At 58.1% G+C, this 70,348-nt stretch overlaps 1 long non-coding RNA gene across 1 annotated transcript; it reads right to left on the bottom strand.

Moving 5' to 3' along the window:
* Positions 1-30,537: 30,537 nt before the first annotated feature.
* On the bottom strand, positions 30,538-39,347 carry LOC131839636 (uncharacterized). The gene is made up of 2 exons (XR_009357028.1): positions 38,866-39,347; positions 30,538-33,193 (listed from the first exon to the last, which is right to left on the bottom strand). It is a non-coding gene; the product is annotated as an uncharacterized LOC131839636 (long non-coding RNA).
* Between the last annotated feature and the right edge of the window lie 31,001 nt (positions 39,348-70,348).

Raw genomic sequence — 70,348 nt, 5'->3', positions numbered from 1 at the left:
GGGCATCTTGGCACTTGGTGTCTCCGTTCTGAGTCTGCACTGTGGGGGCTCAGACCCTGTCCCTTCCCTGCACACAGCCCGGGAGCCACGGGACCCCAGAGCTGAGCACGACTCCCACCCCGTCCCGCCCCCCTGCTGACTGACGGCTGACCCCGGGCCGTGTCGGGTCACTGTCCCACGACCCTGACCGCTAGCTGGCCCTGTTGCTAGCGTAGCTCTGACTTTGTAAGGAGTGTTGACACGGGAGCCAGCGTTTCCGCTGTTGCGAACCAGGAGGGCGTCTCATTTAATGTCTGAACGTGGTGCTGAGAACATTAACGTCGCTCTTCATTCCGTGTGTGTCGTGCATGTGATGCGTCACACGTGGGATGTCGCACACACGTTGGTTAAACGTAACACACACGGGTGAGGTGGCCCTGTGGTGGTGCGAGGCCTTTCTGCGTTCAATACTTCTGAGACTCATACTTGATTCTGTCTTCTTTTTGCGAAATCCCCCTACGGCACGGGATTTCCACAGAGAAACATCTAACCCACTGGGGGCTCCTGTCCCGTGGCCTCGACCTCGCCGGCGGCTCCTGGCGGGTCTTTGCGTCTCCGTGGGAATTCTGGGCAGGCAGCGGGGTCTGGTCCTCGGAGCGCCGAACCGTCCTGCTCGTCTCCAACCCAGAGGCATCCGCATGAGGACCAGAACAGGCATCGTAACCCTGCCCTGTAACAAGGATCCTTTCTTCTCGACTCTATTTTTAGATGTGATACGCTCCCACACTCCACTTGTTTGCTAAATGAACTCATTTTTAATCAAAAATTGCTATCATTAATTACCAGCCGTGCAATCAATATTCATTTCAATTCGGCAGATAAAACTCCCTCCGCCACCGGACGCACACACACGCCCCAAAAGGAAATTCATTTTCCTCAGGTTCTATGCATCATTAGGAGGTAGTTGTCTTATTACAGCCTGTTATTAATGTTCAGAATCCATTTAATTTCACTTTTAACTGACTGTAGCAATGAGATAATTGATTTCATCGGGGAGGTGGAGGCGCCGTGACGGGGACGGGAAGGTGCCGGCGCCGGTCCTCAGCCCCGGGACAGCCGCTCCTGCGGGGTGCTCCAAGTCCCCCCACCGCCCACTCTCTCCAGCCACACCCCCTCCTAGATGCGGGGCCTCCTCCGGCTGCTCCCCGAGTCTGCAGCCGGACGGGCATGGGAAGAAAAGAAGAACCCACGCGGCCACCCAGTCCTGCACCAGGCAGGCGGCCACGCAAGGGAAGAAGGACAGAGCTGGTGGCCACCGCTCTCGGCACGCGGCCCTTCGTGGCGGGAGCGGCTCCGCAGCAAGGCGCCGGCCGCTCGGGACAGCGTCACTGTCTCACCTGCCGGGGACGCGTGGCGAGGGGTGTTGCCCTCGGTCTGAACTGCTTGGGGGGCGGGAGTGTGCGTATCACTGCAAACAAGGACAAAGACCAGGCCCAGGTCAGGGGTGACCTCACAGGGCCCAGACAGACCTGACCCTACAAGAGACAGTGGCTCGGGGCGGCTGTGAGTCACTGTGGGATGCAGACCGTCTACCCCGCCTACTGGTGAGAAGGCGGTCGGGTTTCCGGCCAGGCCCTACGGAGAGTTGGCTCACAGAGCAACTAAAATGGAATTTTCTGCAGTTAACAGGTGAAAACGGTGTTTCCGGAATTCTCCTGAGGAAAACAAGAGGGAAACTACAGCCTTACAAGGGGATGTTTAAACGCTGTTCGTGACGGCCGGCTGGGAGAGGCCACGGCGGGACGGGCTGGAGGGCGAGCGGCAGGGCACGTCCATGCGGACGACTTCCGCAGCGCGGCACGCAGTCAGGGGTCAGGCAGACACGTAAGATTCACGTGGCAGAGAACGAATAGAGTCCACCCGGGAAGTCCCGCTGTTGAAGGACTGTCGAGGGACGGGCCCTGGAAATGCGGCCGTGTGGGAAGCGACACGCAAGCAGGCGGCGGCCGCGGAGAAACTGTCCCCCGGCCCCCAGCGGTGCCGCGGTGCTCGGCCGAGGTGGCCTCACGGTGCCAGACGGGACCTCTGACTGCGGCGGAGGAGAACGTGAGGGCCCCGGGCCGTCGGCCCTGCAGGACCCTGAGCAGCAGAGCTCGGACGGCCTCAGGTGCAGGAAGCACGTTGCTGTTCGCGGAGCCAATCTGGGGCCTGCGACAGAGGAGCAGTGGGGGCCGGGAGGGAGGTGGGCTTCAGGGCAGGGGCCTTTCGGGGAGCCGGCGGGGGCTGATGCGTGCCGCTCGCGCGCTCTCACCAAGCGAACCACCGTCAGCCAGATCACTCCGGGGCTGTGTCCAGCGGCTCCCTGACGCGGCGGTGGCGTGCGACCGTCATCACCCGTGCCCACCTTGGAACCGATCCTGGCATCTTGCACTGCTGCGCACTTCGCGTCCGGTCTGGGAACGCTGCTGCCTTAGCGTCGCTTGGCGCTACCGCAGAAGGACAGTTGTGACGATGCCACGTGTGCTGACCTCTCCTGCCCTTGGGGGACGGCTCCACGTGAAGGTTTTGCTTGCAGTTGTTGGGAACGAGCCCAGTGGTGCCCTCGCTGGCCGTGGGGCGTTTCTATCTCACGGGGAGGCTGGAAGCAGTTTTCCAGAGGCTTGCCTCACCCGGACGTCTCAGAGAATCCGGCGCTCCCGCGGGGCCCGGCGTCGGCTGGCTCTGCTGCTCTCACGTCGGCCCGTTGGCAGGCGGGCGCTCGTGCCGTGGGACCGGCTCCTCGTCCTGAAGGCCGTGAGGCCGAGGATCTTCCCGCCGCCTTCAGGGGCGTGAGGCCCCTCTTTGTGCCACGCCTGTGCCTCGCCATGGGCTGACCCGTCTTTGGTTGCTGGTTTGCTGCTGCTTTACGGATTCCGGCTCTGGTCGTGGTTGATAAAGCATCTCCTCTTTGGTTTGCCTGTTGCCTCTCTTAGGGCTGTGTTCTAAAGGACAGAATGTTTGCCAGTACACACATTCTGTCTGCGGTGTGAGGGCTTCTGAGACATCTTTGTCCAGTGGAAGGTCATGAAGCTGTTCTCCCGTTTTCCTCGGAACTCTTTCCGCTCCGTGCAGTCTTCCACAAAACTCAGATTTATGATCCATCTGGAATTTATTTTTCAGGACAATATAAGGCAGGAGCAAAGATTCACTTTCTCTCCCCCAAATTGGTGAGAACAGTCTAGCAAAGAGGTCACACGGAGCCACAAGGTCCCCTTTGTGCTTGGAGGCTGCGTACGCGCGGGCGGGTCCTGGGGCTCTGACGGTAACGTGCCGCGTTCAGTTTTCTGCGCTAACACGGGGACCAGCAGTTTTCGTCACCGTGGCTGTGTAAGAGGCCACCTTCCACCTGTAGTTTACTAAGAGCTTTTAACACGAGCGGTTGTCGAATGTCATGGAATACGTTTCGCGTCTTCCGCCACGACTGTGAATTTTCTGCTCCGCCGTCAGTGCAGTGAATCCCACTAGCAAACTCCTTTAATGTTAATGTGCTATTGCATTTCCGGAATTAAATCTGCTAGATCGTGATGCATTCCATTTTATAAATTGTGGAATTCAGTTTACTAGTATCTCGAGTGGGACGTCAGTTCCCACGGCCGCGAGACACTCCTATGTGTTCTTCCTGTGTCCGCGGTGTCCACGCTGTGCTGGCCCCCCGACCCCGGGATGCGCTGCCTCCTTTCCTATTTCTGGAAGAGGTTGTGCTTCCACCAGACACAGTTACGTGATTGGATGAATCTGCTAATAGAGCTTTCTGGGCCCGAAGATTTGTTTTTTTGAGATTTTTTTTCCTTCATTGAAGATTAAACTTATTTGCTAGATACTAAAGCTTTCAAATCTGTTTCTTCCTGGGTCAGTTTTGTAAGTTGTGCTTTTCTGGGGGGTCAAGAGAGGGGATCGGTTTCACCCATTTTGTCAGACTGACTGGCATACGCTCCTTTTATTGCCTTACGATCTGCAGAGATCTCCATTTTGGTAGCTTGTGCCTTTTACTCGTGTATTTTTATCAATCCTGGTAAGGGCGAATCATTTTCACAGGACTTTCCAAAAAGCTCATGTTTGGCTTGGTTGGTTCTCCTGCTGGACGTCTGATTTCTCTTTACTTCTTCCTTTCTCGTTGCCTTCTCCGGGTCTAATTCGCGGGACATTTTCTAATTTTTGAGACACAGACCCAGATTATTGACTTCTAGTTTCATCTGTGGCGGTATAAGCGCTTAAGGATATTCATTTCTTTCTAGTTACTATTGTAGCTGCAAACAAGTGGCATTTGTTAAAAACAGGACAACAAGCCCGAGTGGGTTGGCTTGTGCTAAGCCCTGTGTCACCACACCAGCGGGAATTACCGTTCTGGGTCCCCCGGGAAACGGAATCTTCGGCCAGTCAGCCGGGACCTGCCTGGTCAGGACAGGAAGGAAAGGAGCCTGCCTGCCCCTGAAGGAAAGGAGCTTGTGATAACCCACCCCCTGTTTGACCCGGGATAATTTCCCTGCGCCCACTCCCTTCTAGCCGTAAAGGTCCTTCATTCTGCACAACTCCTCGGGACCCCTTTCCACCTGCTGGCTGGGTGCTGCCTGGCTGGAATCACTGAATGAAGCCGGTAACACTGACCGTGTACTCAGCTGAATTTTTTCAACACATTTTGTGATCCTTATTTATTTCTTATATTTATTTTTACTTCTCCTTTGAGGGAGAAGGAGAGAGCAGGCAGGAGAACAGACGGAGACGGAGAATCTCAAGAAGGTTCCAGGCTCCCGCATCGGGCTCTCTGCTCAGCGGGGAGCCTGCTTCCTCCTCTCTCTGCCTGCCTCTCTGCCTACTTGTGATCTCTGTCAAATAAGTAAATAAAATCTTAAAAAAAAAAAAAAAAAAAGAAGGTTCCAGGCTCAGTGCAGAGCCAGATATGGAACTTGAGCTCAGGACCCCGAGATCACAACCTGAGCTGAGATCCAGGGTCGGATGTTCTCCTGACGGAGCCGCCAGGCGCCCCTGGCTCGTGCATCTAAAATAGTTTCTCATTCCCTTACGACGTCATGGAGCTGTGGGTTATTTATTAGTAAATCATGTAACTTCCAAACATGTAAACATTTTCTTCAAGTCATCGATTTCCAGAAAACACAGTTAGAACACTCGAGCCTTTGATATTTACTGAGGTTTCCTCGTGGCCCCACACGCAGCTGATTCTGTAAAGGGCCTTAAAGTCCTGTAAAGCAGGATTTTAGCTGTTCAGGGCTGTGTGGGCTCGTTGCCGTTGGGTAACTCTGCTACTATTTTGTACAAAAGTAACCACAGAAAATATATAAAGCAATGAATGGTGCTTTGTTTCAATAAAACTTTATTTATAAAAATCTAGAGCGAGTAGGGTTTGACCCACAGGCCTTCGTTTGTGAAGCCCTCTGTGTCGTCCCCGATTTCTGGTTCAGCAGCCGAGGGAGGCTTGTGAAAGATTCTCACCGCGATTACAGATTCTCGCGTTAGTTTTGTCATTTTTTACTTATGAATTTTTATGAGTTTTGTTAGATGCATGCCATTGAGCTTTGCTATATATTTCAGGTAGATTAACACTTTCTTTGTCATGGTCTCTTTCGTTGACTGTGTTTCTTGCCCTGAATCCTGCCTTCTTCAATACTAATGGAACTGCGCCAGCTGTCTCTGGCTGTGTCCGCGGCCGCCCATCGTCACACTTTCTAGTTCCCTGTGCTCTCACATGTAAAACGCATCGACTTAATAATGCAGCATTCTCTCCGCCTGACAATTTTCAGTTAATTTTTACATTTTAATTCTAAGATATTTGAGTTCTAGCTATCAACGTATGGTTTGTTTTCTATTTTCCCACATGATTTAGGTTATGTTTTCTCTCCTTTTCTTGCTTTTCTTGTGATCTTTTTGGATGAAGAAGTATTTTTCAACATCCCACTCCCTTCTCCCCCCGTTTTAACTGTTCATTAACGGCACGGGGAGGGGGAGGGGTGTTGCTTGGAGCCCATGCCCCGGGCAGATGGGGGGTCGGAGCGCGTGCAGACGGGGAGGTCAGCGTCTGAGAGCCAGCACCACGTTGCAGAGGGCGTGGAGAGACAGTTCTCACAGGGGCACAGAAGGGTAAAGCACCGCGGGACGGACGGCAGCTTTCTGTGTTAAAAAAACACAGACTGTGGCTCTGCAACACCTTTTCTAGGGGCATGAAGAGCAGAAGTGTGTCCCCAGAGGACACGCTCGTGGCGGTGGGAAGGAGGCAGCCTTGGTGTCCGTCTCCAGGAGGGAGAGCAGGTGACGTGGGAGGGCGTGAGTATTCACAGAGCGGGATCTCGTGTAGCAATGAACATGGGTGGTCTGTGCCTGCTCCCAGCAGTGTGGATGGTCCTCCCGGACATGCTGTTGCGCAGAAGGACCTAAAGAGTCTGGAGCCCTTTCTGATTCCATGGACGTCATGTTCAAAAACGAATCCATGCGCGTAAGCTAAGGTGTGAGTTTTCTTTGGCAAGTTTGTGGAGAAGAGGGCTTCAGGCTGCTGGTCATGTTCTCTTTATTAATCTGGTTACGTATGTGCCCCAGTTTGTGGGAACCGATGGAGCCACACTTTCTTGTGTATAAGTAATATGACATTAATAATTAATTAGGAAAAACAGTCGAAGAAACCCACAACTGTCATGAGGAAAATACAGACCAAAAGAAAGTAGGAACTGACTGTTACTTTTTGACAGAGTAGAGTTTAATGTGGTTGCACAGAATGGAAAGGTTAAATTTCCATTAATAGCAGGTGAAATGGTGAATCCAGCAAAAACCTAAATGTATGCTAAATGCATGAAGCAAAAACTGTTATAAATGCAAGAATGACAGGAAAAAACCCCAGTGTGCTATTTCAATCAATCTCAGAATTTTAAAATTTTAAAAGTCTTAGAATCTTAGAATTTTAAAAGTCCACAGACAAGTAAATAGACGCACACAAAATTGAAAAACAATACCCACAAATGTGCTGCAGAAGGTGCAGGGGCTTTGGGGCAAAGATGTCACGGACAAGCAGCTCAGGAGGGAGCAGGTGCAGAACGGAAGAGAAGCAAACCTCCTGGTGCTGATCCCCGGAGACACGGTGCTACTCGTTACCACGGCACCACCTGGTTGGTTCTGACTGTTACGGGGACTGACGGTTTTATACACACAGTGACCCCAAAAGAAGCGAGCAGGCCGGACACCTGGTCCAGGAGGCACCACCAGAGCCAGGACGAACGCATGCAGGAAACACGTCATAAATGATGTTGTTTGCAATGGAGAAGAGTCCAGGTCAACGTTAATAAGCAGAACCTTCAAATGTTTTAAGAGTGACAGGGACAAATTGTGCCCAAACACTTCAGTATAAGAAGCCACATCTCATGGAGTAGAACACAAGACAGGGTCACGGGAGGACACATGATGCTGGGTCTTGGGAAGAACCGAAGTTGTAGGCAGCCCCGTGACAGCGGGGGCTTCAGGGAGCAGGAGGAGGCAGAGTGACCTGAGGGAATGGGAGGGGGAGACCCAGGCCTCTGGACACAAAGGACTTGTACCGGGGAGCTGGGAGGACAGGTGCTTCCCGGGGGAGAGTCTGGCTGCTGGAACTTTCTCAGCCCGGCAGACGGCCTGGGGGGCTGGCTCCACAGCGGGGGCTGGAGAGGGTGCGGCCCGCTCTACGGTGCGACTTCCCCAGCCTTTAAGGAGAGCTCAGGGCAGTGCTGGTCAAAATATCCTCAGCTCCAGAAAAGGACGAAGTTCCCCAATTCATCTTACAGAGCAGAGTGGTTTTGTTATCAAAATCTGAGGGGACGCCAGAAGCTCAGAATGCAACACAGCCGCGTGGCTCCTTGCCCAGTGTCGCAAGGGAGGCCGTTAGCAGACGCTGCGAGGGGGCCGGACACCGGCGCGTCAGCAGCATGGCCCGGCTGTCCCGAACCAGGACGTCCAACCGCGTGATCCACGTGAGCCCACGGAGCCGAACGGAGAACTTACGGTGGGCGGATTCCGAGAGTAGTTTCATGACATCCACAACTCTTCCGAACAGGAGCTTGAGACAAGCCGGAGGGGAGCCACGCGCTGACCCCGCCTGCGTCATCCCGTGATCATTTCGCGGCAGACAGGACCGAGGCGGCTTCTCCGTCCCGGTGCGGCCCCACCCCTGGGAGCTCCGCACCCGCCGTGACAGAAACACGGAGAACACGAGCCCGACCTACAGAAGCACGGAGCTCTCCCCTTCGGCTCAGGGGACGGCTGCACCCGCAGAAGCGCGTGTGGCTGCACAGAGAGACATGGCCGAGGCGAGAACGTGGGACCACGGAGACGTGGTCTCCCCCCATGTGGCCCACAGAGAAAGTGCTGCGGGAGAAGGACAGTCACGTGTGCGCACACGCTCACACAAGGCTCACACGCTCACACATGTAGACACAGGCACACGCGCACACACACACCTGCACACCGCTCAAGGCAAGTCCCACAACAACAGGCACAGGACAAAACCAGGAAGACAGGGTTGACGGCGAGGGCGTCTCTGAAACGGACGGACGGCTTGTCTGCGGGAGGACGGGCTCCGGGGCAGCAGCACAGCCCGTCTCGGCCAGCGCTTGAACGTGCCGCCACCTCCCTCGGAGCCCCGCGTGGCCTCGCGCTGGGCCCGGCTCTGACTCGGGAAGTGACAGTGGCTGTAGCCAGAGGACGGTTCTAGGACATTGAGGTGGACAAACGCTGGTGGCCTGGTGCCCTCCGCGGGGTGGGGTTGGGGGTGCCGTGGGTGCTTCTATGACCCCTGCCCGACGACTCAAGTGCGTTTTGCAGACAAGCAGGGGGAGCGCCAAGGGGGGGGCAGTCGTCTCCCGCCTCCTCACCCGCCAAGGCTCTTCTGTGTGGCCAGCGTTTGCTGCGGGCGGGTCTGCGAACCCCTGAGGCGGCCTGGACTCGCCTGTGTCTCCGAGCGTACCTTATCCCTGACGTCCAGCCTCAACCGGCCCTCCTGGCCCAGGCGCTCAGGGCGGTCACCTGAGAGGTACGCCCTGGGCCAGGGCAGCCCTGCAGGGGGCCAGCAGGACCTCCGTCCACCTCCCCCCGAGGTCCCTGCCCAGAGCAAAGGAAGGGGGAAGGGTGTCACCAGGAGGGAAGTCAGCTTTTCAAAGGTGATCACCAAATCCCAGGCTTATCTGTGATACGGGGACGAAGGGTGTGTGGGCAGTGAGGACAGGCCCTGGAAGCCCCCTGCTCTGGGGGACGGTGCTGCCCTGCCTCTGCGTGGGGAGCACCCACGGGCTGCTGCTTCCTGGGACTTGCGGCCCCCGCGGCCGGGCTGGGGAGCGCCTGTCAGCACACTGCTGGGGCGGGGCGGGGAGGGCTGGGCCACGTCTCACTTCCTCGTGGGCCAGTGCAGCGGCCTCGCCACCGGCCGGACGCGGGGCCCGTTCCCCGCCGTGTTGTCAACATCCTGGGCCCCCAATATTCATGTTTTTGTGCCGCGTGGTCCCAGACCTGTGCCCGTGGCCGGCTCCACCGCTCCTTCTCTCCGGCTCCCGTCTCCCGATGAAGGCACCAGGACGGCCGGCCTCTGCGGGGCCACGTCCGCCCCCTGCATCCGGCTCCCTGTGTCCACCCCCCGCGTCCACCTTCCTCACCCGGGGCCGGCACGGGAGACCTGTCCCCTCGAGGGCAGTGGCCTCCTCCCTGGGCTGGGCTGCCTCCTCCGCGCTCACCGCATCCTTGCCACTCTGGGTCTCTGCTGCGCTGGGCCCCCCGGGCTGGCTCTGGCCACGAAGCCTGCTCTGGAGCGAGTGGCCGAGGGGGACCGGGCCTCTCGCGGGTGGAGCCACAGCCCCAAGATACGCCCACCTCCGAACCCAGGGACCATGAATGTGACCCCAGTCTGGACACAGCCCACACAGGCTCACAGGACGCAGGTCACCGTGGACCCCTCGCCGTCCCCGCAGGACTGGTGGCCTCGCATAGCTGCGTCAGTCTGCTTGCGTCTGTGTCCTGGAAGAACTTGTGATTGCTGCAGCCCCAGGGCCGGGACCCAGGCGCCCAGAGGTGGACATGCGGGGAGCCCGTGGGTGGGCGGGAAACCATGCAGGGGCCCAGGAGCCCCTCACGTGGGCAGCATCCCCGGGAGCCACGATGGGGGCTGCTCCTGCAGACGTGGGTGCTTCCCTGGGGCCTGCCGTGACTCGAGGCAGGTTTTCAAGCGGGCAGGTGCGCGTGGCAGGGGCAAGTTCCCGGCGGGGACCCTGGGAACGCGCAGTGAGGATCACGTGTCCCCCGTGTCAGTCGCTGGTCTCCTGTTCGGGTCCCACCCCTTGGGCAATTGTCTGGTTTTGCTCGTCTCTGGCACGAGAAGGTTCACACCTACCCGGGCATCGCTGCTGCCTGGGATTTAATTGCGATCTCTGACTATTTTGTCTTTCTGAGCGTGTGTCCAGCCTTCTTTAATTACTGTCCACTGACGCCAGCCTTTCCGTCAACAAGAAATCAGCCTCCGCCGTGCCGCCCGGCCTTCCCGCGGGCGATCGATGTCTTAAAGTCACCCGCCAGCCCTTCCATGGAGGTCACATCCCTAATTCACTGAATAATTAGATTTCCATGAAAATCAAAGAGGCCGTCTGGGACACGCTGGTGACTGGGTGCTTTTACGATCCCCACACACCTTGACCACTTTTATGGATGTCTCTTTATATTTTAATGAAAGAAAGGCAATTAGCTATAAACTGATTACTAAGAACATAATCAGGGTCATTTCTTTGCAACAAATCAATCAACAAAATGCTAATTACAGATGGTCTTGTAGGCTTGGATTAATCTATTAGTAATTAAAGCCAAGTGCAAATCCAACCTTGGTCTAATTGTAGCCCAAAGGCACAAACGTCTTCGTGTTGACCGGCGAGCGGCTGTTCCTTCAGCTAACGTGTCCGTCGCCGTCTGGGACAGTCACAGATGTCATAACACGCTCAGGGAGGTCTTTGGAGGAAAAGCAGCCGGGGTGTTGCTTTTGAAAGATGGGATCTTTTTTCCTGATTCATTTATGATTTAATTTGCATTTTTATTGTGTGCATAAAAGCTTTTCTCTGAAGCAGAGTCATGGGCTCCCGGACCCCACGGAGAAGGGCAGGGGTGCAGTGAGGGTGCGTGGACCCCGTGGTGGGGAGTGCCCGGTCAGGCCCCCAGAGAGGCTGCCACAAATGTCGGCCGGCGGGCCAGGGTCTGGGGCGGGAGCTCCGCGGCTGCGCGGACACTGGCGCCTCCCACGCCCACCCCAGGGCCTCCCTGAAGGCCTTCGTGCCATCTGGTTTACGACATCAGAGCTAACGTATGCAGATTTTATTTTCCAAGTCAGGGGCTTCTCGGGAGAGTGGACGGGGGCAGTGGGGGAACGGAGGTCCCGGGGCCCCTGGACGTGGGCACGACGGTAAGGAGGAAATCAGCGGGGGCCTGACAGCCGGACTTGCTTGGCGGGAGCCCACTGTGGAGAAACGGCTTCTATCCGCCGGCGGCAGGGGCTGCTCACTGGACAGGCATGTCCTGACCTGCACTGTCCGTCTGGGCATCTGGGCATCGGCTGACGGGGATCCAGGGGGCAGGTCTGCAGACATGCCCTAAGGGGCCTGGCCTTCACCCCAGGTGTGTCTGTGTTGGGTTTTATCTACAGGGTTTGGTGGTGCTTGGTGGTCTGCAGGCTGCTGTCCGTGGGACCCCCAAGATCACGTCTTTGGGGACGGAGCAGCTTGGGGAAGCTGTGAAGAGGGGGCAGATACCTGTGTCCTCAGCAGCTTCTCTCAGGAGACGGGCCAGTGCTGACGTGCAGGGCAGGTCGTGGTGTCTGGGGCACGCGGGTGACACAGCTTGGACTCGCCGGCAGGACAGCCGTCTGTCAGAAATGTCCACGAGGAACTGATGGCTCGTCTGTCTGGAGGCTGGCGTCCTCCCTGGGTTTGAGTTGATGATGGGGACAAACCCGGGAGTTAGGGTGAGAGACGTCTGTGGGTTTTGTTCTCTGGTCTCCTCGAGGACACGGGGTGGCAGGAATGCCAGAATCCGAGTCCCAGAGCCACGGATTTCTTCCGGTCCTTCCTGTGTCCTCACCTGCCCAGGAGGACAGTGACAGAGGTCAGGGAGCCTTGCAGGGCTTTTGTGGGACCAGAAGACACATGTTGGGTTCTGGACTGCAGGGCTGGGCCCTGTCCCGCCACCTGTGCTGGGGCCATGTGTGCCACGTGCCAGAAGTGCTACGGCGAACAGACTGCGTGGGCCACGCCTGCAGGAGGGTCAGCAGAGACCAGCTCTCCCGGGAGGCCTCGTGCAGTAGGAACCCACCTCTGCCTGCTTCCTCCCCACAGGACATGGAACCCCAGTGCCCCTGAGGAACCGACAACTCGAGAACGTGGGCAGTGGGCACCGGTCAGGCTGTGGAGGTGTCCCCGTGTGGACCCGGGTCCCCAGGAGTCTAGGGCCACTTGTACAGGTGCATTTCCATCTCGTGTCGGGCTGTGTGCCCTCGCACGTCCCGGGTTTGGTGGCCCTGCCAGGCGCTGGACCGTCCTGCTCCCGGGGGCCGCATGTCGCTGAAGGAGGTCGGAGAGGGAGGCGGGAAGGCGGACGGCTGGTTTGGGTCAATCTCAGGGAGCATCTGCGCCTGGCGGGCCGGCCGCGTGTGCAGGCACACGTCGGAGGACACCCGAAGCATCTGCAGGCTGAGGCCTGAGAACGTACTGGAGAACACAAGCCCGGGCTGGCTCTGAGGCCCCTGCAGGCCCCGGATGTCCTGCGGCCCAGGGCGGAGCGGGAGCACCGTGGGCTTCCGTGGGCTTCCGTGGGCTTCCGTGGGCCCCTCCCAGACTGTCCTTCCAACGTGGCGGTGCTCCGGGCTGCGTTTGGGCCGCACGCTGTACGCACGCAGCATCGGATCTGACATGCCCCCGCGGCCGCCTTGCTCCTAAGCCTGGGTCTGCATGGACCCGCAGCACACGCAGGCGTGGCCTCTCTCAGTGGCCTGGACCCTGGGGGGAGGGAACCGGTGACCCCAGCCTGTCTGTCCCATGGAGTTTGGGGTGAAGGCATCCCCGTGGGATCTGGATCGTGTCAGGGCCCTGGGGTCGCTGCTAACAGATGTTCCTGCACATGCCTGGGCCTGTGGTGGCGCAGGAGGCAGGGAGGCCACAGCAGGTCACGGGGCGAGGCTTCCAGGCTGTGGGTGGGGGACGTGGCACCTCGCCTCCAGGTGGACGTGGATTAGAAAGGAAATGAAGCTTCACTTTCCTGCTCACAGACCCGCCTGCGTGTGCTGTGCTCTGACCCCTGAGAGAACGGGGTGGGGCACCTGATGAGGGAGCAGGAGGCTGGCTGAGGACAGAGCAGAAGCTGGCGCCTTGCTCCCCCTCTCCACCCGCTCCCCTCCGTAATCTGTGTGGCATTCCTCAGGCACCCCTGACCGCCATAAAACGATAAATAGTTAACTTGCAGGGATCGCAATCCTGCGGGACAGGAATCTCCCTTGCTCTACAGATGTCCTAGAGACCTGAACAGGGAGGTTACCTGATCAATAGCACAAATTTCCAGAGGCAAATAACTCTCGGTTCCTGAAGCCCTCATGTCCCCCTCCCCACCATTAACTGGAGGAGGCTGAGGTAGAAGGGAATGTGAATGACAGCAGGATCCTAACACCCCACCAAGGATCTCCCAACTATCTTGATGTTAGTGCCTGACCTAAAGACGACATGGATTAGCCACAAGGGCAAGGCCTCCCCCCGGCACCTTGCAGGCCGTCCCTCGCATGTGAGAACTCTGTTGAAACCTCCCATCCCTTCACCACCTCCCCCCAACCGCGAGGTATAGAACATGCCGACCCTCACAACCCGGGGCAGCAGCTCTTCCTGCCCACGGGTCCTGTCCCCGTGCCTTAATAAACCACCATTTCGCACCAAAGATGTCTCAAGAATTCTTTCTTGGTCATCGGATCCGGGCCTCAGCGCACCGAACCTCACCTAGTTTCTAGAACTTCATCACACCTGCACATCATGCGGCCCTTGTCAGGGCCTTTCCCCACAACCTCGGAGACCCAGCCAGACCTCAGTGGACCCGAGGGGACCGGGTGCAGAGTCCAACGACCAGGCTGGCATCCTGCTGGGGCTTCGACAGGAACACACCCCACGGCGACCCCCACAACCACACATAATAACACACCCACAACTACACACTCACAGTTACACACCACAAACACAGTACACATCAGACACCCCACAACTACACACATCACATCACACACACTACACATGTTGCTCACAGACCCCCAAAGGCACACATTCCCAGTAGTGGGAAAGCTCTCTGATCTGCGGTTGGGGACGTGTGCTTTGCCCGCATGGGGGTGTCCACGGGCATCTATGCAGTCGCGGGCAGGCGTGATGGGAAGAGGAGACACTCGGGCTTTTGGGGAGTGAGCCCACTGCCGGTCCAGCGAGAGACTGGGGTTCGGGGCTGCAGGAGGGCCCCACGAGCGGATTCGAGGGTCGGCCTTGGCCGGGCCGCATGTCCATACCCAGCTTGCCCGCGGGCCCCACACACGGTCACTCAGAAACCCATGTCAGGGGAGCACGGCGGTTCTCGCCAGCGTAGTGAACGGCCCTTCTTAGGCAGGGCGTTGGAGACCCTCCCCATAAGCCTGTGGGACAGGACCTGGGGGTCCCAGAACCAGAAAGTGGCGGCTGAGGAGAGGTAGGACCCCGTTTCCTTGACTCGAAGGGAGAAACTGAGGCCAGGAAGGGCTGGGGCATTTTGAGGCCCCTGGTCTGTGAGCACCAAGGCCGGGTCTGGTCTCTGTGCGCCACCCCCCCACCCCGCCCCCGCCTGCCTGGCTCAGTGCGCAGGGGCGCCCTGCGTGGCACCTTCCGGGGTGGGCCCCGCGGGCTGTGGTCTTGTGCGTGGATGCCTGCTGCGGTGGGCCGTGCCCCGCCCGAGTGGAGGTTTGGGTCTGGGCTGGGGGTGGGCTGTGGCCCTCATTATCTCAGAGCAGAAGGGCCTTGAAGTTTGCAGTAAAAAAAAACTGAGGAGGTGGAACATGTAATTAAGCAGAGAATTTGCATTTCAAAGGGAAGCCGCTCCCGGAGCAGCCCGAAGGGGGAGGGGCGGGAAGCCGCTGCGATGACTCCGACTCCGGCCCCCACACTCAGGAAGGCGGCGCAGTGCAGGACACGGTGCGGGCGCGTCTCGCGTCGGTGCTCAGAGCCCCGCTGCTGTGGCTGCGGCGTCCCCAGCGCCTACCACGTGGGAGACCAGCGGGCCTGGTGGACGTGCGGGTGCAGCCTGTCACTGAGTCGTCGCATCCCCGTCTGAGATCTTGGGGGCCAGGAGTCGCGCCGCACCAACGGGTGACCAGGGCCTGCCGGCACGGCGGTCCTCATGCCCGCACTGCGCTCACTGACGTGTTCACGGGCTCACGGGTCGTGGACCCGGCTTCCTTGTCCCTACGTCGGGCAGCTGCTCCGAAGCAGCCAGGGAGGGCGCCGAGCGTCTCCGTGTTCAGGATCTCGGGTTGTGAAAGGAGCCGAAGCTGTCGGCTGGTCACTTCCCGTGCGGAATGACGCACAGACGTCCGGCTGTCGCTGTGGTAGACCGGACGGAAGCTTCTGCTCATCAGGCGCTCGGAGAGAGCCCGCGGCTAGGAAGTGGGGAAGAGAACACCTTTCATGGCACAGAATCGGCTTCTTTTCCACCTTTGATAAACGTCCTCCTTTCGAGCGTGTTCCGTGGAGCCTCTCCTTCTGGAGCGGGCGGGGAGGAGGGCATCTGGCGGCCGAGCCCCGAGGGTGCCCAGCCCAGCCCTGGGGCTCAGCTGCCCCCACGCACCCACATGGTCCTCGCAGACACCAGGCCTGGAGAGTCGGCCCGCAGTCGCGGGAGACCAAGGCCTCGGACCTGGGCGTTCTCCCAGACACCTTGCCCTCCGGGCGAGGCGTGTTGTGCTCTCCCCGGGTCCACTGGGTGAGCAGCAGGGAGGGCAGGACGGAGACTGTGGCATCAGCCCCTCCGGAGCCCTGCCCGTGGGGAGGCCCCATCACACCCGGACACTAGAAGAGAGGACAGAGCCTATGGCCAGGCCTGTCCCGGGGCAGCACGGCGCGTCCTGACTCCTCCCTCAGGGCTGTCATTGGGACACGGCTGCAGCTGGAGGCCCGGCAGGCCCGAGGGGCTGGGACCCCGGGGCCTGCACCAGCCGTGGGAGCAGATGGCCCTCCACGGACGGGAGCTCCAGGCCCCACAGCATCTCCCGGGCAGGAGGAGGCCCCGGGATGTGCTCTGAAGTGGGAAAGTGCCGCCACAGCCAGAAAACAGGTCAGTAGGAACCGAACCCTGACATGGTGCCAGTGTCAGATTCCTCTGACGAAACGTCGATGTGGTGGTCACAAATATTCCGAAGAAAGTAACGGCGGCGTGTTGGGACCAGGAGAGGCATGTCCCGGAGAGGCTCGTGCAGAGCAGCGGCAGCACCAGGCAAGCAGTGAAGGGCCCCGTGTGGCTGCCGTGGCCCCGAGCACACAGGGACCCAGCAAATAACCCGTGTTGTGGACGCGCCCATTGCCGAGGATGGATGCCCGTGCTGACCATCTGCGGACACAGTCTTGCCCCAAGAACGGACCGGAGTCCCGACAAGAGACGCGCAGGGCCCGGGGGAGCCGAGAGCTTGGCCACCGGCTGGACACGACTGTAGGTGAGACACAGATGACCCGGGGATTTGAGAAGATCAGGGGGCTTTGGCCACTTGGCCTGGAACACGGCGACAGGCTGAGGAACGTGGGTTTCCACCGGAGCAGTTAGAGGGGAGAGTGGGCGCCAGACAGCCCGGAGACACAGGACCAAGTCCGGGAACGTGTCAGTCCAATCGGAGAATGTCCCACGGGGAAGAACGTGGCCCGGGAGGATGCGTGGGCTCCAGAGACTCTGCCTCTATTAGAGAAACAAACCAAAGAACCTTCCCCAAATAAACAACAGGGCCACAGGGGTTTTCTGAGGAATTTTGACAAGAAAAGTTTCAGGCAGAAATCGCATCGCTTCTGCCCTACGCTCCCGGCGAAAGCGGGAGGAAGTAGCGTCTCTCCTCTGTTCCAGCGAGACCGGACACGGCCACCAGAGGAGGGTGCCGGCAGGCGGGCACGGCAGAGCCACCGTGCTCCCAGGACGGACAGACGAGGGCAGAGACGCGCGCATGGCTGTCAGCCCACGCAGAAGCTGCCACGATGGGTGGACGGACCCTGTGTCACGACACAGCCTGGGCCCAGGGTGGCACGCACGCGGGCACCCTGCATGGGACCGCGGACACGTCGGACCCCCCCAGACGTGGCAGTGCGCGGGCACGTGGCTTGGAGGGACGACAGACGCTGCCCAGAACCTCCCGGCCCAGAACCTCCCGGCCCAGAACCTCCCAGCCCAGAACCTCCCGGCCCAGAACCTCCCGGCCACGTCAGCCTGCGGCTTCGGCCACCATCCTTGTTACACCAACGCTGCCACGTCGTGGCTTTCGGGAAGGCTGTCCAGACGCAGACCGGTCACGTGTCACCCACGTCTCATCGTGGACACTGGGGACTCCGTGTGGGCTCACGAGACCACGGCTGCCGTGGTGGACACCGCAGCCCAGCACCCAGACGCAGATCGTATGTGTCGTGTCCTGCTTATGTCTGGAAGCCCCTCCGTACCCACGATCGTCCGTGCTGGTGTCCGCGGGCCACTCCAGCGCCCTCTCTGGTCACACAGCGTCGAGGGGTCGCTGGGAAGGATTCTGTGGTGTGGCTGGCGCCTGTGACCTGCAGACGTTGTGCGGACGCCCTGGACGGTGGGAGTGCGCTTCTTCTGGCCAGGGGACAGGCCTCCCTCGTCACCGGAGGACAAGGAGGGGTTCCCAGGACAGCGGGAGGATCGCAGCTAACAACGTGGCATCGCACATGGACGTGGTGGAGAGCAGCTTCAGAACGTTCTCGGGCCGGACAGGACGCGGCCGTGACCTGAGGGGAGGGGTGTCAGCGGCTCTGAGCTGGGGGCTGTCGCCCAGTCTGTCAGAGCTCCGGGTCCCCACGCTGCACAGCCTAGGGGGCCGGCCGTCCTCCGGAACGCTGGGAACCCGGACACTGATTTTTCCTGTCTTTTCACAGAGAAAATTAAAGTAAAAGCTTTGGCGGATTTTATCTTTTCCAAGAGGAAGGACAGAGAGAAGGGATCCGTTCCCTCTCGGTGGGGAGGTTTGTCCTTAGGACAGAGAGAAGGTGGTGTCTCAGGGGCTTTCCTCACTAAGAAGCTGGAAATCCGACTTCCGACCCCTCCGGGGCTCCTTTGGTGTTTCTGACGGTGCCGTCTCTGTCCCGCGACTGTGGGGAAAATGGTCAGAATGTGCCAGGCGGCCAACACAGGCGGCCAACATAGGCGGCCAACATGAGAGAGGAAATAAACATTTCTAATATATATCCTATATGATCAATAATTCTATATACTCTATAGAAATATAAAATTCTAATATAATTCTATATAATCTATGTAATTACTAACGAAAAACCAAATTCTACATTCTTTTTTGCTCATATGTTTAAGCAAAGATTAAAATAAAACCTTCCCCGATGTCAGCGGGTCTGCGGGGAGAAGCTATTTTTACGCACAATGGAAGGCCCGTCAACCGGAACAGAATTTTAAAGACGCATTTAACACAATGAATCAGAATCTAAAAATACCGGTCTTCCCGAACGCACCACTAGACTTGGCTCTTTCGTCTCAGTGGGTCTGAAACCCCCAACGGTCGGGTCTTCCGTATCAGGGGAGGCCAGTGCATGGGGGGCCGGTGCCGTCGTGACCGGCGGGAGGCCACAGAGCGCACCGGGAAAGATGGGGTGACCGTCCCCCACGTGCGCGGGCTCCGCCACCGGGTCCGCACCAGGTTTACGCACCAGCCGTGGGCCCTGGTGTTTAACATTTCGCTCGATGTCCACGTGCACAGAAGGATCCCCAAACGGGGTGACGTCATTCGTGGAGCGAGGTCGCACGGGTGTTTCCCTCCCTCTGCACCCTTTCCTCTGTCCCGCCAAGGACCGCCGGGCGTGGGCAGGAAGGACCGAGGGGGGCGGGCGGGCGCAGGCTGAGGGCCGGGGCAGCGGGCGCTAGAAACAGAGGCGTGGACGGGGCCACTGAGGCAGAGGCAGGGCTGGGCAAGGAGGTGCCGGGCTGTGACGGGTGTGCTCACGCAGAGTGGCCGCGTGGATGCTTCCAGAAGGCGTGAGAAAAGCAGTGTGACAAGGGGCAGCTTGTCCAAATTTTATGCTCCCAGCTTGGACTTTCTGTGTGACGCGGAAGCCACGGGAGGCCGCGAGGAGCTGAAGTAGCGGAGACGCGGTTGAAGAATCTGGTGCTTGAGGGGCGCCTGGCGGCTCAGGTGACCATCTCAGGGTCCTGGGATCTCTCGGAGCCCCGAGGCTGGAGCCGGCGTGGGCGGGGCACGGCTCACACTGAACGGAACGGGAGGAGAATCTGATTCGGGGTCTCGCTGAAAGTCTGTGGTCACGCTGAAAAATGACCTTAATTTAGTTTTTCCTGATAAGGTACGAGGCCGTGTTTTGTTCTAGGATTCTGGTCGACGCGTGGCCCCAGCGAGCTCCAGCCAGCGTCCCTGCCCTTTCCGAGTCCACAACCCAGCCGGGCAGGGCTGTGGCAGCACGGACGAGGTGGCCCGCCCCGCTGAGTCTCCTCACGTCCCACACGGAGCCCACCCTGAGCGCCGCGCTTCCCGTGCCCGGGCTCGTCCGTGCTGCCCATCACGTGGACTCTACGAGGTGGCGGGTTTTAACGCTCAGAATGTGGAGGAACAGAGCTGGTGATTTCACGGCAGACCTCTCTGAGCACGATGGTTTGCCGGCGGCTGGGGAGACAGGGTGTGGCCTCCGGGCTCTGGGGAGGGTCTCCCCGGGGACCTCAGTTGCACTGAGATGCACACGTGGCTTTCAGCTCATGCAGAAGCTGCCACAATGGATGAACTGACCCTGTATGACGGCACAGCCTGGGCCCAGGGTGGCATGCGCGCATGCACCCCACACCTGACCGGCGGACGCATGCCCTGCCACGTTCTGGGGGACCCCATGTGATGACCGCTGCGTGCCCATGCTTCCTCGGTGCCCGGTAACAAGGGAGCACTTTCTCTTCCCAGAAGTGTGCAGATGCGTGAGCCATCCGGTCAGGCCTGGAGACAGAAACCCGGGTCATGGGACTGATTCGAGGGGCATGGGGGACCCTGAGCCCAGGGTCAGAGAGTCGCATTGGGACTCCGCCCCAGGCTCCAGAGGGCAGAAAGCCTGTTGCCCACCGGACTTGGCAGCTGGGGCTTCATCAGCGGGAGCACGGGACACGGGAGCACGGGACACGCCGGTCTGCGGACCCAGCTCTGTGCTCAGCTGACCATTTGCGAGGGGAGGGGTGGGGGAGGCCAGCATCCGTCCTGTCTCGGGTCAGTGGAGAGTCACCCCTGGGGTGTCTGGGTGGGAGTCTGATCCAGCCGCAGGGGCGGAGGCGGCCAAGGTGAACCCCAAGGTGAGGCTTCCCTGGCCTCCAGTGATTCTGGGAGCCTCGTCCACAGACCCCATGACCTGCGTTTGGAAAACCGCGACTCTGTCCTCACTCTGGTGGCACTTCGTGTCCAACACTCTGCGCTGCTTGCTGGACCCGTGGTGGACACGTTGCCCCTTGAGCCGGCGGAGACGACAGTCAGTGTGCAGACCAGATGCCTTTTCTGGGTTGCAGCTCGAGACCGGAAGGACTTACGGACACGTCTCTGCTTTTTTCTGACCTCTACAACCCCGTGGGCTGCCGGGCTTCTCCAGCCCCCCATGCTCCTCCGCGTCTCTGCTGATCTTGACCTCCTGCCCCCCGGGGCCCGTCCGTCTCCCTCCTGCTTTCCCGCACACACGGAGGTCCTGGCTGAGCAGGGAGCTCCTTCCACGCTCTGCCGGACGTGTGCCTGGGGGTGAGCGTGGCTGCCCACGGTGGCCCCACGGAGAATCCATCCCCAGGATGGATTCCTCTCGCTTGCTCGCGGTGAGGGGACACGCGGGGAGCTGAGCGCGTCGTGACACCACCCGTGACCAGAAAGGAAGCCGCGCTCGGAACGCAGACTGGGCAGAGGCTCCGTGGAGAAATCGGAAGAAGTGGATGTTTGGTGGCCTTGCGGATGCTCTGAGGACCCCACCCGTGAGGCCGGTGTTAACGCTGGGATTTTAGTTCCTGTGAATCAACAAGCTTCCTCCACATTTGATACACATAAGATAACGCATGTGGCAAAAACCTGAGCCACAAGACGCGATGACTCGAAACCGCGGACGTGGTCGACAGTTTCCTTCGGTTCGGTGACGCGTCTTTCCCGCGGACAGAGGGTGTGTCCTCCGCTTGTTCGCGCCGTGTCCCTAACAACCCTCCATTGTCACTTTTTTCTGTGTTTATGGTGTCTTTTGATGAACAGATGTTCATATTTTAATGTAATTAAATTAATCGACGTCTGGTTTTATGGTGAGCTTTCCGTATTCGTTTATTTGCTTGAAGTGATGGTTCTCGGCCACGAGGGGACTTTCCATCGCTGTCTCAAGAACCAGCTTTCGAGGCTGCCCGTCTGGCCCGGTCCCCGTGCGAGTTCTGCTTGCTGCGTTTCCCGGCCGGCCGCCGCTGTTGGGTTAAGGAAGATCCATTCTACCGCTGTTTTTCCACAGCTTTTCTAAAATCATGATTTAAAAAATCATGAATGAATATTGGGCTTTACAAGATACCTTTTTTGCACACGAGGGTAATTATAAGTCTATTATTTCCCTTAATTAGTAAAATTTTGGGGCGGTAATTGTGTATTTTTCATACGTAAACCCGCTCTTGTGTATCTCGGATGAAACAAACACATTCTTGTCGGTCACGGGATAATTCCGCCCGTGTTTTGCCTGGAGTCGGGGCTTCTGGATTTTGTATTGTAACCGGGCTTCTCTCAGCGCCCTGGAGGGCTGGGGCCTCCTTGTGATGAGGGAGCAGGAGGCTGGCTGAGGACAAAGCAAAGGCTGGCACCTTGCACCCCCCTCCATCCGCTCCCCTCAGTCATCTGTGTGGCATTGCTCAGGCACCCCTGACCGCCAGAAGAAAATAGTTAACTTGCAGAGCTCACAATCCTGCAAGACGGGGTCTCCCTTGGTTTACAAATGTCCTAGAGATCTATAAACAAAGAAGATCCCTTATCAAGAGCCCAGTTTCCAGAGGCAGATAACTCAGTTCCTCAAGCCCTAATGTCACCCTCCCCTCCGTCAACAAAACCGAGGGAGGCTGAGGTAGAAGGAAAAGTCAATATAGTTAAATCTCTTCTAAACCAAAATCTCACTAACAAAGACGCTTGAGAGCAGGAATGTGACTGGCCCGCCAAAAGACAACACCTATCAAGCCGCAAGGCCTCCGGTATCCTGGCAGCTTTAGGCCCTCTTTAGCATATGAAAGCTCCGTTGAAAGCTCCCTTCCCCTCACCTTCCCCAACCACAAGGTCCATAACCTGCCACCCCTCAAACCCGGGGCAGCAGCTCTTCCTGCCCGCGGGTCCTGTCCCCGGGTTTTAATAAACCACCATTTTGCACCAAAGATGTCTCAAGAATTCTTTCTTGGTCATCGGCTCTGGACCTCAGCCCACCGAACCTCACCTAGGTTCTCGAACTTCATCACAGGGATGGGCCATTCCGTGCTCATAAAAACGAGGAGGAACAAGTGATTTGGAATGAGGAGGAACAAGTGGTTTATTAAAGTCTGGGGACAGGACCTGCGGGCAGGAAGAGCTGCTGCCGGGGTTTGAGGGGTGGCAGGTTATGGACCTTGTGGTTGGGGAAGGTGAGGGAAGGGAGATTGGAACAGAGCTTGCCTAAAGGTGCCGGAGACCAGTGTTGTCTTTTAGCAAGCCTTTAACATCAAGATAGTTGGGAGGTTACTGTCCTGCCGGATTGGAATCTCTGCAAATTAACTCTTTGTTTCTCCTTCATGGCAGTCAAGGGGGCCTGAGGAATGTCACACGTATTACCGAGGGGAGCCGGTGGAGAGGAGCTGCAAGGTGCCAGCGTTGGCTTTGTCCTCAGTCAGCCTCCTGCTCCCTCATCCCCTGGAAGGCTGATGGCATTTACTCCAGAACGCGTCCAGATCTGGTGTTCCTACGTCCGCGCTCCACTCATTTATGTTTACGGGACCACGACAGTTTTTATTTTTCTCAAGTAAGTTTCGATGTCTCTGAGAACCGTGTACTCCACTGAGGTGCTCGAAGGCCTGTGACGTTGCTCCTGGCCCCCTGCCAGCGTCGCTGTGGCGAGCCTGACTCCCCGGCCCTGAGGCGTGCCCGGTCGGCTCCGGCTCCGACCGCCTCTCCTGCTCTCGACCTCGCTGGAGATGTCGCTGGTGTCTGCGCAGGACCCGCCGCGTCGCCTGAAGCCCTGCCAGGTTCATTCACGTCCAGGGGGCCTTTCTGCTTTCTGCATTTTGGGTTTCCGTGTCCCCGGCCTGTGCTCTGTACCGTGGCTCCCGGCGCCCTTCCGGAATCTGGCGCCTGCGGACAGCGGCTCTGTTCACGGCCTCACCGCTAGTGTCTTTCTTATTCGTTTAGGGCTGTGCTTCGGGTAAGAGACCCTCTCTGTGGAGGACCGGCTTCTCGTGGGGGTGTCCACCCTGCCCTTCGGCCTTTCTTCCTGCCCGTGTCAGGTCTGCGTGGCCCCTGCGGCGCCGTGGTGCGATGGGCTGACTCTCGCTCAGGGAGAGTCTCTATGGGCCATGGGGGTTTTGAATGGCGACACCTTTCCTTGGAAAGCACAAAGGTCACACAGAGAATGACCCTCCAAATGGAACTGCCGGTTTGGGTAAAGACCAGAGTGACCTGGGGTTTCTTCCGTCCACTTGTCAGGAGGCTTCTGCTTCCGCCATCCTCTGCGGCTGGGCCACAGCTGCGTCCCCAACGTCCCTCCGGTGGCCGCCCATCACCCACCATTACTGTGACCTCTCCACTATCCCTCCCTCCCGACCCATTTCTGTCAGCTCCTGCCTCCTCGGGAGGAGGGCGCGTGGTTCTCCATGGACTCGACCCATGAGTGTCCCGTGATGGAAGTGTCGATCTTGCAGCCAAGGATGCCGACTGGTCCCGTCCGGCGAGGCCTCACGTCCACCTGCAGCTCGTCAGCAGGCCCAGGGCCACGCCGTGGCCTGTCTGCAAGCCTGTCACCCGTGTCCCACCCCGAAGCCCACATGCCCTCGTGGGCGACGTGTCCGTGAGACCCGTTGAGTGCGCGTGGGCGGGTGAATGAGCGCCGCGTCTCGAGGGGCCGCACCACAGGGTCTTCGAGGTGACCGTGGGGGCAGTGAGCCCCTGGGACGCACGTTGTGTCTCCACCACCAAACTGAACCTGACTGGCGGAGCGCTCGTGGGCGTACCTGCGTGAGCGGCGTCCGGACTCCAGCGGGATGACGAGTTGATCTAGAATGAATCACTGCTGACCTTTCTGTGGCCAAGTCGTCACAATGCAGCCAGGAGGCTTTTCATGAAAACAGGGTGATGCGACGTGTTGACGGGCTTATCCCCTCTTAAGATGTGACGACACGCTTCGGCTGACCCGATGGCCCGTGTCCCACGTCCATGTGGGTTCAGTGTCGTGTGGGCTGAACTGTGTTTTCCGGAGGATAGGTTGGCATCCAGACCCTGGGAGGTGGGAGCATGATCTGACTTAGAAATAGGGTCTTTGGGGTGCCTGAGTGGCTCAGTGGGTTAAGCCACTGCCTTCAGCTCAGGTCATGATCTCAGGGTCCTGGGATCGAGCCCCGCATTGGGGGGTCTTTGCTCAGCAGGGAGCCTGCTTCTTCCTCTCTCTGCCTGCCTCTCTGCCTACTTGTGATCTCTGTCTGTCAAATAAATAAATAAAATCTTAAAAAAAAAAAAAAGAAAGAAATAGGGTCTTTGCAGCTGTGAGTTGGGCTGAGGTCCCGCTGACTGAGGGACGGCCGTGCAATGACTGGTGTCCTTCTAGGAAGAGTCAGATAGAGGGACACACAGGACAGAACCTGGGGCGGAGGCAGAGGTCGGGGCCTGGGTCTGCTCCCCCAGGCCTTCCGAGGGAGCTCAATGGTCCTGCCCATTGGAGGTTGTGGGCCTTGTGTGCGGTCTGGATGTACAGGGCGATGCTCTGACCTAATTTCCGCCAGCCCTGCCCCATGAGGGGTGGTGGAAGGAGACCTGTCGGTCCAGCACGTCCCTGAAAGGTCCTGGGAGGCCTTGGCCAAGGCAGTGGGCCCAGGGCAGGGGCTGGGGTCTTTGGGCACCTAAAGGCCAGGGGGCAGCCATGGAGGGGGCCACTCATGGGGGTGGACACGCGTGGGCTGCCTCGTCCACATGGACGCCCAGCTGCTGGGGAACTACCCTCGGAGCGGTTCCAGGACTGGTTTGTTGGGGGTTAGGCGGGCGGACTTGAGGAGGAACGTGAGGGCAGTCCGGAGGGCCGTGGGGCTGTGATTCTTGGGATGCTGAGGGGCCCACACACCCGCGTCTCGGGGTGGGGTCGCCCCGGGTGCGGGACGTGGTCCAGTGCCGGGCTCCGGGTCCTCCCTCGAGCCTCCCAGCAGGAGCCGAGCATGGAGCGTGGTTAACTGTGCGTCCGAGGGGTCGGGCCGGGCTTCCGGTCCCCGATCCCCTCACCCGCCTCCACACACGCGCCCCTGACAGAAACAGCAACAACGGAAAGTCGACGTCTCAAATGAGGGTTTCCAGGGTTTGGGGCCCCGTCTAAACACAACCCCACACATATTTACCCTCCCGGACCCCCGGCCACCTTGCCTGGAGTGGATTTCAAATTCAGGGTGGACCATCCCCGCAGCGACTCAGGCGGTGGCCAGGGGAGTGTCACTGCCGGAGAGGCCGATCCGGTCCCCGCACGGTGCTCCCAGTGTCCTTATGGCCAAGCCCCGCTCAGCACCTGGGTCTCAGAGCCGCAGCCAGAGGCACCTGACCTTCCCATCCCGCGGAATCTGCTGGCTCGCGCCCTGACGCGTGCTCACTGGCCCCGAACGCCAGCCTGACTGAGCGGCCCGGTCCTGCCCTGCGGAACCCGCCGGCCCGCTGGTCGTCTCTGACACGTCATTCTTGCCTCCATCGGTGTGGGGATGTGCTCCCCACAAATCCCGGCAGCCCGTGAGCACCCCAGGCTCCGTCGACCCCAAGCCCCATGTCCGGCTGCACCAGGGCCACGTGGAGGCCGTGTCCCTGCCGTGTGGCCCCTCCTTGGAAGAGGAGCTTGGCAGATGTGAGTGTCGACCCTGCCGTGGAAGGACGTGCCGGCGCCCGCTCGAGGGGGCACCGGTGCCAGATTCCGCTCCGATGAATGCACCCCGCCCCCAGCTTCTGTCCGGGGCGCGCTGGGCACGGGCCACACACGTCCCACACACGCTTTGCTGCCCTGGGTGGTCCCATCCTCCCGCCGTGGCAGGGTTAAGAACCTCAGCTTGAAGAACCTAGGTGAGCGGCGGCAGCTGCCGGAGAGCTCCGAGCGCCACACTCGAGGCCCCTACTGCACTTTTATGGACCATTAACGATTTGCTAATATTGTTTTAGCTTGCAAATTAGCGCGGCTCCACGGTACCGGAAGGTTCCGGGGCTGTCATCAATCAGATGCAAACTCCTCATGCGTGAGATGAAAAACGATTTCCAGTCTTTGAGGCTCAGGCAGCAATTACCGAAACCAAAGTTGGGGGGAGGCCATGTCCCAACGCACCGTTAGCAGTTCTAGTAACTTGGTTTCTTGACGCGGGAGAGACTGGGGGTGAGGGGGGGACGGAAGGCGAGTGCGGACTCGGGGCCACGGGCGGTCCTTGTGCTTGATGCCAGCTGGTGCCCTGGGGTTCCTCTGAGGCCGTGGACAGACGTGGAAACAACCCTGCACCCCCAGCCTCCCTGCAATGGAGACCCGCGGTTTTTCCTGTTAAAGATTTAGCTGTTTCTTATTGGTTTTGTGGCCTTTCTGTCCGGAATGTGGTCCAGAGAGGGCACGGGGATGCCGGCAGTCTGCGTTTGGATGCTGGCCATCTGCTCTTCCCATTATTATCGAACTCCCCACGATGACGGTCACTTTGTCCCACAGGGAAGATCTGGGGTCCTCAGGACGACAAGCTGAGCCGTGGCCGCCGTCCATCCTGGGCTCCGTGGGCATCCAGAGCCTTGGGGTCCCTGTCCCGGCTGGGGGTGGGGGAGGCCTGCCTGGGGTTCTCCAGCCGCACAGAGCTTCCGGCACTCGGGGCACCCACTCACCGCGTGAGGCAGGCCCTCCCCGTTACTCCTCCCTGAGGCTGAACCGTGTCCTCCCCAAATTCCTGCCTTGAAGTCCTGACGCCCAAGACCTCAGGATGTGACTGAATTTGGAGACACAGTCTTTAGAGGCGATTAAGGTAAAACAAGGTCGTATCGTGCAGCCCTCACCCATGGGACGGCATCCTGGTAAGGAGAGATCAGGACACAGACAGGCACGGGCACAGCAGCATGAGGACACGGGGAAGGACAGCGACCACACGGTTAACTGAGGTCCTGGAGAAACAGCTGTGCCCGGACGTGGATCTCGGACTCCTGGCATCTGGACGGTTCGGCAGTAAAAACCCGCTGGCTGAGGCCCCATCTCTGGCATTTGTTACAGCCGCCTCTGGCGCGACCGAGGCAGCCGTGTTTCCGAAACGGGGATTCACAGAAACACGGGGGACAAGCAGGCACCAAGCTCCCGCGAGTCCTGAGCAGCAGAGCTGGGGTCCGAGCGGGGGTGGTGGGACCGGCGTCTGCACAGTCGCCTCCCCAGGGACAAGCATGGTCGCCACAGCCACCACGGAGACTCCGGCGCGCCTTGGGCCTATGCTCGGTTGTCCCTTGGCGGGACAGCCCTGCCTCCCGTGGACGCGCAGCCCCTGACCTTCCCCACACCCCGCATCCCTGTGCCCGCACTGATGCCTGGGCACGGTGTGTGCGGTTTCCCGGATCCCGCCCCGCTGCGGTGCGCATTCCCGCCAGCCGTCCCGTGAACGCGAGACGTCGCCGCTGAGAGCGGGGTGCTGAGCGCGGGGTGGGGGCAGGGTCCCCAGGGGCTCTGCGCTCGCGTCCTGCCACCCCCACGGCCCCCGCGCCGACAACCCCCCTTTCACCTGGTGTTCGCTTCGTGCGCCCGCGGCTGACGTCTTCCCGGGCAGCCCCTTGCCTCCTCCCGAGCTTCCGCCCCGGCTCTCCTGGTCTCGCTGGGTTCATGTGGACTTTGGGGGGACGTCGTCTGTCGCGGACGTCAGCGCGTCTGCTGGAGGGGCAGTGGGTTTCGCACCTTCTCTGCGCGGCCTCTCCACGCGTCTCCACGCCGCCAGACACTCCTTTTTAGGGTCCGCTTAGCGCCTCCCAAGTCCACAAGACCCTCCTGCCCGCCGGCGAGACACCCTCCGCGCTCTCTGGGTCTTTCCTACAGACGCGTCCTTAAGCTCCAGGACAGACCGGCGGCCCTGAGAGGACAGATGGACGGACTGACCGCCCCGAGAGGACAGATGGACAGGCCGGCCGCCCCGAGAGGCAAGTCAGGTTCCTGCAGCTTTGTGCGTTCAGATCGGACTGTAGGGACACAGCTGGCCTCGACAGTCCCTCAAAGCAGAAACTATACTTCGGAGCATTGACGTGGAGGAAAAGCTAATTGCTCGTTGAGAAAGCAAATATGTAAAGCACAGGGTCCCGTGAGAATGTTTCAGCTCCAGCGAAGGGAGGAAGACTGTGTGGGCCACGAGCCGTCTCCGCAGGTGCCGAGTTGAGAATCAACGTGGCTCAACAGAGCGAACTCCAGGTCCGGCCGGCTGCAGGCTCCTGCCAGCGGCACGATTCCGATGGAAATATTTGTACGGAGACGTCATGGCAGAGAGACGGCTGAGCGCAGGCGGCCCCGGCAGCCCCATCTCTGTGTCGGAGGACGGGAGGGCGCTCGGCCTACGAGGGTCTTTCCCAAGGATGCGCACGGGCGGCGCGAACGTCAAACAGGTGTGACAAGAACGTGTGCGAACCCGGGACGCAGCAGTGTCGGCGAGCGCACCGTGGTGGGGCACCCGGCGACGGTGGGAGGTGCGTCCTTGGGTGGGGGCTGGGGCGAGGGGGTTTGGGCTCAAAGTTTTTACTTTACTGTCTTAAACTTTGTATTTTGAAACAGTTTCAGACTTTAAAAAACGCAAGAAGTGAAAAATAAGAGTCTATACATTTTTTAAAAAAGAAGCTGAGGAAACCGTGGAATCGTAAAACCGGTCTTCAATGAGAAAAAAGACAGAAAGTAAAGAAATGGATCACAGAGGCGCCGGGAAGAAGGCGGACGGTGGGAATGTGCCCCGAAACCCCGTGTCCGAAGTATCTCCGCGGCTTGTCGACGGTGAACGTTTTACGTTAATTAAGAGATACAATAATTAAGAGAATTCAGAGAAAAAAATCAGGCTGCATTAGGACAAGTGTGGACTCTCCACAGGAGACACATTTCTCGTCCGGACACGGGGAGTCTGAGAGCGGATAACAGAAGGAAGGAAAACTCTGTCCCACGTGAGCCCTCCAGCCGGCGGCGGACGGCTCGGCAAACACCGGAGGAGTGAGACCCGGGACCGGAGGTAAAAGGAACCATGACAGGGCGGGCCGTTCGACAGGAAGTAAGACAACCCCGCGCCCCTGGGGATTTACAAACTTGCAAATTTCCAAAGATCCAGAAACCCAGTCTGTCATTTGGAGAGATGCTCCCGGGCCGTCAGGGAGACTGCGGGGAGGCGGAGTCAGAGCACGGCAGATCCCCGTCACCCAGAGTGCTGGTAGTGACACCTGAGCCCACGTGAGCCCACCGAGCCCACCTGGACACCCCTGAGTTGTGGGGGAGCGCCTTCTCCCGCATTCTCCGGGGCTGCTCACATCTGCCCGTGGAGCAGGTCCGCTCAACGGACAGGAAGGGGAATGATCCTCTGACCGCGGGAATCGAGGGGCATCAGTAGCCGGAGATGTGCAAACGCCCAGCACCGGAGGACTCGGTAATACCCCCCAGAGTAAAGAGGTCGCACAGGACAGGACGGCCCGAGTTGACTCCTCCCCGTGGCGGGGACATCCCTGCTCTGCCGTGACAACGTTTACAGGCTTGGGAGGGATCGGAAGGTTTGTGAGACTGTGTCCCCGGCTCTACCCTGTCCCCCGGCCACGCGCGACCCTCTCCCCAGGTCGAGGAGAGCAGTGTGGTGCGTCCCGAATCCAGAGCTGGGACTGGTTGCTGGCAGCCTGGGGACTTAGCCGCTCTGGGGACTTAGGACATGTCACACTCCGGATTTGCAGTCCAGATAGGTCCACACCCAGCAAGCAAAGCCCAGAGATTTTTCTTAAATTATCTTTCCGTAACATACACTTTTCACTCTCATCGTAGAACATTTGGAAAATCCAAACTAATAGAAAATGCAAATTGCCGTCACATAGTTCTGTCCCCTGGGGGCAAATCATGCAAAATGTTGGGTTAATTACTTCAATCATTTTTCATTCACAAATTTTACATCACTGAGGGCATAAAATAGATGAAAGTTTTAATCCGCTCTTATTCTCAAAATTAATAAAGAAAACATTTGGTGCTGTTCTGTAACCAGACGCGTTTCTAACCACATCGGATGACAGGTGGACGCCCACGTCCAGCTCCTGGCTCCGACGCCCACACCGGCAGGTCATCCCCGGGCTTTGGCACCCGCTCCGGGGCTGACCCGACTGTGCCGGTGGCCAAAGGCCTCCGTGAGCCACACCCATGCCTCTGTCTCGGTGCTTCCTCTCCGTGGTCTGGAGGTTTTGTGTGTCCCGTGAGTGGTGGGACGTAGGGTGGTCAGAGTCGGCGAGCGGGCTCGGGCCTGGGTCCGGTGGGTCCTGGTGCGGTCCGCACATGTGGGGAGCTCACACGTGCTCCTCACACCGCCAGGAGCACTCAAACCCAAGGGCCCTGTGAGGAGGGACAGCCGGAGCAGCGCTGAGGGGTCACAGCCAGCCCGGGTTGGCAGAACGGCCCCTCGGCCCCACAGACCTGGCGGATGGAATAACATGTACTTTGTGCCGCCGATTGGGGGATGGTTTGTTTTGTAGGAACGCGACTGACAGAGCCACGTCCCGGGCAGGCGGCCCCAGCACCTGATTTCTCGTCTGTAGGAAGGGGACAGTCATAGCTCCTGGTCACTCCCCACCCCTTCCGAACCCCACGTCCTGGGGCGTCCCTTCCGACTCCTAAGGGTTTTGTTTGTCATTATTTTTCTGTGGTTTTTACTATCAGGTCACACCGGCCGCTGGGCTAGGTTAACTGCACGTTGGGGTCTATATCTTCCCAGCTTGGGTTCAGACAAGGGCTCCTGGCCAGCAGAGAGCCCGGTCCTCGCTCCGGAAGCTTGGCCACCTGCACGGTCGTCATCAAGGACCCCGGTGGCAGATAGGGCAGGGGTGCGGAGGACCGTGCCCCGAGCCCTTCACACCAGCCCTGGAAACACACCACTTCCATCGTGGGGACGTGGCCACCCTTAGCAGCCAGGGACACAGGACCCCTCAGGGGACAAGAAACATGTGGGGCTGGCGCCCCGGCTGTGCTGGCAGGTGTCTGACTCAGGGTCCTACTGGAAGGTTGCTCTGGCTTACCTTCTGGTGACCGCGTCTTGCTCAGAGCCGAGCCAGCCAACGTGCTTTTCCTCCATGTCCCCTGACCTGTGCCTTATCTTATCTGCGTGGTATCTATTTGCTGGTGTGTATTTTTGACATTGTCCCTGATTTGACCCCAAACCCTGGGTCGGGGCTGCTCCAGTTTCCTGCTTATTGGCCGGCTTCCTGCGACCCCTCCAAGCCGGCCCCTGCTGGGTCCCCTCGGGGACTCCCTCCTTACTGCTTCCGGAGATGGTGTAACCCACTCCTGCACCCCAAAGTCCACGATGAAGCCCCTGACCCCAGATCCCTACCCCAGAGTCTTGTGGTCCCCCCAGCTGCCTGACTGTGACCTGGGGTGTCCTACAGGCACCTCAACCCTGACAGGAGCCAAAAAGAGCTCCTGAGCTCCCCCTCCCCCCCCACCCCCGCAGTGGTTGCTGTCTCTGCGTGCCCTGCGCGTCCCGGACGGTCGCCTGCCTCACTCGGCCGCGTCTGCCCCCGTGCGGGGACCGTCCCTTCTCCCTTCGGTCCTCTGCACCAGCACCCGGGGCCGGGGGCCGCCGTCACGCCGCCCAAGCTCCTCCCCGCAGCCTGCCCAGCTCGCTGCCCAGCTCGCTGCCCTCTCGCTGCCCTCTCGCTGCCCTGGCCCAGCCTGGAGCGACACGGCTCGGCTCCTCCCTGAGCGCGGCTCTCATCTGCTCTTCAGCCGTCCTCGGGGACCGAGCGTCGGCCGGTGCTCCCACCCTGGATGGCACGGTTACGGCGTGGGGACCCCTGCCCAGCCTCCGGCGGTCCCCCGCTCTGCACACCCAGGAGTCCCCTCTGAAGCCCAGCAGGCACCAAGGTCAAGGTAACGAGCCCCCACTGTAAAACACACAGAATTAACCAGAAAAAGTGCATTGCGGTGTCTGCTGAAAAAACTTAAATAAGCCTCGGTTGAGAAGTTGGTCCTCTAGGTTGTCTGTTTAGTGTATTTCTAGAGCTGCAGAGGACTCTGTGTGGTGACAGGGTGGTGGCAGAGAAAGACCCCCTCCCCCTGCACCCCCACACTGGTGGCGGTGAGATGTCACCGGGGCTGTGACAGCCTGGGCTGTGGCTCGGACCCCTCTGCCAGGGGGGCTCCCATGCACCCCGTGTCCCTGGGGAGAGTCCGTCCCCACCAACCCGCCGGGCACGGTGGCCTCAACAGAAGCAGGGATGCTGTCACTTGGAACGCGGGGGCTTGGTTATACTGTGAACCGCTGAAGAGCTCTGCTCCTCATGGTCAACGTCAACACATGATCAAGCCGCGTTTTGCTCACGCCTCGTGTGTGCTGAGAACGGGACACGGCCTGCGGTCGCGCCTTCAGCGGGACGATGGAAGTGCCCGAGGAGGCTGCTTATTCCAACCTCCATGAGCAAATGCGTGCCGGGAGCAGGTATCTTCGTGCCTTGGACCCAGGAAGCCCTACTGCTTTCTGGAGCTCCTTGGAGCTCATCTCCGGTCCCAAGAGAATGGTGACCCCAGACCTGGGAAGAAGGAACGGAACAAGAAGGCCAGTGTGTCTGACACTCGGGGACACCGGATGTGCCTGTCCCTGCAGCTCCGTGGGCAATGGGGACCATTCTCTGAGTTCAAAGGCCAAATTTCCTCCAAAGAAATCCAAAGATAAGGCAGCTTTCACGATAATTTTGACAAATCCACTTTCATTTCTAATAATCTCCTTGAGAATGACACACTGAGATGAAGTGGGTAGAATGTTCTAGAGCCTAAGAAGACCTGGGTTTGGATCCTGTGTTTGTGGCTGCAGGGCTGAGCCTTGCCAGGCCTCAGTTTCCCCACAGGGGTAACCCCATGGGAGTCCCATGGTGGCCACCCTCAAGGCGCCCAGGACCAACACTCCAGGGACAGTGACGGGCGCAGTGTGGCCGCGAGCCCGGCCAGTCCGACTGGGGCCACCGCCGCAGACCTGTCCTGCAGTGCGGACACCACCCTGGATTTATTCATCCCTTTCATATCTGAGCAACATAACACAACGATCAATCCAGAAGTCATCATCCATTTCTGTATCTTCCCATTAAAAGGGGCATTTCTCATCTGCCTGACAAAATGAGTTACGAGCCGTTTCAAACGGCACTTGCTGCCCCCAGTTCATCTGGGAGCTTCTGCGTCGCAGGACGGAGCAGGAGGGAGAGCCCCACTCTGCAGGGACACGCGTCTTTATTCTGACGATCCATACAATTAATCCGCGTGGCTCCCCCGGGAGCTCGGGTGTTTGGAGGACAATTTAATTGACTCTGGGGGGGGGGGCGGTTCCCTGTGTTGGTCTCATGGTCTCCGTGTGGCATCCGTGACAAACGGGGTCTCTTGCATTTATAGGACCAAATAGGAAAAAATGGTAAAAATATGAATCATATTATAGATTTGCAGGTTGTGAATATTTTACGGTTGAATTCATCAAAAATTTAGCTCTGAGGCTGCTGACTCGGCTTTACAAAGTGCTAACCTGTGGCACAGACTCCTGATCCCTGGGGAGGAGGAACACGATGGTTTCCGGAGCTGGGCAGTAGGAATCAGCGTAAACCTTCATTTCCTAACGTCTGCATTATTTACAGGAGGCGCAGGGCCCGCTTGGAGCTCCAAGAAACTCCATTTTGAGCAAAGTTTGAGAAATACATCACCGCGGCCAACTTTGCTTTGAAAAACCTTGCTAACTCAGGAATAAAAGTAAAGTCTTTTAGGACACAAAGCATGGTGGGCGTGACGGTCCCGAGGGGACCTGCCCTTTCCTCCAGGTGCCCCTCCAGTTCCGGACGAACGCTGTCCCCTCGCAGAAGCACCCATGACCCTGTGTTCCCCAGAGCCCAGCTCCGTAGGCCAGCCGGTGCACAGGCCTCACCACCGGCCTCCCGCATCTCTGCTCCCCGCTACCGCCCGGTTCAGACCCAGCTCAGCAAATCCTGGGTTCCTGACTGAACATCCCCTTCCCTGTTTGCTTCGACCCCATGTGCCGCGTGCGTCTCCTGAATCAAGTCCTGTTGCAGGGAAGGGAGTGTTTGGGGTGTGTGTGTGTGTGTCTGCTTCTGTGTCCATGCATCTGTGTGTCTGTCTCTCTCTGTGTATCTGTGTGTGTATCTGTCTCTATGTCTGTGTGTCCGTGTGTGTCAGTGTGTAAGTGTGTGTGTCTGTGGGTGTCTCTGTCTGCGTGTCTGCTTCTGTGTGTCTGTCTCTCTGTGTCCGTGTATCTGTGTGTGTATCTGTATGTCTGTGTGTCTGTGTGTCCGCGTGTCTGTACCAGGGGTTCTCATGTCAGCTTTAGGGACTCACAGGGTCCCTGGGGCTTTACATGGGGACCATGAGGTCGGACCTAATTTCGAGGTGACACAAGGGCACTGTGGCCGCGTCCCCCGCCCCCCGCGAGCACACGGGGCATTTTCCGGAGGCGGTGGACACGCACGGTCCCAGCAGACTGAACGCAGAAGCAGGAGGGCCTCCGGGAAGCTGGGCATCGGCGAGACCCGCAGGAACGCGGATGGCTCCTCTCAGCCCCTGAATGTTTGTTGCTCTAGAGAGTCACCCTCGTCCGTGAAAGTACGGACGTGCGCTCGCGGGGGCTCATCACCCTGACAAGAGTTCAGGAAGGTCCGCATCGGCCCCTCATTTCTAAGGCAACAGCATGGACCCAGCCCGCGTGGGCGCGGAGGGGCCGGACGGGTCGCCCGCTCCGAGCCCCCGCCCTGGACCCCGCACACCGCCTCGCGTGGACTTCGCGTGGGTGGAAACGTGCCGCGTGCGCGCCCGGCCCCTGCCTTGTTCTCGGACGCGTGCAGAGTAAACGCGCGCACTCTTGCCGGGCACAGACTTGGCACGCGCACTGCTGCAGCGGCGAGTGTGCGCTCCCGCGCACGTGCCCTCCCGGTGCGTGTCAGGTGCACTCGGACCCGGAGCAGGCGGTAAGCGCGGACGGCCTGACCACATCAGCACACGTCGGCTCCGGAGCCCGGCGTCGGGCAGCTTCCCGTCCGCGTGGCTGCGGACGTTTGTGGACCCCACTTGGGGCCAGCGCGGGGCTTCCCGGGCCGGACACTGGGGCGCTCCGGCCCCTGCCCCGTGCGCTCCCGATCGACTCGCTCCGGGGATGCCGCCCCCGTCCCGTCCTGACGCGCGCAGGGGCTCCACGGAGGCTGCCCCACGGCGAGGGGCTTAGGCGTCGTGTGCTGCGCGCCGGAGGCGGGGGAGGCGGAGCTGCACTTCGATGCTCAGGCTTTCGGGGCTGCCCTGGGCGGGACCGCGGGAGGAGGCGCCTGCCCGTGAGCCTGCGACGCTCCCGCACCCTTCACTCCCGTGCGCTGGGGTGTGGCCCTGTTTCGACCCGTGTTGTAGATTTTCCACGATTCCCGTGGATCTGGAGCGGGACGGAGGGTCCGTCCTCACGCGGCCGCGCGCCCCAGAAACGCCCGTGCCCCTCGCGCCTCGGCACTACGGGTCCCTCCGCCGGGGGTGGGCCCTCGCTGGCCCCGGGGTGACCAGGCTACTGCCTTTCCTCCTCTCGTGCGGTCCTGGTCCCGCCAGATTGCAGGTTGTTGCGAACGCGGGGAACGCACGACCCTCGAGGAGGGGCCACTCGAACTGCGGAGGGTTTCCTTTTGCTGTTGCGTATTCCGGGAAAGCTTGTCCTCTGTTTCCTCGGCCATAAGCGCGCCCGTAAATCAGTCCAATGTTCCACTTTCCTGCTCCGCTGGAGGAATGACAAAAATGTACTCTCGGGTTTGAAGGGTAGCTGAGCCGGTCGAAGCCAGAGGATGTTCCCGAAACCCAAACCCGAACCCCTGAGAGCCGCGGGCCCAGCTACAGGGACCTGCGCAGAGCGGAGGGGTCCACGGCGTGCACATACGTGCGGACGCGACAGTGTCGACCCAGCGGCCACGCAGGTCTCACGGGCCCCTCCCACGCCTGCAGGCCACCTGCTCGCCATCTGGTCGCCCCGCCCTCGCACCACAGAGCAGCCCGGGGGTGGGGGGGGCGGGGTCGTGCCCTGCGGCTGGCCCCGTGGGCGGCCTTGGTCACGGGGCGAGGATGATGGATTGGAGCGCCTGGCTGAGGGACGGAGAACCCAGCAGACAGGCGGCCGGCCGGCCTCACGTAGGCACAGACTCGGCAACACCTTTACCTGCTATCGCTGGAAACACAGACTGAGCGCGCGGTGGGGTCCCTGCGCCCCTATGGGCGCTGAGGCTTAAACTTGAGGTGCAGGCGGCAGGCGGGTGGTCACCTGGGCCTCGTGTCCCGTGCTGGCTGCTGCCCACTCGCCACCCCCACCCGGGCCTCGGGGCCCCCAGGTGCACACGCATCTCGCCCAGTTGTGGCCCGGAGTCTGGCCATCTGAGGGTCAGCCCCGCTGAGAGTACACGGAGAGAACGCTGCATGTCCCGTTGCAACAAGTTCTGTAGGAGCCCGGTCACCTGCGGTCCCTGTGACTGGACCTCTGGACTGCTTCCTCTTTCCCACATTGGCAGGATGCAGCTGCCACCCGCGTCCCCAAGTGGCTGCTTGGATAGGCTCCTCGGGCATCCCAGGGCAAGCTCACAGAATCGAGAGTCTCCGTGTGTGTCCGAAGTTTCTGTTCCTGCCCCCACGTGGCCCTGGCAGCAAGCGGACAGTGTGGCCAGGGTTCCCTGATGAGCCTGCGGGGATGGCGGTCCCCTGCCACCAGCCCGCTGGTCCCGCTCGCGGCCCCAGTGACCCTCCCTCTGCCGCCACCAAAACAGTAGAAACAGCAAGTTCAGCCTCTGGTTATTTCGGGCCGAGTCTGTGGGACGGGCAGCTCGGAGAGACGGTCTGGCTTCTGTGTTTGGGCATCTGGTTCATGTTTGCTTCTAGATTTTACATTTCATAAACTCACGTCTCTTCTAATGTGACAGGTACAGAGTTCTGCTTTGACCAACTCACTCACTTTTATTTTCATTTGCTCGAAAGAGTAAGACCAGTGGCCCCAGGGCTCCCTGCGGACCCCCGGCCGCTCTGCGGCCTCACTTGTAGGGCCCGCCCTTACTTTTCCCGTAAACACACCCACACCCGCGTTTCTGTGGTGCTGTGGGCCCCAGCGCCACCGTTCCCCGCTGCATGCGCGACCCCTCCCCTCACGGGGATTGCAGAGAAAACCTAGCATTTCACACACGATTCTTTTAAGTCTGTGTTACTGGCATTTGGCTTGTTTTCAGAATGATTTACGACAACTGCGTTGCTTTCGAATCTGTTACTGAAATGGTGTGGAATCCGTTCTGTGTTCCCAGAGAGAAGAGCAAGCGCCTGTGGCCTTCCTGCCAGAGTTTGCTGCAGGCCCGGGGGTCCCAGGCTGGCCCCGGGGCTGGGGAATGGTCTCAGCGGGCCCAGGGTGGGTCTCAGGCTGGCTTGGGGGTGAGGGTCTAAGGCTGGCCTGGGGGGTTCTCGGGATGGCCTGGGGGGGATTCTCAGGCCGCAGCTGTGCTCCCAGGGTCTGGCCAAGCTCCTCCCCCAGGCCCTCCTGCAATTCTTCCCTTGAACCTTGGACAAATTCATGTATTTCTTTTATTTTTCTTTTTTACAAACATCCACCGCTCACTTTAGATGTGTGAGGACTTACTTTGTTCTGCCTTATTTCCCTCCTTTTGAAAAGCAATCCCTTCAGTGAACAGAGGAAGACCGCGGACCCGAGTTGGCTGTGGGGTGTGCCTGGACCCCTCCCCTCACCCCTTTTCCCAGCTTTCCCACCTTCTCCTTGGGACGGGCGCCCCCCAGGGCCGGCAGCACCCCTGCAAACCCCTGCCCTTCCCCTCCCCCCGCACAACTCTGGGTGACGGCCCCCGCCATACGGGGCTGACGCTGTGACCTCATGACGCGGTGTGGGGTGTGGTGAGCCTGAAGCTTCCTGCCGGTGGCTCAGGGAACTGCAGACCACGCTGGCGGGTGGGAAGGATGCTGGGGCCGCCCCCCTCCAGCCTGGGGACCACAGCTTCATATGACCCCACCCCTGCTTTTGGGGGGCTGCTATCAGGAAGCTGGGGGTGTCTGTCTCGCTTGTCGTGCCTGGGTCTCCTCTCCAAACTCTAAACCCCGACACTCAGCTTTCCTCTCCGGACCATGCTCACTCTTTTAAGGGTCCCTCCCTCATAGGGAGCCCCCACCCCACCGAGTCCTCTGGGAAGAAGCTGGCGCTCCTTACCTCCCGAGCCCCCGTGTCTTCTTGGGGGACAGTTTCCAGCTGGTGCCCAGCGACTTCCTCTAATTCAAGTCCAGCAGCAGCGTGTCTGGCAGATTTCCTTTAAACCAAGGTCTCGAGGAGAGATGACGTGTGTACCCGTTCCCAGGGATCCGTGACAAACTGCCCTGGTCTAGGGGTTCAGAAGGGCAGAGATTTATTCGCACACGGTCTGGAGGCCAGAGACCGGAGATCCGGGGCCGTGCTTCCTGCAGAGGCCCTGCAGCAGGACCCTCCCGGCCTCTTCCAGCCTCCACGCGCTCCCGGGCTGCGGCCGTGGCCCTCTGATCTCGGCCTCTCGCTGCACATCTGTGCGTCTTCTCCTCTCTTAGAAGGACTCGTCACTGGACGATCTTTCTTGAGTCCCTTCAGTTGGCAGCGCTCGGACACGTCCTTCTGGGGACCCCAGTGCACCCAGCACACGTCCTGCCCCACACATCAGTCCACCAGGGGCCTCACCCTGGAGTCCTGATCAGAGGGCGAGCCAGCTGTCAGCAGGAATCAGCAAGGGCGGCAGCAGCCGTTCTGCCCGTGGGAACAGTCCTCCTGGATCCTGGCTCACTGGGGTAAGAACCTGTGTCTCCTGAGTCCCACGCTGGTGCAGGAACCGCCTCCTGTCCCGACCTCCAGGGTGAGTCTGGGACCCACACTCCATGAGCAGGTAGGGTTCCACCCACCTTCTGGCGGGTGAGCACGGCCTCGGCCTCGGGGCTGCTCCTTGCGGGTAACTGGCAAGCCTCGTGTCACCGCTGCTGGCAGTGGGTAGGCTGGTGCTGATGGCCCCCATGGCCCCTGTGACAGGTGCAGCGACCGTCTCTGGAATCTCCCCCTCCGAGAACCAGCAAAGATGAAGCAGTCGGAGCACCAGGCACTTGGCTGAGAAGCACGGAGTCGTGCCCACACAGCTGTGGTGACCTGGTTAATTGGAATTCAGGGACATTCACTTTAGGAGAAGAGCAATTAGGGGCTCTGCCTGCCTGTGTGGTGGAGCCAGCCGGTGACGAAGGAGGGAGGGCTGGACGGCCTGGACCCTCCAGATGGGAATCCGCGTGCTCCCCGAGAATGAACCATTGCCAGCCCTGCTTTCCATCCACCCGGAGGGGACATGCTGGAGGACAGGCTGTAGGACATGCTGTAGGACATGCTGGAGTGCACACAGAATAACTCCAGGTTTCGGGTTGGCCTCAGTCGTCTTGCTTTACAGAGCTTGATCCTGAAATCACAGTTTTGTGACTCAAGTATTCACAGCCCCCTCTGCACCCTCTCTGCACCCCCTCTGGCCACGGATGGCTGGCACCGTCGTGTTGGGGGGAAGGTTCTTGTATGGGTCTTTCTCAAATAACACAGATGAGTAGGGTCACCACCACTCGATGCTGCGGGGCCGTGTTTGTAGCTTGCAACAGGCCCCCTCATTCATTTGATGATCTCATTGATCCCCATGTCCTCAGAGGATGGCGGGTTTGACTCAGAGCAAGAAGTGTTCGATCAGCGAGTGTGCATTTTGTTGATTAGGGTTTTGTGGAGGGAGGTCCAGGCGGTGCCCCGGGTACAAATGGTGGCGAGGGAGGCTCCTGTCGGCAGGTGTTACAAAGGATGCAGCCACTGCAGTGTGGAGGCGGCAGAAAGGAGAGGCAGCGACCCGGGGCACAGGCAGGTGCAGGGGTGTAGAGACACGTAAGGAACTTGAAGGGGTCCTGTAAGGCTGTGTGGTCCTGCAGGGAAGTGACATGACTTGGGTAGCAGTGGCGGAGCCTCCCTCCAGCAGCTGCTGTGCGCGATGGTGTCTGAAGCAGGCAGAGGGAGACGGTTATTGGGATAGCTTTGGGGGTGCTGGGTGTTTGGGCCAAAGGAATACAGATGAAGCCAAGATAAGTGACCCACTAGGAACATCCAGGAATCAAGGAATGGTGAGTGGATATGGGCCCAGGAGCACAGAGAGTACAGACCCTGAAGCTATGCCCTTGTTAAGTTTTCCTGGAGCTGTTGGCCAGCCCAGCATTGGACTGAGGATTTCATTTTATACGAATTATGTCTAAGTAAAGATGCCAGGAAAACACTTTTAAAAAAAGGTTTTATTTGTCAGAAAGAGAGAGAGAGGGAGAGAAAGAGAGCATGAGCAGGGAACACGGAAGAGGCAGAAGCAGGCTCCTCGCTGAGCAGGGAGCGTGATGTGGGACTCTGTCGTAGGGATCATGACCTGAGCCAAAGACAGAAGCTTAACTGGCTGAGCCATCAGGGCGTCCCCTCAAAAAAACACTTTATCAATAAGACAGAAAAAATAGACAAAATAGACAAATCCACAGGGAAAAAAGCCTTATTAAATTGGCACAAATAATAGCAAATCTGAATTGTCTAAAGTCAAACAAAGGAGACGGTCCACATCAAGATCCCTGACGCACAAATGCAAACACACAGACTTCTGCTTAGTCTCCTCATGGCTGAAGTATCCCAAGATCTAGGAGTTCTGATCTGTTTTAACCAAATTTTTCCAGAGACTGTACAGGGAAAGAACATTTCTCAAGTCATTTAGGAGACCAGCATGACCTTGGCATCTAAGTCCAGAGAATTAAACGAAGGGAAGTTTAGCCGGTGGGCTCTCTTATAAACATAGACAAAGAAATTCTAAGCAAAATACTAGCCAATCAAGTGTGTACACATGTAACGCTACAAGTGATCATAGCCAAGCCTGGCTTATTCTAAGGATGCAATCTGGTTTAACCTTAAAGTATTAGCCAATATCCTGTTTCTGGTTCAGACTCACGGAGTCCCAAGTGAGCATTGCTTGTGCTCTAACCACGCATTCCGGACGCGGATGCTTGAAGAGACACACGCGTCAGAGGGAAGAACGGCAGGAGTCCGGACGGCGAGGAGTCAGCGCTGCTCCTGCTGCCGAGGGCACTGCGGGAGCCAAAGTGGAGGAGTCCTGCACACCCAGGCGAGAGAAGCGCCCCCCGGCCCCGTTCTTAGAGACTTTCAGTGGCCCGTCTGGGACCAAATTGCCCCTGGGTACTAGGTGACTGCAGCAGCTTCTCTCTGGTACAAGTCAGATGTTTTCAAACACAGATGCAGTGCAGGAGAGCTGGGAGAACCCGGTTCTGAGGGTGGTTGGGGTGACGTGAGGCCGCCGAGACAACCCCTGATGTGCTCCGTGCTTCCAAGTCTGCTCAGCAGAGAAGGGGGGACAGCTGAAAAGGATCCCGTTAAGGAATTACAGCCCTTCCCAAGTGCTGGCGGCACCACGTGCAGTGCCCACAGAGCCGGCAGCAGGACAGGAGAGGAGTGCTCTAAGCTCAAAGCGGCTGGGTTAGGACTGGAGGAGAGCTCTAATTGGTGCTGGGGTCCCCAACAACCCAAACACAGGCCACCAAACCCATGTTAGGGGAATACCATTCAAGGACGCCTAATTCTCTTTGAGGCTCAGAGTTTAGGCTCCGATAAGGGACATTTTGGATACATACTTTCAACATATTTGAAACCAGTTATAAACTGATGCAAAGCCCACCTGTGGGCTCACCTGTGGGTCAGACTTACCTCCCATTCTAGCAACCTGGCATTAGAGACAGTGCCCTGTTCTGGATGTGAATATTATTGACTGTAGTCTGGACTGTTCTTATATGCAGTAAGTCCAAAACGGTTTTGAGAAATCATATGCACACACATACATGGAAATGTGACCCATTTCCAAGAAAAGATACAGTGAATAAAAGAAGAGCCAGAGAAGATTGCTATGTTGAATCATCAGAAGGGACTTTGAAATAATTAAATTAAAGAATGCAAAGACTTGGGACTCCTGGGTGGCTCGGTCGGTTAAGCATCTACCTTCAGCTCAGGTCATGATCCCAGGGTCCTGGGATTGAGTCCCACATCAGGCTCCTCCTGAGCTTCTCTGTCTGCCTGCTTTTCCTTCTGCCAGCCTCTCCCCCGGCTTGTGCTCTCTCTCCTTCTCTGACAAATAAATAAAATCTTTAAAAAATGACAAAGACCTGTTGGATATGTATAAGAATGGCAAAAATGGGGCGCCTGGGTGGCTCAGTTGGCTAAGCGACTGCCTTCAGCTCAGTTCATGATCCCAGAGTCCTGGGCTCGAGTCCCACATCGGGCTCCCAGCTGCATGGGGAGTCTGCTTCTCCCTCTGACCTTCTCCCCTCTCATGCTCTCTCTCACCGTCTCTCTCTCAAATAAATAAATAAATAAAAATCCTAAAAAAAAAAAGAATGGCAAAAATGAAAAATGTGTAATGCAGAGAACAAAATCATTGAATTAGAAGGCAGATCAATGTAATATATTTAAAGTAAGAGAGAAATGCAAAAAAAAAAAAAAAAAAAAAAAGCTTAAAAAGAGAAAAAGCCCCCATACATTTGAGACAATATTAAATGGTATAAAAATATAATTGGAGAGGTAGAGAAAATGAGACAAAAGACATATTTGAAAAGATAATTTTCAAGAATTTTCTAAAAATCAATGAAAGAAATGGATCAGCCGACGGACTCAAGAAGCTCAAACCGAAGGAGGATAAAGACAAGGAAACCGAGAGTAGGTACATCCCAGCTCAGATGCTGACAATCAGAGACAACAGTAGACTTACAAACGACCAAGAGAAAGGTTTTTTACCGAAAGAAAAAGAAAGGGATGCCTGGGTGGCTTAGTCAGTTAAGTGTCTGCCTTCAGCTCAGGTCATGATCCCAGCGTCCTGGGAACGAGCCCCACATTGGGCTCCTTGCTTTGCTGGGAGCCTGCTTCTCCCCCTGCCTCTGCCTGCCTCTCTGCCTCTTTGTGCTCTCTCTGTCTCTCTCTCTCTCTCTCTCTCTCTGACAAATAAATAAAATCTTTGGAAAAAAAGAAAAAGAAAGTCAGAAGTCAATTAAACGGCATCTTTAACGTCCTAAAATAATAAAAATTGTCGATTGTAATTTTATAGCAAATGAAAGTGCCCTGTAAAGATCAAGGAGAAATAAAACGTGCTGAGTCACCTGTGGCGAGACTGTCTCCTTCTGTCCTAACTAACAGAAGGCACTGAATGAAAGGAAACATCATCAGACAGAAGTGCAGATCCGTGAATGAGGATGAAAGTCTGGAGAGCGTGAGGATCTGTGAAATAAGAAAGATCCATCTTCTCCCTTTCACACACAAATTGATAAATATTCATTGTGAATATAGAATATATACATCTTAAGATAATGATTATTTAAGGCAAAAATAATCCCTATGTGCTTTGAGGTATGTTGGGTTCCACCACGTAGTGATGACCTACAGGCCAGGAGGTGGGTGAGAGGAACACAGTCTTGTCAGTCTCTTGCCCGGTTCGTGAGTCAGCATGGCCTCCCTGGGAGCACAGTGACCGAGCGCTGGGGCTAGTCTCTGGGCAAATATCTAGGCACCGTGCAGGAAGAGCTAAGGAAAGAACAGAATACAAAAGTAAGTGTTTACGTAGAGCGAAGTGGAGCAAAGGTGGAAGTGAGTCAGTGTTGGACAAACTTCAGAATGAGAGCCTTGACCCCTCTCCTAGCAGGAACTCCCGTTGGGTCTGCACTGGCTGAGCACTCAGAACGAAAGGTCAGTGCGGTGAGGTGGGCTCAGAACAAAACAAACAAAAGACAAGGACCCACCAGTGCTTCCTGCTAGAGACAGATGTAACTGTGAAGATGCAGGCCAGATGATGGATGGGAGGTGGGGGAACAGGCCCCACGCCGACCTCAGCTGTCCTGCTCTCCAGCGGCAGACTTTAAGAGAAGGCGTTTTCACGGACATGAAGGCGGATAATTGTATAACGATAGTGATGAGTTCACTGAAGGGACATAGTACTATTAGACAAGTACTGGCCTAACAGAGATTCAAAACACAGGAAGCGAAACTGTCAGAAATGAAGACAGAAATATGTAGACACACAACCATGACTAGCAGTTTTTATCACCATCTTTCAATTGCTTGATAGCTTAGGGAAAATATCTCCGTAGAAAATAAATATAATTATCAACCAACAAGTATTACTTGACATTTATAGAACGCTCTAGCCAACCTCTTCACGGTATGTGTTCTTTGCAAACACATGTGAAACTTTCTCCAAGATAGACCTTATCTGGGCTGTAGAAATGGGTATTGACATATAAAAGGAATTAAACACAAAAAAATCATACAGAACATATGCTCAAATAATGGTTTTAGATTGGAAATCAATAACAATGAGATACTTAAATCATTCACAAATATTTGGAAATTAGACCTCGGACTGCTAAAGACTGCATGGTTTGAAGAAGAAACCACAGAGGGAATGAGATCATATTTCAAATTGCGACATAATGAAAATGTGACATATCAAAATCAGTGGTCAGCTAGCAGAATTTAGAGGGAAATTTATGGCTTATGTGTTTTAAAGTGGTATAAATAAATAAAACTATGATCCCACCTTGAAAAAAAAAAACAATAAAAGAGAAACAGACTTAAGGTGAGTAGAAGAACTAAGATCAGAAATCAATACACGTCCCTAAAGGCAAGAGAAACAAAAGTGAAAATGAACGATTGGGACTTGATCAAGTTAAAATCTTCTGCATGTGGCAAAGGAAACAGTTGACAAAACTGAAAGGCAACCACAGGGATGGGAGAAGATATTTGCAAATGACATAACAGATAAAGGGCTGATATCCAAGATTGTAAAGAACTTATCAAGCTCAGCACCCAAAACCCAAATAACCCAGTCAAGAAAAGGGGAGAAGACATGAACAGACACTTCTCCAAAGAAGACATACAAATGGCCAACAGACGCATGAGAAAATGTTCAACATTGTTAGCCATTAAGGAAATACAAATCAAAACCATGACGAGCTACCACCTCACACGAGTCAGAATGTCTAAAATTAACAAGACAGAGAACAACAAGTGTTGGCGAGGATGCGGAGAACAGGGAACCTCCTACATGTTGGTGGGAATGCAAGCTGGTGCAGCCACTCTGGAAAACAGCGTGAAGGTTCCTCAAGATGTTAAAAATAGAGCTGCCCTATGACCCAGTGATTGCACCACTGGATATTTACCCCAAAGATACAGACGTAGTGCAAGGAAGGGCCGCATGCTCCCAGTGTTGACAGCAGCCATGTCCAGTCACCAGACTGTGGAAGGAGCTGCAATGCCCTTCAACAGCTGAGCCGGTAAAGAAGACGCGGTCCCTACACACAGCAGAAGATGATGCAGCCGTCAGAAAGGATGGAGACCCGTCATTTGCATCCACATGGATGGAGCTAGAGGGTATCACGTTAAGTGAAATAAGTCAAGCAGAGGAAGACAGTTTGATATGGTTCCACTTCTCTGTGGAGCATAAGGAATGGCACGGAGGACATCAGAGAAAGGAAGGGAAAACTGGAGGGCGGAATCGGGGCGGAGACGAACCACGAGAGACTATGGACTCCGAGAAACAGTCTGAGGGTTACAGAGGAGATGGGGGTGGGGGATGGGGTAACCGGGTGACCGGCATGGAGGAGGCGTCGTTGGGACAAGCACTGGGTGTTGCATACAACTAGCGAATCACCCAACACTACGTCAAAAAGTAATGACGTACCATATGTTGGCTAATAGAACTTAAGAAAAAAGGGGAAAAATCAATATAATAGAAAGTAAACAGAAAGAAATCAACAAAAAGGGCGTTTCCTTGAAAAAATAATAATAACAAACTTCTAGTAACATGGATCCAGTGTAACAAAAGGAAGAAAACAGAGCCGGCATCAGGAGGCACCGACATCACGTGCACTGGGAGTTTTGTAGGGGAAATTACGAACAGAATCCCAACGACGTTGATGAAGCAAAAAACTCCTCGAAACACACAAAATACCGAACTGGATGCCAGAAGACATAGGAAGTCTAAGCAAACCTGTGTCCGTGATGTAAATTGAATCCATAATCAGAAATATTTCCACGAGGGAAACTGCGTATTCGGATGGCTTCAGCAGAGAATTCTACCAAACATTTATCATTATTACCAATATTATACAAACTCTTCCATAAACAGCGAGTAGGGGATGCAAGTGCCGGCAGAGGAACGGTCCAGAGGTGGAACTGCAGCCCAGCCGTGGCTCTTGCACAAAGACGCGGAACTCCTCAGCGCGGCGTGGCTGTCCGGATCCAGCAGTGAAGATCAACGCTGTGACTGGGTAGGTTTTACCCCGGGAGTGCGGGAGCCGCTTCGTACTCACCAGCCGACCTGCTGCGGCGCATCGCGGGAATGAGACGGAACGGGACGGTGATTATCTCCGCCGAAGCGAGGAACACGTGGGCACGTTCCGTACCCTACACGGGGGATCCCCTCTGCGAAGTACGAGTGGATGTGGCTCTGCTAAAAGGGTGTTTACGAGAAGCCGGAAGCGAACATCTTAATTCGTGGTAAAAAGCTGCGCGGGATCCAGCCGGCCACTTGTGCGGGTGCGCTCGGAAGTGGAAAGCAGAGTCTGGAAGGGACGTCTGTGCGCGCGAGCCTGCATGCATCACTGACGAAGCTCGGCCCGGAGGCCGCCACTGTGTCCGTCAGTGGGGGGTGGATAAAGCATGGTCCCTCCAGATGACGGAAGACTGTTCCATTCACAAGGGAGAAAACTCTGACACTGCTGGCACATGCATGACCCCCGAGGATGCTGTGTTACGGGAGACAAGCCAGTGAGACACATACACAACAAACCCCACGATCCCACCTATGTGAGGCGCCCGGGAGGGTCGGATTCGGGGAGACAGAGTGCGGATGCTGGTGCGGATGCTGGTGCGGGGGCTGGGGCGGGCCCGTCTGGGAAGATGGACAAGTCCTGGAGGTGGATGGCGTTGAGGTTTGTACATGGAATGTCTATAAAACCACTTACAGTTAAGATTGGTTAATTTTAAGCTATGTGTGTGTTCCTACATTAAAAAAATTGGGGGGAAAAACCACAGGAATAAATCTAGGATAATTACCAGTTCTATTTCTACCCAAAAATTATACAGGAGGCTCTTATGAGTAAGTTGAGATGAAAAGGAAAATAGAAACAATGACAACTGGGAAGAAACCAAGCCCACATCTGTAGGTGCCGGTGACAGCGCGTGCACGGGGCTGCACCGCAGAGCAAGCAGGCTGCGGGGTCCTGCCACGTGGGGGGCGGCCCACCCCAGGTATTTACCTGCTACGACGTGTGTAAGGGTGTTTATGCAGCATTACTTGTAATCGCCCCAAACTGAAACTCGCCAAGAAGTCTACCGGCTGGGGAGCAGATAAACGGGGGGAGCGTAGCATACGGTGGAAACGCTGGTCAGCGGCAGAGAAAGATGCACGCTGTCTGAGACTGACGACGGGACGCATGTCAGGACCACATCTGGCGGAGGAGCGCGGGCAATCGTGCGCCTGCTACGTGTTCCATTTGTACGGGGTTCGAACAGGCAAAACTGACCTGTGGCGACAGAAACCGGGTTTCGGTGGTGGGGGCGCACATGGACAGGGACGGGGGAGCTTCCTGCGGGGGCGTCTCATCTTGTGTGCTGGTTACAGAGACGTACACAGTTGCCAAAACTCCCTTCAACGGACACATGGATAAGGAAGATGTGGTCCATACACGATGGAGTATGACGCCTCCATCAGAAAGGACGAATACCCAGCTTTTGTAGCCACATGGACGGGACTGGAAGAGATGATGCTGAGTGAAATGAGTCAAGCAGAAAGAGTCAATCATCATATGTTTCACTTACTTGTGGAGCATAACAAATAGCATGGAGGACATGGGGAGACGGAGAGGAGAAGGGAGTTGGGGGAAATCAGAGGGAGACGAACCATGAGAGACTGTGGACTCTGAGGAACTGAGGGTTTCAGAGGGAGGGGGGTGGGGTCGGGTTGTTTGGTGGTGGGTATTCAGGAGGGCCCGGATCGCACGGAGCACTGGGTGTTCTACGCAAACAGTGATTCATGGACACTATACCAGAAACTAATGATGTGCTGTACGGTGACTAATGTAACATAAGAAAAAGAAAATTGTTAAAAGTCAGCAAACATGGAAGAATTTTGCACTTTTGTATGTCCATTATATCTTTGCTTAAAAAGAACCAAAAAGGTTTAATGTAATTTACCACATTAGTAGAATAAGCTAAAAAACAATCACTTTAATAGGTGCAACAGGAAACCCGGAGGGACATCGGTGTTCGTTCGTGATAAAAACCCTTGGCAAAGCGCAGGTGAGCTCCCTTAGTCTAACAGAGCGACACACCAAGGACGGGTCGCACCGTCTTTCCACCAGAATCGGGAATGTCGCCACCGCTTTTCAACGTCGGACCCGAGAGTTTTGCACAGCACAGTGAGGCAGGGGGAAAGCATGAAAACCTGGGGCTTGGAGTAGGAGAACCGAAAGCCATTTGAATACAACATAATTGATTATGTAAAACTTCAAAAAGGTCATAGGATAATTATTAGAATTAATAAGTTACATTTATCATGGTTACTGGAACAAGGTAAATATCAAGTTTGTTTTTACATAAAAGCCAACAATTAGAAATGGAATTTTTAAAATGTTATATAAATAGTATCAAAAATATTAAACACACAGGAGTAACTCTAATGAGACGCGTGCGTGACCTCCGAGGGGGAAATGCGACGGGAGAAATTAGCCAAAGATAAGCGGAGGGTGTGCGGTGATGGCGTGGGTTCGGCCTGGATCCTACCGGAGGGGGAGGGGACCGAGGTCGGGAGGCTAGGGGTGAGCAGCGGCCACGAGGCTCTCGGGTTCCGGCATGGAGAAGCAGGAGGTCTACCCATGCTTTGGCCACGCTGGATCGGGCGCACCTGGGACAGGCGGCAGGGGAGGTCTTAGGTCAAGGACCTGACCAGATGCAAGGGCGTGGAGCCCACTCAATCCGCCACGGACGGGAAGAACCCTGATCTGAGGTCTCCCGTGGGGGTGGCAGGCCTGTCGCCCCTTCTGTACTCGGCAAGGCAGGAACGCTGTGACTTTGGGTTTGGACGTGTGAGCAGAGATGGCCTGAGGGCGGAGGGTCCTCGATCTGGTCCACCCGGCTTCGTCTTCGACTGGGCGGCGTTCTGGTGTTTTCTCGGACAAAGTGGACCTCTGACCGCACGGGCTCTGGCCTCCGGAGAATCCTGGTGACGACAGCCGCCTTCCTCCGGGGTCATGTGGCTTTCCTGCCGCCCTCCGTTCTCCGACGCGGCCCGCATGCCCCGCTGCGGAGCTGCTCGCGCTCAGACCCCTGACTCTGGTGGGTTCTGGTGCCGACGAAGAGCCTCTCTGCTCCCCGAGCTCCGGAGAAGACGCGGGGGTCGGCTGCTGTCACGCCCGCTCCGGTACTCAGGGCACTGTTCAGCTGAAATGGTTCGAAGGGTTCGCAACCTGTTGTGTGGCAGTCGCCCGCGACGACATTCTCCCCGTGCCCCGAGCCGTCCCCCGAGACGTCCCCCCAGCACTTTCAGCAGCCGACGGGGTGAGGGTGTGACTTAATTTTCTGTTCCCTGTTGATGATGTTGGGGGAAAGCAGAATCGAGGCTCTAAGTATTTCAGGGCTTCCGCGCAGAGACAGGCAAACAGCAGGAACAAAGGGCAGGACTGACATGTCCGTGGCAGGTGGACGAGTGCTCAGGTGTGCAGACCTTTAAACAAGGGTCTGGGTATCCCCCCTTGGGACCCGCTCCTCAGTGGCTCGGGCTGGGTCAACAGCCAGCTGGGCTCCAGCCGCCTTCCCGCCACACAGCCCGGCAGCCCAGAGAGCTCCGTAACCCGGGGCGAGGGACGCCTCTGCAGGACGCAGAAGTCACCCCCAGGGCTGTCCAATATGGCCAATGCATGTACCTCGTCTTAGGAGCTGCGGGAGGCCACCCCACACTCTGCACCTTGTGCCGAGCCGAGGAGGGACACGGGGTGCGCAACCGTTCTCAAACACAGCGTTTCCTGACGTTTGTCTATACTCAGCGACTGCGAAGCTCGTCCGACGGGGAACCCCAGCCAAGGACGCCGGAAGCCCGTGTCTCTCCCTCATCACCATCACTCCCGCTCTCGGCGTCCTGCGCCCTGGGTCACTCCGCCAGCAACAACCGCCGACTCCTGTGCGGTCGATCGAGGACGCCGGGAGCCCTCGTCTCGCTCTGACGCAGCCGACCGCTCCCTCGGGGTCAGCCCGCGTCTTCGTTGATCCTATAAACGAGGCCCTGCTGGATCTGCCCGTGCGTCTCAGGCCCTTGTCGTGGTCCCTCCGAATCCCTGCTGTGCTTCTTCGTCTGTCCGTCTCCTGCGAGCCGCCGGGCTGTGGGTTGCCCTCGGCTCCGAGTTCTGTCCCTGCTCGGCTGGGGAGGAAGCCTGCGGGGGTGGGGAGGCCCTGCCCGTCGACGTCCACGGCTCGGCTCCGCCTTACGTGCGGTGAGGCGGGGGACGGCGGCCTGCAGGTGTTGGGAGACGCCGCGGGTTCTCGGTCAGGGGCTCCCACACTGAGTCAGAGCGGGGCGTCTTCAGACCGGAGCCCGCCAGTCAGAGGGCAGCTCCCACCTGCGTCTGGGACACGCGCCCACCGTGTCCAGGCTCCGCCACCCGCTTTTCAGGCCTCCCGTAAGTCGGCTAGAGGGAGTGCCAGAGGCCCTCAGAGCCCCGGGTGCTGCTGGGAGGTCTCTAATAACCAGCTCCCGGACCTCAGCCTCTGGCTTCTGAGGTCTCTCCATTAACCAAAAATATCCGTTTCACGTGCACGTGGCCTCGAGTGGGTCCGTCTCACTCTGCCACCCCGGCTCAGGCACACTCTCCACGGACAATGCTCCTGCCGGGCCCAGAACGACACCCTGCTCGGCCACGCCTTGGCCTCCGATATCACGGAGTCCCCTGCTACTGCTGTGGGAGAAAGCCACAAAGTCACTCCGTCTGAAGACACACCGGTGGGTCACCACGGTCCCTATTCCCCCCAGGAAGGCTGAGCCTCCCCACCACGGCCGTCCCTCCCCCGACACCTGTGGCTGCACCGGATTGTCCCTCGACCTTGGCAGCGCCCACCCCCTGTGCCCACACCCCTCCCGTTGAGGACATCACCCCTAACGTCCGGGCTGTGCACCTGTCCCAGCCGCTGCCCCCCGCCTTGTTGGGAACTTCCGGTGCTGCTTGTCCCTCTGGCCCGTGTCACAGCCCTTCACCCAGCAATTCAGACGTGCCCAAGCTGCTCTCATCTTAGTGAAAAACAGACCGATGGATACTAGCAGAAGAAACCGCAGCCCTGTGTGTCCCCGTGGCTGGACGGGTCAGGTCGTGCTCACCTCTCTCATGGCCCGGAGTCCCAGGTCTGCCCGTCCCCGCTCCCACCTTCCGCCGGAAACTCCTCCTGCCCAGGTGGTCTCCTTGCTAGCCGGCTGGCTGCTGGCAACCCCCAGCAGCCGCTGGAGCTGCTCACCACTGTCTTCTTCCATTGTTAGCACACAGGTAGCACGCAGGTAGCACGCAGCGTGTGCCTGGTCTCGGGGCAGAGCTCAGGGAGTCGTCATGGGACACCCAGCAGCCGTCCCATCCCGTGTCCCGGCTCCGGTTTCCGCACTTTGACGCGTGTGAAGTAGATTTGAAGTGACTCGTGGTGTGCACGTGTCATAAACACGATTCCCAGGCACTCACTGCGGAATATAAGACTGCTTTAGAGGGAGGGGTCTTGAGCGGGTCCCACGTGGAGTAAGAATCCCGAACAATCCCATCCGTCAGGGGAGGAGAGTCGCTGAGTAGCATTTCATTGCATCTGTGGGTGAGGTTTTCACTTATTACACACATTTTCACTATAAATGGCTAAGAAACACTTCTAGCTTAGTAGTCTGTGAGAGTATATAGGGGATTTCAGGACACACATTGACTCACAGTAATACAAAATCCAACTTTTATATCAGTCAGGTGGGGAAATAGGATGGAATATGTTTAAGGCATTAACATACGACGAATCGTTTTTCTTATACAGGGATGGGGTTACTCACTGGTTCAATTAGTTATTGGACTTACAGGACTTTGAACAAGACCTCGTGAAGTCTCAGTGCTGCAGAGCCGTTAGCCGCCACCGCTCTAAGGAGGCTGATAATGTTTATTCTTTACATTGTTACTTGCTAAATGGATCAAAATGAATCCAATGAATTAAAATGAGCTACAATTAAGAAAACGAAATCTACAGAAGCAAACGAGCAAATGAAATGTCAAACAGAAAGCAGACAAGTTCCGGGGGCCGTCGGCCACCTAAGACCCCGGGACCCCCGCGCCCGTCATGGTCGCTCGCCGCTGAGGCTCTGTGAGAAGAGCCAAGGTCAGGGAGCCTGAGCTGGAGGGGGCAGTGGGGTCGCCCACTGTCTCTGTGCGTCAGAGCGGACCGTCTCCCTGAAGGGCAGGCTGGGGAACCAGGTCACATCTCACCTGGGAGGCATCACGACAGTGGGGGACATCCGGCGGAGGCTGCCCCAGCCCTGCCCCGACCCGGTCCTGGTTAACGGCCGTGGTGGGCCCCCTGCCTGTGGCCTCACAGGGGAAGGAGCGTCCTCTGCGAGGAAGGACACGCTCTGTGGCCGCTGGCACGTAGCACTCAGTGCGCTTTTTTCTCAGGATGAGAAGGGAGGAAGAGGCTGCTGCGATCGACGCCGAGAGCGAGAGAAGCCCCCAGAAGCGGCCGGGCTTGGTCAGGTGCTGAGCACAGCAGCCGGGCCGGGACGGCAGTAGCTGTAAATATGCTGAAGAAAAGAAAGGGAACGTTTGATAAAGTGGACGAGAACATGCATAATCTCCACAGAATTGGGCTTTAATGCAAGTCCTCGATGCACCGCTCGGGCCAGAGAAGCACAACTGCTTAAGCAGACTGGACCCAGGGGGCAGAGCAGCGAGCACGGAGGTGCCCGTCGGGGCGCAGCAGGCCGGTCCCTGAGACACAGTCAGAGGAACCCGGAGGAGCCCAGAGTGGGATTCTGTGGGGACAGCGGGAGCCCCGTGTCCCAGAGCCTCGTCTCCGCGTGCTGAGCAGAACCGAAGCGCTGCCCGCCCAAATTCCACGCACTAAACTCTCTCGAGAAATGAGCGGGAAGTAAAGACGCCATCAGACGTCCACGTTCATGGTGGAGAAAACCATCCCAGACGGGAGGGAGCGGGTTTGGGAAAGAATGAGGGGCGGACCCCTGGCGCTGAGATGGTCGGGGACCGTCACGCTGAGCCAATAAAACAGACAGTGATGCAGGGTCGTCGGGCGGTGGGACGTGCTCTCCCCACGCGGCCAAGCGCAGATTGAAGATACGTTGTAGAGCGTTAAGGATACTATTCCGAGCTTCAGGGCATCTGGCAAAGAGAAACAGTTAAAAGTTGCAACAGCAGGTTCCAGAAGGTGCTCGGGAGAAGGAACACGGGTGCTTCATTTGTGGAAATCAAGGTCGTGAAAGGTCGAGCAGCAGGTCTGACCAAGAAGCAGGAGTCGCTGGTGAGGGGCCCGTGGCCAGCTCCATCAGCAATTCCATTAAACGAGACTGGACCAAACCTTCCGGGCACGGAAACAGGCAGAACCACCGTCGGTCTCCGATTACACAGCTACTGAGTGAATTAGCCCATCTCGGACGTAAGCGCACGGAGCTTCTAGTATCAGCGGGGATGGCTGGACATTGAGATTATAGAGCAATATGTTTTACACCAGCACCGAGAGACCGGAGATACGTCGGTATAAATCTAACAAATGTGAATGGGGTCCGGGTGCTCCAACCTCGAAGACCACGATGAAAGAAATCCGAGATACCCGAGAAGGACTAAGCAGAGGGTCTGTGCATTTGTGCCGGCTCCAAGCCCGCCCGCGGCGGCACCGTCCAGCCCGCAGCCCCCGCAGCCCCCGCAGCCGCGGGACACCCACAGGTGGTCGTGCCGCGTCCCTTCTCCAGGTCCCCCCGCTGTCCTCTCCGTGGCCCTGGACTCGCCCGCGCGGCCCCCTGTGGGCCCTCCTCCCCCTCTGCCTCCTTCCCCCGACCCCAAAGCCTCCCCTGATGTGTGAGGCGGGCCTCCCTTGCCCCGTCCAGCCTCACTCCTCCCTCCCTGACTGTTCGGAGGCGTCTGGCCTCGCCGTCTGTCCCTCATCTGCATCTTTAGGAGCCCTCCACCTGGAGGGCCACCGAGTGTCTGGCTATCCCTGGGACAGTGAGCAGGGAGCTGGGTTCCTGCCATGGCCCCTGCTGTCCATCAGCCTGGCCTGGGGGTGGTGGCTGGTCCTCCAGACCAGGCCGAGCAGGATGCCCGGGAGGGGCTCGTCGGTCTGCTCCTCAACCCCTGGCATGTCCTGATGTGCCCCCGCACCGGGACCTGAGCTCCAGGTGACTTTGGGGAGGCCAAGACAGCAGGACCCAGACCAGAAGCTGTGCAGGAGTGGTGTCCCCAAAGCAGATGGTGGACACTGGGGGTGAGGGGGTCCAGCTTGTTTGAGACAAGAACCCAGTGAGCCGAGGCTCAGAAAACCCCAGCTCGACTGTGATGTGGGTGATGGGAATGTGTTTCCTGGGGGCTAAGTGGGGGTCATTTAAAAAGAAGACAGTTTCCTCCCAGTCCCCAGGGGGCCGGTGGAGGGGGAGGAGGCTCTTGTGCTTGGTGGTGAGAGCCACGTCCGCAGGAGGTATCAAGCAAAGCTGCCAGGAGAGACCAGATGAACACCTGTGCCCTCTGCGCTGCCTCCCCCGGCTCCTCTGTCCATGCTTGAGGCACCTTGAGGCTCCGGGGTCTGAACTTCCCCACTGGGCATTCCTACCTGCTGAGACCCAAGAACACCCATGTCTGGGCACCGTGGAACCGCCGTCTCCTGACCCATGTCCTCCGGGGGGCACCGGGGCGGTCTGCCCGCCAAACAAGATGGAAAGCTGTGCTGCGAGGGGACAGGCTGTGGCTTCCCTCGTGGGCTTTCTGGGGCCTGATGGGTGGGAGGGAGTGGTCCCTTTTGGGTGTTTTTAGAGAAGTTTAGCTGAGCTAGAAGGAGACCGGGTGTCCTGGCTGCTCCCAAGGTCATCACAGGCGTCCAGATGAGTTTTTGGGGCCGGGTGTGCCGTCTGCTGTCCCGGGAGGCTACCCCAGCGCCCCTGTCTGTCCTCGGGAGTGTCTGGAACAGGAGGAGCCAGTGGCCGTCCTCCTGGGCTGGATCTGTTCCCGCCCGCGCCCCTCACCGTTGGAGGTCCTACCGCCTTGGAGTTTTCCAAGGTCCTTGTAGAGTTTCAGACAGGGCTCGAAACACCCACCCAAGATGCCGTCTTGCTCTGCGATCCCCAGTGGTCTGGCTGCAAGCAGGAGCCTCCCAGGAGGCGAGGGACCCACGCCAGGGATGTGCGGGACCTTGGAACGGGCGCCTCTGGCTGAAGCTCGGGAGGAACTTGGGCTTCAGTGACGTGGAACTGGGCGCAGTCTCGACCCCACACAGGGCAAGCTGGGGTCTCCTCTCACTCCCCCGTGACGTGTGTGGGGGGCATGGGCTGGGAGGGCTCTTAAGAAACGAGAGTTGGCGCCAGTGATTCCTCCGCCCGTGTGGGAAGAACACACCCTTCACGCCTGTGTGCGGGGCTCAGGAGTGTGTTGTGCTCCTGGGAACACAGCTTGTGTGCGGACAAATCTGCTTTTCCCTGAAAACTGCCCGAACGGTCAGCATTTATCCCAGGGACCTTGTCAAATGCAAATGAATAAGTAAGTTAGACAGAGGAGCACAAAGCTGGGCTGAGCCTCATTGATTAACCAAGAAACGCCCTGCGTCTCCCTGAGCAGACGATCCCGGGCTGAGATCAGAGGAGGGAGCTCAGGTCACCTGCTGCTTTCTGGAAACAATATGCTTTGAAACAAGGCATCTGCTTTTCCAGCGACAACGTGAAGGCTTGCATTATTAAACAGCGTGCTTAATAATTTAGGCTGAAATAAACTTGCCACACAGAAGAAAGCGCCCTGGGCGTCAGCACAGTAATGAGATGCTGCTGAACTTGCGTTTGGGGACATTGGCTGTCCGGGGAACCCGGTGGCCCGCTGGTCACTGGTGACTAGTGCCAAAGACAGTGGCCTGTGGAGCAGAGACTGCACAAGCGGGGTCGCCCAGGCTGTCCGCAGGGAGTTCCCCACCCAGTGTCCACCACGAAGCTCAGCGGAAGGCCCAGGGCATCGGCTCAGGGCTCTGCCTCGGCAGGGTCTGCCCCGGGGCCCCATCTCCCCTGTCTGCCACTTGTCCGAGAGCCGAGGGGTCCTCTGTATCCCCTACCCACAGAGCAGCCCAGAGCTGGTGAGGAGGGCGATCCTCTCTGGGAGAGGACCTGGCTGAGATCAGAGAAGAGAGCCCTGGTTACTCGCCGTTTTCCAGAAACGTCCCTGCCAGGGTGCCATGCGGCTAGGATCGCCACCACCCCCACCGTCCCCAGCGCCTTGTCTGTCCTCACACACACTGTCAGTTGCTCCTGCCATCTCGCTGGGGACACAGGGCATTCCCCGAGGCCACTTTTTTTGAGCAGTGGTGCCTCTTCACTCCACTGGGGCTTCCCCGATGCTGTCCTGGACCCTCTGCCCTGGGCATCCTGCGGCCACCGTGCTCGGGCTCTGTTCCACCTCCACGACAGACTCCTAGATCTGGTAGCCTGTGACTCCTGGTGAGGCGCCAGGTGTGGATCTAGGTGTGGATGCAAGAGTCGGTCCTGGCGTGGGTCCAGGTGTGGTCCAGGTGTGGGTCCTGGTGTGGATCTTGGAGTGGGTCCACGAGGGTCTCTCCGGAGCAGGCGAGGGCCCAGCCACTGTGGCGTGGACTGGAGTCACTGGTTAATGAGGACGATTCGATGTCTGTAAAAGCGGATGTGGGGACAGTGGCAAATGTGCTGACAATGGTTCCAGAGTGACAAAGAGGCTAAGTGGCAGTCTGGGCAGAGACCAGCACAGTCCCCCAGGAGCAGACCTTGTCTCACATGTACGGGCCGCCATGTGTGTCCCCAGGAGGGGCCTCTGGGGCCACAGGGCCCGTCTGCATGGTGCACAGGGAAGGGGACAGGCGCTCTTCCCGGCAGACCCAGGGAGGAAGTGGCCCATCCTCCCGGTGACACTTCAGCGGGCTCCTGGAGGCAGGGCTGAGTGGTGGGGAGCTCTTAGAGGGAGGGAACTGCAGGACATGATGTAATTCCTACAAAGCCAGTGGCTCTCAGCACAGAGTAGGGTTGTGGGGACAGCTCGGTTCTTGGTGACAATACGCAGGCCCCGCTGGAAGCTCTTCGGTGCATGGGGGGCGGGTCCTCCACCAGGTCTCTACGGTGGGGCGACTGGGAGGAGACGGCTGCTCCCCAACTAGGGGCTGGTGCGGGGGGAAGCAGGGACCCTCGGGTTCTGGGGGCTGTGCAGGAGGGATGCTGTCCCCCAGACAACGGGAGACACGCAGCAGGGGTGGCGCTTTCGTGGGCGTAGGTGTGCAAGCGGCAGGAGGGCTGCCCGTGCTGCGGGAGTGACCGCCAGCCTCCGAGGCTCTCCGCTCGGCTCGGGATGGGGACATGTAAACGGGCATTCTGTGGATTGGCGGCAGGGCTTCCTGGCGTCCGAGGAATCAGAGAAGCCGGGCTCGGGAGACGGTGTCCACAAGGACGGGGGGTTCTCGGGGGCGCGTGTCATCCGGCGGCCTGTCCCTGGCGGAGGGAGACTGGACGGGAAGATGGAAGCCAGTGGGTATGCTCGGTGCCCGAACTCACTGGGGGTTTGGGGAGACACAGAGGCCAGACCCCAAAGGACCTCACGTGCATGCTGAGGACTGGGGATTCTCGACGAATGGCCGAGGGGAGCCAAGGAGGGATTTCAACTGGGGACAATCACGGCTGGACTGATGGACTGGTGTCCCAGGTCGGACGGAGTCTCTTGTGGGCAGCAGGTCAGGGCAAAGCCAGAGAGCGGGACTGCAGGGGGAGACAGTGGTGTCTGTAAACGTGTGTGGGGAGTGGGGTGCCCAGCGGGGAGTCTGTGAGCTGGACGTGCGGATGGAGGGAAGAGACGGTGTGGGCTTCACAATGGCTGCACGGACACAGCCCGGCGCCGACATGCCCCTCTCTGAGCTCCCAGGCAGGCGTTCCTCAGTAGGTCCCTCACGGGCCTGGCCCCACCGCCGGGCACGAGCCCCACAGTGGATGCCCTGAGCACCGCGGCTGGGGACTCTGGTGCGCCCTGGAGCATCAGGGCCCAGTCCGGCCAACCTCCACCACCCGACATCGGATCCAAGCTCACCAGTCCTGCCCCGTGAGGGGACAGCCTGCAGTGTCCCCTCGCTCTCTGTCTGACTGAGCCCCAGTGCTCTGTGGGCACTTGCTAGATGCCGGGAAAGGGAGGCCATCCGCAGGAGGGGGACCCAAACCGCTCAGGCTCTGGGGGCTTGGAGAGCCCGGGGGAGGCCAGGCCGCGGCCTCTTCATGCATCACTCACTCACCCCAACCTCCTCAAGCGCCACAACTTGGTACAAATGCGCCATCAGTTGGGCGGGGGCCTCAGGCCCGAGACCCAGGACAGAGACGGCCAGGTGGGTGGCGCGGCCTGTGGGTGCATCTTGGGAGCCGGATGCGGCGGAGGTAGAGCCTCTCACGGGCTCCCTCGGACCCGGGCGCTGCTGCCTCGCGCAGTTAAACTCTGTACAGACTTCGCCGCCTTAGTGGACACGTCAGTTGTTTGCTCCACGCGCTGGGAAGGCACAAGCATCTGACCTCCTGTGTGGACGGGCCACAGAGGCGAGTGGGCTGTGAGTAGCGTGAGCGATTTTCCTGGTCTCTCATTTGCATTGTCAGATAATTAAAGAGTAATTAAATCAGCCGGCTCTGATGGGGGCCTCTTACCTGCAGCTCCCCTCCTGGCACATGAGACCACGGAGCAGAGCCACCTCCGTCCATGCGGTCCAGCCGGACTACGCAGTTAACTAGGCAGTTAATATGACGGAAACAGGGTCCAAAGGGCCACCCGTGGGCTCACGTGGTCTCTGCGCTCCAGGGGCCCCCCCCCCTTGCCCTGGGCGAGAAAACAGGGTCCTGACGACTTCTCTATTAGCGTCGTGACTTTACCATCCAGAGCGGGGTCCACGGCTGTGCTCGCGTGAGGCGTGGGTGCAGATGGCCCTGCCAGTGAGCCGTCTGCTCGTCCTGCCGACTCCCCCGAGCCCCGGTTCTGACGCCGTCCGGGCTCTCCATCGCCACGCGCAGTGTCGAGCCCACGCCTGTGTTTTCCGCTCGGTGAAGCTGTCTGGGAATCTCCGTCTTCCATACGAGTCTTTACGTAATTCTGTACTTTGAGCAGCTCCAGCTGGAGCAGTAGTTCAGACGGCATCAAGCGTTTGGAACAATTCGGGGAGAACTGACGGTTTATAATCACTAGTTCCTGCTCGCTCATCCGGGTCGCCCTCCTTACCCGTCACGGGCTTCCAAACCTCCACAGAGCGGCTCACGCATGTTTGGTTAAGTTTGGTCTTGGCTCAGTCGGGGGTGCCACGCTCGAGGAGACGCCCGGGTCAGCCGTCACGGACACGGGGAATGCCGTCGGGGGTGTGCGGACCTGCTGGCAACCGTCTGATGAACTCTGCTGACTCTGTTGACTCTTCTTCGCGGACGTTACTTGTTTTACGTAAGGGACGCCGCTCGAGACGTCCTTGTAAGCCAGCGTGACCGAACACACATTTTGTTTGAACCAGAAGCCTGACTCCGGCCCGCCGAGAACACGCTCGCACCTGCTTTGGGAGTGAGTGGCCGGCAGGAAAAGCAGCTTGTCCCGGGGGCGTCTGTGAGCGCTCCTGCCTTCGGCCTGCCTTGACGTGAAGACAGGTGCGCCTCGCCCAGCGGCTCCTCGGTATCTTTCGAGCGTTTACGAGGTGTAGATCAAAGGTACGTAACCGTGTGAGAACCGTTCTTCCCCGCGAAGTCCGTGTTTCCAGCCACCGGTGTGGGTTCGAAAGAAACGCCCCCCCTCGCTGCCCGAGATCCGCAGATGCCAACAGGGTCTGCAAGTGAGGGAGGGGAGGATTGTCCTCTTGGCGTCGTCCTTACGGTGGCGGCAGCTCCGGGCAGCGAGAGGCCGGGGCACGGACACGAGCGCGGTTCCCTGCTCCTGGGCTTGCAGGGAAGGCATCTCGGGGTCTCGACCGAGCGTCGGCGTCCGTGTGGTTTCAGGATGCTGTGCGTGTCCTCACCTCGGCCGCCCACGTCCCCCGCCGCGCGCGGCACCGGCGTCTGCTGCTCAGCCGTGGGCTCGCAGCCCTTCCGCGTCCCTGACCCCGTCCTCTCTGTCCTTGTCCCCTGGGCTGCACGCGGCTCCCCAGCCTCCCCGCGGGACCGTCCTGCTCCGCCGCGGCTCCCCTTCTGCCCGCTGGACCGTCCTGCTCCCCCGCAGCTCCCCAGCCTCCCCGCGGGACCGTCCTGCTCCCCCGCGGCTCCCCTTCTGCCCGCTGGACCGTCCTGCTCTGCCGCGGCTCCCCAGCCTCCCCGCGGGACCGTCCTGCTCCCCCGCGGCTCCCCAGCCTCCCCGCGGGACCGTCCTGCTCCCCCGCGGCTCCCCTTCTGTCCACGGGACCGTCCTGCTCCGCCGCGGCTCCCCAGCCTCCCCGCGGGACCGTCCTGCTCCCCCGCGGCTCCCCTTCTGCCCGCTGGTTCGCGTCACGCCGGACCTTCTCCGCCAGCGGGCTGGCGCAGGTCGTGCTCAGCTCATGCGTCTTTCCCATCGGTTTCAGGCTGACCGTTCTGCATTCGTGGTTCGAATGTGGTCCCCGGGTCTGTCTACTTTCCTGTCACCTTAGAGGTTTTCTAAAAATATATTTATTTGGGAGAGACACAGAGAGACAGAGTGAGGGCATGTAAGCAGGGGAGGGTCAGAGGCAGAGAGAGAAGCAGGCTCCCCGCTGAGCAGAGAGCCCGATGCGGGGCTCGGTCCCAGGACCCTGAGATCATGACCTGACCCAAGGCAGACGCTTCACCGACTGAGCCCCCAGACGCCCCTCTGAGAGGTTTTGTCTTCTATGTGGTAAGTGTGAATCCTTTCACTTTATTTCCAAGTGAGTGTCGTTACGTATCAGGAAATCTATCATTTCATGTCCTGTTCCCATTTACCATGTTTATGTCACTTGGCCACGTTTCCACTTATTTTCTTTACTTCTGTGCCTTTCTTGGGCTTTCTTCCCTTATGCTGTGTGTCCGCCTGGCCCTGCCAGTGACCCCCGTGTTTCCCCATCGCCGCTGATTTTTACACCGTTCTGCAAAAGACCGCTGCTTTAGCAGTCGTGTTCCCTCCTGAGTTGTCATGAACAGACTTTCTCTTTTTCTTTTCTTCGGCTTAGTTCATCTTTAAGATTTTAAGAACTCCCCCTTCCCCCCAGGTATCGGGTCACCCTTATTCACCATGTGGCTTGTGACATCTCTGGATCTGTTGATTTTATTTGGGGAATTTGAGAGTTCAAAATTTTTAAATTTTTCTTCTTCACTCACACACAGTAAGTTTCTGAGTTTGAACCCCTCCTGCCGCACTGGGACTGGCCTCTGAGATCCGACATCCGTCTGTCTGTGTGTCTGTGTGGAGAGTGTGTCCTCCGTGCCCGGGCGCCCAGGGAAATCCCACGCCGGGGTCTTAGAGCACGTGATTCCCGGGCGGCACCCTGCACCCCCGTCACACACGCTCTGTCCATGCTTCAGGGATAACGTTTTCGTGTAATTACTAAGACTCCCACCTGCCTATGTCCTTCTGTGTCTCCGGCCATCCTGGTGTGACGTCCGTCTGTCCATCCTGCTAGTTACCATGTTGGCTTCCTGCTGTTTCCTTCCTCATGGATCCCAGCTGATGCTAGTGTTTTGGGGAAAGGTCAGAGGGCACACCTTCGGCTTCAGTCCCTGGAGTTTAGAAAGAAGCAGGACACGTCCCCCAGGCAGTGACCTCTCCCGAGTTTCTGGGCTGCTGCCTGGTCATCCACGCCTGCCTCAGTCTCCCTCTGCAGACGCTGCCCCAGGCAGGAGGACAGGCCCAGAGCCTGAACCCTGCTGTCCCTGCCGGGCCCACGGCTGCCCGGGCTGCCTGAACTGGTACTCCGTGGGCCCCTAAGGCTAGACAGACACCCACGGCTTCCTTGGACGGAGATCACACACGCACCCTTCAGCTCAGCAACGGCAGCGTGGCTGATGACGGGTGACGGGCAGGGTGGACGAGCAGACGGCGCAGGCACAGCCGTGTGGGTGACGGGGCCAAACAGGGTCAGCCTCCTCGTGACCACAGTCCTAACGAAAGCCGCAAGACCTCGGCGGACCCAGTGATACTGAAGGGTTCCAGGGCCCCGGCTGCTGAGGGTCCGGGGAGGAAGGGCCTGCTCGGAGCTGCTCAAAGCCTCTGGGTGTGACGGGCCCCAGGGATGCCACGAGGCCAAATCCAGCTCCAGAAGCCCCACCTCTGCCCCCTCTCTCCCTCCCCCCGCCCCGCAGAGGCTGAGGGGGGCTGCCGTGGCCCGTGGACGCAGAGTGCCCTTGGCCTTGCTCACGGGATGGCAGAGGGACCCGTGTGCCCCCTGCTCGGGAGAACACTGCTCCTCGCTGCCCTCCACCCGCCTCCCGGGAAGGCTCCGCATGTTGTCCTGGGCGCGTACCATCAAGGGCGTCCTGACCTGAGTGCCTACTTGCCAGCTTCTGTTCGTCTCACTGACAATTTGGGCAATTAGCATTTCCTCCCAAAATGGCCCATTTCTACCAGATGGTCTGGAATTTAGTGCATAAATCTAGACAGCCGCTGCCTCGAGCCCGCGGATTCATCCCGTCTTCCACTCGTGGCTGGAGCTGACCATCTCTCCATCTGACCCTCTTCTCAGAGAAGGTTCTGGAAGACATCGTTCTGCTGCGTCCTGCTCCAAATCCCGCGTTCCAGTGACTCACGACCTTCTGCTTTCCCGCGTGTGTTCCCGCCCCTCCCCCCATCGCTGCGAGTCCCTCGTGTACTGTTTCTTCTTGTTATTTTTAAACAGGACAAAGTTACGGAGGCAGTGACGTTTGTCTGGTCTGAGCGGAGTTTCTGCCCCGTGAAAGCTCTCCTATGAATTATTTTAACAAATTGTGGCTGTCCACTTGGAGGAAAAGCTACGCTTTCTTTCTTCTTGCCTGGATTTTTGTCATTTTTAGTTTAAATTTTGTTTGTGAGTCTTCTGTAGTGATTTTGACATCCTCAGGAATGTCCCCCATGTCGCTGCTGGTTTTGCAAGTTACCGAGCTGTGTTTTGTTGTGTATGTGACATAATATATTGTCTTTTTATAAAAATCTTTCCAGTGCAATTAAAACAAATTAATTGCTTTTTAATGGCATTATTTGGGACATTTACAATCTCCCGTCTGCTTGTTGTATCAACACCGGAAAACCACGGGTCAGTGTCTCCTCTGACATCATGTTCATGTTCCTCCTTAGCTTCTTGTCTTTATCTGGCAATTAATGCTGGTAATTAATGCTGGTAATTAATGCTGGTAATTAAAAATGTTTATGTTTTGTTTCAGGGACATTCCTTAGAAGCTGCAAATAGGTACACTTTCTTTTACTACAGTTCGAGCAAATTTCCTTTCTAATGACAAGTATCATTTATTTAAATTTAAAAAAGATTGTCGTAAGTTGTGAGACACAGCATGTGTTTGGGTGCGTACACGCAGCAGTAAGATTGTATCTAGAGTTTGAAACATTAACCCTAAAGTTGATACCTATACAGTGTTAACACCATACAGTGGACACCCCGGGTCGTCGTGGAGACCGTGTGAGCGTCGGGCTGCAACACCGGCTCTGCCGTGGGAGGGAGCTTCTCTCAGTCTTGCTCTGTGTCCTTCACTCGTTGTGACGATTCCCCCGGACGGTGACGGCTGTCAAACTGGCTTTTGATTGTTTTTTCCTAAAAGCTGAATTCTGTATTATTTTCTGCTTTGTAAATATTTTAGTAAGAACAGAAGGTCCGGTGGGGACTCGGGGATGATGGAGATTTGCCTCCCCAAACCGCTGGCCGGAGCTCAGGGCCGCTGGTGGGTGCGGCTGCTTTTGGGACCACCTGGTCCTGGGGCGCCCCGGGCCGCTGTTCAGCGGGAAAGTGTCGGGGGCCGGGGATTCCCGCCCTCCTCCCGTCCGCCGCATCACATGGTGTCTGATTTGGGCGAGGACCGGGCTCACGCGTCAGGGCCCCGGCCAGGTGTCCATGTGCGAGAGCAAACCTGGGACGCCCCCGACAGTGAACACAACGGGCTGTTTCCGGAACACGTCCGCGGTGAGGAGGGGCGGACGGAGGACAGCGTCAGAACCTCGAGCGTGTGCGACACACACGTGCGCATGTGTGCGGAGAATCTGGAAGAACTTGCAAGCTCGCAGGGAACCACGTGTAACACCCGCCTGTCCCTCTCTCTGACCCCCAGAGGGGAGGTGGGCATACTCGCAGCGGGGACGTGACCGGCCCGGCGTTACTGGGGCACTTTTGGGCCTCCCTGTCGAGGGGGTCATTACCGCTCTGCAGAGGAAGAGCTGGGCCCTGCCCTGTGGATTGCCGAGAAGCATGGCAGCCGTTCCCCCTTCTCTGTAGGAAGCATGTCTGGGGAAGGGCCCAGAGCCGGCCTTCAGCAGGTGGGCTGGACGCTGAGGCAGGCGAAGGCGGGTGCTGGGCCGAGGCATCAGCGATCCAGGCCCCGCGAGGGAGGGTCTGAGCCCCGCGGTGGGAGGAAGCCACGACTTGACCCCTGCAGAAGCACGGAGGACGTCGTCCTCAGATCCCGCGGCCCGCGGGTTGTGTGTGGGGCCTCCTGGGGGAGCAGACCCTGACCTCCCCGCACCCGTGGACAGAGCCCCGTTCTCATTGCCAGGGCTCCTCAGGAGAGGAGTGGGGTTACAGGGGCTTCCGCTTTCTGGGCCGCCTGTCTGTCTGCCCGAGTTCTTATCGTGAGCACGTGTGTCGAAGTCGGAGAAAGTGTGACTCACCAAGCTGCTTTGTCCGCTTGTCTGTGGGCGGACACGTGGGTGCTGCCGTCATTGTCGTCAACCACGGTGCTGGGGGCGTGGGGGGCGTCTTCCCTTGGAGTCAGTGTTTTGTTTTCTTCGGGTACTTACCCTAGTAGCGGAGTCACTGACGCACAAGGTAATTCTATTTTTAGCTTTGTGATGCGGTGGTACGTGTGGCATTCAGAGATACACACAGAACGGGATAGCCCTCGGCCATCAAGAGAACGGAATCTGGCCATTTGCAACGCGTGGACGGAGCCGGAGGGGGCTCAGTGAAGTGATCAGTCAGAGGGGACAGATGCCGTGTGACTTCACTTACCTGCGGAATTTAAGAAACAAAACAGAGGAGGAAACAAAACCAGACTTAAGGGGGCGCCTGGGTAGCTCAGTGGGTTAAAGCCTCTGCCTTCAGCTCAGGTCATGGTCTCGGGGTCCTGGGATCGAGCCCCACATCGGGCTCTCTGCTCAGCAGGGAGCCTGCTTCCCCCTCTCTCTCTGCCTGCCTCTCTGCCTACTTGTGATCTCTGTCAAATAAATAAATAAAATCTTAAAAAAAAAAAGCAAACCAGACTTAACAACAGAGAGCAGACAGAGAGCAGACAGGCGGTTGCCCCAGGGGCGGTCGGTGGGGGTGGGGACTAGGAGCACACTCGTCCCCAGCACGGGGACAAACGGGACAGTCAGGCTTCAGATTCTATACTCGAAACCAATGTAACTCTGTATGTTGACTATACTCCAAAAGAAGTGAAAAAACAATGAAAAATACGGTATATTAAAATCTGCATAATTTCTACAGTTTTTAAGTCACTGTTGCACAAATCAATTTTAAAAAACAATGTATTTCTGTAGGTCCATCTTATAATGACGAGCATTTGGGGACAAGCCATAGGATGTATGTGCGTGTGTGCGTGTGTGCGCGTGCGTGCGTGTGTGTGTGTGTGTGCGCGTGTGTGCATGTGTGTGCCTCGTCGTCTTTATTCACTCATCTGTTGATGACGTCTGGGGTCTTCCCACACTCTGGCTGTCGTGGACGTTGCTGCTACACACACCGGGGTGCCGGCGCCCCTTCAGATCCTTACGTCTGTGTCTTTGGGGGTACATGCCCCGTCGTGTGATTGCGGGGTCGTAGGGCAGCTGTTTTCAGCATCTGGAGGACCGTCCACGCTGTTTTCATACCAGCTTGAGTTCCCACCAGCAGTGCAGGAGGTTCCCCTCTCTCCGCGTCCTCGCCAACACCTGTTGCTTCCTGACTTGGAACCAGAGTTTCTCCTTACAAACAAAATCCGGGAGTCCGGCTGTTGATACAGTTACCTAGGACTAGAGCCCTGAGCTGCGGGGGTGGAGGCCAGAGGTCAGGGAGGCCCATGGGCCTGAGTGAGGGAGCAGTGACTGCCCGTCTCTCTGTGCTCCTGGCCCTGCCCTCCCGCCCCTGCCCCGCCCCACCCCTGCCGGCTTGGCTGGGGTTCCCGCCTACCGTCACCGCAAGAGCAAGAGCAGGGAATCCGCAAGCACTTACGGAACGTGTGACAAATGCCCCGTCGGGCTTGCGTGTTTGTGTCTCCGTAAATCAGCTCCGACCTCACGCACTCTAGTCCAGCGCAGACTAGACTCGAAGCAACGGTCTGGCCGCTCGCTTCTGTGACCCACGTATGACGCCGTCGTGTGGAAACATGGCCAGGCCGGGCTGCGCTGGGGGCTGCACGGGCTTCCCTCTCTCTGGGCACTGCCTCTGCCGCTCTGCCGGCTCCCTGGGCGGCGTCCCCAGCCCTGGGCCGTGCCCTCCTTGCTGGACGGGCCCCAGAGCCCAGGCTTCCGTGCCATTTCCCTGCCTTCTCTTCCCCCGAGACTTCGTCTGGAGTTTCCGTGCGGCGGGTACCGTGACAGCGGAAGTGACTTCCCGTCCCGTGCAAACCTTCACCGTTAGCGAGCACGTCTGGGCGCAGCGACAAGCTTGGGAAAACGCGCCCCCGGCCGCCAGTTCCGAAACGAGGGTCAGCGGTCACCCTGAATGACTCTGTCACCGTCCGGTGACACGACCCCCCAGTTTCCATCATGCCGGTGAGCAAGGGAACGAGCCCCGGCAGCTCCTGGCTCCTGCCGGCTTGTGGATCTGCGGACAGCGGGCCGTGCACCTGCCCGCAGCCTGGCCTGCCCCTGCCCTGCGCCCCCGCGATGGAGCATTGCCCGGCTTCCCGGCGGCTCCTCTTGTAGACGTGTGGCCCGCACCGTTGGGAACAGGCCACAAACCCAGCCTCGTGCTCGGAGGACCCTCCCCTGACCAACGGCCCCCAAGCCCTGGACCGCTTACCCTCAGCGGAGAAACAGAGCCCGGTGTGCTAGCGGCAGCTCTGCAGGGCACGAGGGACTAGGCCCAGTAGCACGGCCGGCCCGGCTGTGAGCGCAAACCCGCGCGGGGCTTCAGCCCCAGGCTTCCAGGTCTCAGGGTTTCGGGAGCGAGGAAGCCCCGGCGTCTCTCTCTCCCTCTGTACAGGACGCTTGAACCCATCGCGGGCCCCAGCCTCCTGCCCCCACTGGACCTGGGCACCTCCAAACCCCGCCACACGGGGAGGGGCTCGAAGCATCAACGCAGGCATTTGGGGCACACACTCAGTCTGTTAGAGGCGCCGCGGCATTTCTGCTCTGGATTCTCTGTGCCGTCCGCCCGTTTCCCATAGAATAATTACGGGACACATTTATAAAAATGATTTTTTAGTTTCTCTTAGGAAGACAATGGGGAGTTTTCAACGGGTTCTGGGAGCTGTAACTATTGTTGCTCAGTTCTGCGCATCACTATTATCTGACGTGGAAAACCCTACAGGAAACTCCCCGGTAATAGCAGAATCATTGATCTCGAGCAGGTGCTGCTTACCGGTCCCGCGGGCTCCAGACTTCCCCGCCCACTGTGTCCCGACACCGAGGTTTTGGGTAGCCCCGGTGAGCCCTAGACGGGACGGCTCCACTAGAGAGGAGACCCTAGGCTCCAGCAGCAGGTGCCGCCCACGGCCAGCAGGTCCCCTGGCAGCCCACACAGGGCGGTCCTCCTGCCTGGGCACCCCTCCACCCTCCCGGGGAGAGGACAGACCCGGCAGTGGGGCTGGGCAAGGCCCAGATGATGTCCGCCCTTACAGAGAGCGATGGAGCACACGTGGCCAGGACAGGCTAAGATCCCCGCGAGGTGACACAGCAGTCCCGGGAGGCAGAGCCCCAGGCCCGAGGCCCACGGCTGTGTCCCAGACTACCTTTCCGAAGACTGACCTACAGTGTCATTGCGGCGTGTGAACACGTGGGAAAATTGATTGTCGATGAGTATTGGACTGAACTTCAAACTTTCTTAGATTATACCCAACTGTCTCCTGCAAATCAACAAGAAAAAGTGCAGTTAACACCATTAGAAAATGGGCAAAAGATGCAGACAGGCAATTTAAATAAAAATGCATAAATGGTAAGTAAACACAGGATGTGGTCAACCAAACTAGGAATAAAAATCCCCATAAAAACCGTAGGAGACTTCTATGAACCGGCCAGATGGAGAGATTTATGAACCTCAGAGCTGACAAGGTTGGGGAGATACGGACCGCTGGGCTCGGTGACTGTGTGCAGTGGGGTCGGGTATGGGTACCGGGTACTGGGGTCGGGTACTGGGACTGCCCTGGTTCTGGGTACGGGGACCCAGTATGGGGACCGGGTACTGGGATCAGGTATGGGGACTGGGCACTGGGCCTGGGTTACGGGACCCCCATCTGGCACAGCTCCCATGAATGTTTGCAAACAGCCATCCGGGCTGGCAGATTCACAGCCTCCGTTAAGTGGAAGAGCCAGAGCTCGTGTGGGGAGAAGCCGGGCAGGAAGACGAAGGGAGCCAGGCTCAGCCGGGTCCTCGCGTGCCGGAGCCCAGCGAGCCGAGTGGCTGCGGTGAGAAGCGCCGCACACTTGCCGCCGGGAGAGGAATGGCGCGGAGCAGCCCTTCGGAGCCAGACTCCAGGACAGATGAAGGGATCCGTGGACCAAGCTCTTGGCTCCAGGCCGGGCCAACAGATCAGCACAACCTCGGCCTCAGGTCAGGCGTCCCCAGGGTCCAGTCCCAGGGGCCCGCCTGGCTGTCCCTTACTCCACGTCACTCAGCCCTGCGGTCAGGCCGCCTCTGTGACCGGGGAGTGCTCCCACCCCCGACTCCTGACTCTGGCTTCCTGATGTCCTACTTTAGGGGAAGGGGCAAACCAAAAACTTCATAAAACGCATAACTTGGGTGAATGTTTAGGCTTCTGATGTTTACAGTTCAGACTGAAGACAGACCCCGGAGCTCACAGACCCCTGCGGACCCTCCTCACACTGGTGCCCCCTGCGATCTCCCAGCTCTGGTTTCCCATCAGTGGCCGGATTGCACGGACCCGCGAGTGTGGGTCCCGTGGCCGCGTCAGGCTAGCCCTTGAATTTCTACCTGGGCGGGACCCTCGCGGAGGGTCCTGTTGGGGGTCCCCGCTCCCGGGTCTGAGCCCTGGGGACCATTCAGAGCTCCCTGCTCTGTCCACTTCTGACTGGCCTTGCACAGA

The sequence above is a fragment of the Mustela lutreola genome, chromosome 8 (genome assembly GCF_030435805.1).
Source record: "Mustela lutreola isolate mMusLut2 chromosome 8, mMusLut2.pri, whole genome shotgun sequence".
Lineage (NCBI taxonomy): Eukaryota > Metazoa > Chordata > Mammalia > Carnivora > Mustelidae > Mustela > Mustela lutreola.
The sequence above is the reverse complement of the archived record's forward strand: the minus strand, read 5'-3'. Positions and strand labels throughout refer to the sequence as shown.